Raw genomic sequence first — 72,089 nt, forward strand, 5'->3', positions numbered from 1 at the left:
ATCTCACAAAAACAGTTGGCAAACTGTAAATGCTGCAACAAGACAAAGTGGGATTATTGTTGATACTGTATATAGTTAAATGGTTAATCGCTACATGCTGTCTCTTAACTGTGTGTTATTATGCATGGCTCATCAGCCACACTAACAGGTGCAAGACTTGTTTACATTTCTCTATAAAAGTATATACATGTCCATAAGTCTGTCACTATGTTTTTGGAGTGCCACAATGCTGTATGGCTATATAGTTCTTAGCCCAAGAGAGATTAATACCTTATAGTATTGACTGCTGTTTGTCTTCTAGCACTGTATCATGTTTTCTTCAATAAAAACTATTATGGTTTCAAATCAATATGTGGACTAACCTACTTGCTCACATCCAAAATGCATCTACCAACTTGTAGGCATTTGCCAATAATTACACTACTGGAAACCATGGGATAAATCGCAAAGTCTTAGGGGGATGCGGTCAGGATCTGTGGGTATCATGGACACCCACGAGTGGGAATAGCCCTGGTGTGCCGGGATTCCGGAGGGTAGCATTGTCGTCTGGCAGGATTTCAGCGTCGGTATTCTGAACGCCGGGATCCCAACCAACGGATGCCTGTCTTAGGAGCTGACTGACTACTGGATATTTGTTTTCATTTTATCATAGGCATACAGCTATACAGTATTACTCCAGCACTCACCAGACAAAGGGACTTTTCTTCACAGTTGCTGTCTGCAGGGACGGATTTAGGGGGGGGGGGGGGAAGGGGGCAACCACCCCCCTAACACAGTCATAGCCGCGCCCACTTTTGAGCAGAAGAGAGCTCTCCATGGAGAGCCTGAGACATAACGCTGTGCTGCAGCCTATACCACAGCAGCACAGAGGAGCCTGGAGAGCAAGGGTTACAGAGCATTTTCCCCTCTCTTGCAGGTGTGTGGGTACTAGGGCTAATAAATACAATTACCCCACAGCACAGTAGCATGTACATAGAACAATCACAAAGCACTATCTCAGTCTCACACAAAAAGTTCAGTTTTTCAGGAATTGAGAGAGGAGGAGTTAGGATTGCAGATGGGAGGAGTTGGGATGGGAGAGGGGAGGAGTCAAGATTAAACAGTAAACCGCCCCCCCTAAAAGAAAAGTCTAGATCCGTCCCTGGCTGTCTGTGGGTATATAAGTATGTCCAGTTCATAAAACAGATTGATTCTACCTTGACAAGAGTTTAAAGAATTTTGGAAAATCCATGTGTGATTTTCAGCATAAAATGCATGCAGAACATTATCTTATACAGGAAGAGCTATCAGCCAGTGTTATAAAACATTTACTCTGGCCTTCTACCTGGACAGATGCCTAGTGGACCAGTGTTTATGAATGGGGCAGAATTTGCAATTTAAGGGTCAGTTTGGAAAACTGTATGATTTAGTCAAATCTAATGGGTAACAGGCATATGTAACGACAGACTAATGCAGGAGATATAAAAACTGGTATAATTCTCAATGGGGATTGCAAAGTGAAACTATTTATAAAGCTCAGAAAGTGGAACTTTTCATAGCTTGTCTGAGGATGACATTAACATGTGGGGAAGTACAGATGGTTTAATGGTTAGCATTACTGCCTCACAGCACTGAGGTCATGGGTTCAGGGCCGGCTCTACCATTAGGCAGCTTTAGGCGGCTGCCTAGGGGCGCCGGACACTGAAGGGCACCACTGAATTCATCTATCAAAAAAATGAAGGATTTTTCTGTATGCGGGTCAGTAATAAACTTTCAGATGAAGGCATGGAACACAATAACAAATATATGATGCCAGAATCCCAACAGCCGAGATCCAGAATATATGCCGGGGAGAGTTAGGGTTAGTCTGTGGGGAGGGTTAGGATAAGGATAAGGGGTAAGGTTAATTAACTTCATTCAGAATGTCCGTATTATGATGGTCGGGATGCCGCTGTTGGTATTCTGACCGGCGGCATCCCATATCCAACCCCAATTAAATATCCCCACCAGATCCCATATACAGTATTATCCAGCATATAAAGAATAGATGACACTCAAGGGCTTTTACAGTGAAAGTATATTGTGAACAAAGTCACAAAATTTTGTGAGCGTTTACAATATATTTATCACTTTAAAAGTCCTTGAGTGCTGTCCCTTTTCTCTGTCTATGCATAATGATGCAATTCACCCCAGTCCACTTACTTAGTGGCTACCTGCATCTCTCCTCCGAGAGGTGGTGGTGGGGTTTGTAGGTTAGGGGGTGCTAGGCTGAAGCGTTGCCTAGGGTGCAGAGAGACCTTGCACCGGCCCTGCATGGGTTCAATTCCCACCATGGCCCTAAATGTGTGGAGTTTGTATATTCTCTCCATACTTGCGTGTGTTACCTCCAGGTGCTCTGGATTCCTCCCACAATCCAATAATATATTGGTAGGTTAATTGTGCTGGTTGTCCCCCCGCATGTCTGAGTTCATGATCGTAGCTGTGCTATGTGATAAAAACGATTAAAACAATCCTCACTGTGGGGCAGATTTATGAAAGCTGGTGGAGTGATAAAGTGGAAGGTGATAACGCACCAGCCAGTCAGCTCCTAACTGTCATTTTTCAAACCCAGCCTGTGACATGACAGTTAGGATCCGATTGGCTGGTGCATTATCACCTTCCACTTTATCACTTTACCAGGCTTAATAAATCTGCCCCTGTGTTTTTTAATAATTAACCAAATAGACCATGAAAAGAGCCTTTTGCTTTTTTTGTTCTATCTAGGGCTTGTTGAAATTAGGGCTAATAATAGTATGGAACTTCCTTTATTGCATTTTAGAATCCAATTAGCCCCCATGTATATGGCTAGTAACGCATATCTTAACACTGTGGTGCAAATTGGATTTATATACTCATTAGGCTAAAACAATACTTTAAAAAAGCCATTTAAAGTCATATGATTTAAATTACGACGCCACATACTGTACCATTCTCTAGTCAGCTCTAGTCTCCTACTTGGGAGTTTCTTTTTAAATCAGTTACCAGCTCAATCTTTTTCTTACTTGTTATAATGTGTTTTCCAGTCTTCAGTACAGTGTGCTTACAGGATGCAGTTCTAGATTTACACAAATAAAAGAGTGTGTGTTATATAATAAGGTGATATCAATAGGGAGACAATAGCAACTTCAAAGTCAAGTGTTCGGGCACCTTGTCTGTTGGGTAACAGCCATGAGGCTCTGCTAACACACAGCAGTCATAAAAACAATTCCATTCCATATGACTGCCCAGCTGTTGTCTGCTCTCTGTAGAGACTTCTCCATGGCCAGATAGCATTATTGTTTTATATAGGAGAATTCACACTTTACATTCAAAGGGCAACTCTTTTTATAAACACTCAAAGGTGAATCCTTTTTAAAAGATAAAGCAAACCTGCATAATGTGCATAATTTTATTTAAACAGCTTAGATGTAACTGAAGTATTTGTTTAAGCTGATGGCCCAGCCATTGTTAACATATAGCACTATGCCCTGGAGAGAAACGACTTGAGTTTAGTTAATAGTTCTAAAGAAAAATAGTTAACTCTTAGGTTCCTGTAAGGCCAATGACAGGCAACATGATAATGCACCGGGCGGCTCTCAAAGCTTCAAAAGTTCTGTATATTGCCCTTATTCTCAGTAACGTGTTAAAATGTTAATACATATCATTGGCACAACTGTGGGCTATGCAGAGTTGGGAGTAAGCATATTTACAGCTGTCTAATTGCATTTCTTTTGCACCAAGTATGCGGAAGGTGCAAGTGGACAGTGAGGACGATGACTAGCAGCAAACCAAACATACATACAGGAGCATGTACATCGCAGGATGGCTGCAACTCTGCATACTATAGGGGGTCATTCCGAGTTGTTCGCTCGTTATTTTTTTTCGCTACGGAGCGATTAGTCGCAAACTGCGCATGCGCATTGTACGCAGCGCGCCTGCGCCAAGTAAATTAGCACAAAAGTTTGGTATTTTACTCACCATGTAACTAAGTTTTTTTCATCGCTCTGCTGATCGTAGTGTGATTGACAGGAAGTGGGTGTTTCTGGGCGGAAACTGGCCGTTTTATGGGAGTGTGCGGAAAAACGCAGGCGTTCGAGTTCCAAAACGCGGGAGTGGCTGGGCGAACGCTGGGTGTGTTTGTGACGTCAAACCAGGAACGAAAAGGACTGAGCTCGTCGCAATGGCTGAGTAAGTCTGGAGCTACTCAGAAACTGCGGGGTAATCGTTACGAGAAAATTAGCGAACCCTTCGTTAGCAAATCTGCTATGCTAAGATACACTCCCAGTAGGCGGCGGCTTAGCGTGTGCAATGCTGCTAAAAGCAGCTAACGAGCGAACAACTCGGAATCGCCCCCACAGTCCCTTGTTTGCATCACTCTGGGGGAGTGGCCTCATGGGAAGTCCGCCCATCCTGGTTGCATCTTTCTGAGGGTGTGCCCGGCATCCCTGGAGTTTCTGGGCTGCCCCCAGAGATTCTGGCTGCACTGCCAACTCCTTCCAGTGATAGTGACACTGCTGAAAAATGTCACACTGCAGCACCCACCTCCTGTCACTGTGGAGGAACCTGCATTTTGGTGTCACACCTAGACGGGTGCGGACCACATCTCCTTTGTAATACCTCTGCCCCCTCTCAGTACCCCTGCATACAGAATGCAGATCCACACAGGGCAAACATAATTACAGTCATATACATATTGGCCTAGTTCAGTGATGGCTAACCTTGACACTCCAGCTGTTGTTGAACTACACATCCCAGCATGCCCTGCATCAGTTTTAGCATGGCTAAATAACAAAACTGTAGCAGGGCATGCTGGGATGTGTAGTTCAACAACAGCTGGAGTGTCAAGGTTAACCATAACTGGCCTAGTTAAATGAGTTACAAGGCGGACAATGCTGCTTATTTTCCAATTTGTCTGTTACATGTGAGCTATGGACTGACTTGTACCGCTTTCACACCGCAAATGCCGGATCCCACCCAGTAAGAGAAACGTGTCCTTACCGGGTGGGATCCGGCATTTGGTCTCCTTTGATGGCTTTCCGACCCGGCAATATACCGGGTCGGTTGCCATAGCAGCGGGGGGGGGGGGGGGGCGCAGAAGCAGCAGGGGCGGGGGTGGAGGCGGCGCTGGGAGATGAGCTCATCTCCTGCGCCGCCTCTCCCTATGCTGTGAATAGGAACCGTGTCGCATCGACGCGGCTCCCATTCACACTGCACCTGACCCGGTATTCAACCCGGGTATAATCCTTCTTTTATACCGGGTTAAATTATCGGGTCAGGCGACCCGCTAATTCGCCGAAAGTGCTTTCACAGCGCACACTGACCCGTGTCGACACGGCAATATGCCGTGTCGATACTGGGTTATTTGTGCGATGTGAAAGGGGTGTTAGCTAGTGCTGAAAAAGCCATGGAGCTAAGTTGAGGGTTGGAAAGGGGTTACACTCCCATTTGCTTTATTGGGTGGTAATGTTTTTTTCTGTTGACGGCCTGTTAAAAAATTGCTAAATTAAATCTCGCTGCTAAACCACCGACTGATAAGTAAACCTCTCTGTGACTTGAAATATTTCATATATATATATATCTATATATATATATATATATATATATATATATATATATATGTATATATATATATATATACATATATACAGGTTGAGTATCCCTTATCCAAAATGCTTGGTACCAGAAGTATTTTGGATATTGGATTTTTCCGTATTTTGGAATAATTGCAAACCATAATGAGATATCATGGTGATGGGACCTAAATCTAAGCACAGAATACATTTATGTTTTATATACACCTTATACACACAGCCTGAAGGTAGTTTTAGCCAATATTTTTTATAAGTTTGTGCATTAAACAAAGTGTGTGTACATTCACACAATTCATTTATGTTTCATATACACCTTATACACACAGCCTGAAGGTCATTTAATACAATATTTTAATAACTTTGTGTAATAAACAAATTTTGTGTACATTGAGCCACCAAAAAAACAAAGGTTTCATTATTTCACACTCACTCAAAAAAGTCCGTATTTCGGAATATTCCGTATTTCGGAATATTTGGATATGGGATACTCAACCTGTATATATATATATATATATATATATATTAGTTTTACATTTATTTCTCTGAAACTCAAATGGTTAATCTTCTAGTAGCCAAAGTCATAAGAAACTTTATTCAGTGGTTTTCTCTGATCCTGATAGTGATCTGTTACTTCTAGTTGGATAGCTAACTAGATCACTTGAGGTCAAAGGTGAATGTCGCTGTTCTCATTCATGTAAAAACAGAAATATTTACTTATTGATCGATTAGTGCTGACAAAGGACAGGCAATGTCATATTGATTTGCTTATTACAAAATGATTGTAGCCCAGAGTATATAGTTTAGCAGTTCTCCAGATTTTGGACAGACAAATAATTACTGCTTCCTCTGTGAGATGTGGCTGGAACACCCAACCTAACAGCCTCCTCCACACTCCCAGTCATCCAGTGACTATGGTATGTCTGACTGTGCAGGCATTCTCTCCAGCTCACACATAATAGCAGCTGGAAAATACCCACAGTGACAGTAACCCATCAAAAAGGTATTCTTGGGGAATTTGTCTGAAATCTCAGTACAATTCCTTTAACTAATAACAATAATAATAAACATACTTATAAGAAATCCCCAAAAGATTTTCCTTCCTGTTAATCTGTTTAGTACAGTACATGTATTGGGCAATAATAATACAGCAACATAACATTTAAAAACCTAATGTTTGTTAGAATGGACTATCCATTCTGAATGGGATGCGGTCAATTTACCTACAATCAAAATCCCAATGGTCAAAATACCAACAACCACTGAACGACGGTCAAAATCCAGACAAAAGGTCAAAATCCCGACATGATCAAAATGCCGACATTTAAAATTCCTGACACGGTCAAAATACAGACATTTAAAATGTTGACAGGTCAAAAAGTCGACATGAGGTTTTTATGATTTTTTCATTGAAACTGACTTGTTCATACTTTACCATCCCAGTGGACCTGTGTCCCAGTGTGCCGAGTGCATCGCGGCACCATGCCTGAAGCACGAGCCATGCGAGGGTATGCAGTACACTTATACGGTGTCCATGCCGATCTCTGTCAACATACACACCCAAAAAACAATGAAACACTCATGTCGACCTTTTGACCTGTTGACATTTTAAATGACGGTAATTTGACCTTGTTGGTATTTTAAATGTCGGTATTATTACCATGTCGGTATTTTTTTACCCTGTCGATATTTTGACCTTGTCGGCATTTTGACCAGTCAGTCATTTGTTGTTGGTATTTTGACTGTAGGGATTTTGATTGTAGGTATTTCGTACTAAAACCATTCTGAACCATTGTATCAAGTTACCAGGGTCCATTATAGAGTGAAAAGATAATTTATTATGTACATTTTTAACACTTAATCACATTTTGTAAACAGTCTCATTGTTTAGCCTATTATTTTAGATAAAACCTAAGCAATTTATGGCTCACCAGCTGTTGTAGAACTACAAGTCCCAGAATGATCTGTCAATTAGAGGCTAAAATCAACAACAAAACAGTTGGAAAGCCAGAAGTCATCTCACCCTCTCCCTTATGCCTAACCCTAATTCCCTCCCCACTCCAGCAGTCCAACCTTAACCCCTCCCGGCGGCGCCTAACTCTAATCATCAGCATCCTCAAACTCTTGACATTTCACATAGCAACAGTTCAGCATACTTGGCACCTTTTTGTGTCTCATCTCCATGAGAAGTCCAGAGAGGAGACACTGCTGATCACAGCATAGGGCAGGGCCAGACTCTCCTGTCTTTAGACGATTCACATCATTTAGCCCTGGCCACTCCATACGGCGCTGCGATTCCCATTATTATCTCCCCATCCTTCCCGCTTCACTAGCAATTGGACAAGATGCAGAAGATCCACCTACTCTTCTGGGGGTGCTACCAGAAAAAGCATGAGTCTCCCGTAACTTTCGGGAGAATAGTCAAGTATGCAGTTTAGCTGTCGACATTTTCAGGATGTCCATCGTTGGCTATCGACATTTTGATCAATGTCAACATTCTGATGTCAACATTGTGATGACGAATGTCGACAGGTTACAGTTCACCTTCAGACCGGGTAGCCCTTAGCAAGTCTTAAAACACATGAAAGCTGATTTTGTAATAATCCCATGTTATAGCTCCCTGTACGAGGATCCCCTCACCCACTTACTGACTCTTTGTAGATAATCCTCTCCACAGTGGAGTGTCATACATCTATCTGAAGTGTGTAATGCAGTAAACTTCAGCACATGTTATATTGCCACATTATAAACTGCAACTGTGTCTTCAGATTTGTCATGCATTGCTAAAGAGACACAGAGAGAGAGAGAGATCCTTCTGTTTCATGGCTGTCTGAAAATACAGAAGAGAAAAAATTGCACATGATTAATCACCACAAAATGTATGAGGAAATGATTCACGGCTCTAATGTAACTGAAATATTTCTAGCATCAGATAGAAGACAGCCAAACTGCTGTTCGAATATTACCATCCACCTGAGCTACAAACAAGCTTGAGAAAAAAACAGGAGAACAATGGATTTATTTTCATTTTTAAGCTATCAAAACAGAGTTCTGCTTTTTAATGAGAAAGAAATCAGTAGCCTATTGCAGCATTATAACATTACACATACTGTCATTCTCTTCCCAGAATGCTCTATGTTACCACTGATATTATATAATTCATGCCTTACTGTACAAGTCCTTTAGCATTTGTATGTACTTTAATAGGGGCACATTATTTCAATATATTCCTGTTATATTTGTAATGAATACCAAACAAGTTACAACTATTTGATTACAAGAGAAAACAAATACTCTAGGCGTATACAGTATAACATGGCTGTGTCCTGTAATGAGCAACATGTATGTTATAAATACCTTCATGGAGCCTTTCAAAACATAAACTGTTTAATTTAAATGATTGGGTGGAGACATTCTTGTCTATGAACAGCCATCATATAAGTGATGTGCGCAAAGATGTAACCTTATGTCTTTATGGTAAAATGAATACCAAAACTATTAATAATGAAATAAGTGGAATCCTTTTGTATTTTGCGGGATGGAAACATAGTTGCTGTGTTATTCATTGCATACTGGATCTGTCACATATATGTTTATGCAGTGCTACAAGTAAAATTTGTACACAGTCATTTTCACTTTATAAATATGTTTTTATGTTGTTTATGTTCATTTATTTTGATGAAGGCATTTTAATATCCAATATGATGTGTCATGGGCACCTAGAGACACCTATGTAGTACAGGGAGATAAGTCCTTTCTCCAACAAAAATGAGTGTTTTAGTTGGAAATACTGTAGGGCTTTTTCCTAGATTTTAAGCTCCCTCTGTTGGTGGAAGCTAATGCTGCCCACTGCTTTCCCAAGGCTTTTCTGGTAATGGCTAGTGCTACCCTAGACAAACCATGGGGACACCTATTTAATAAGGACATAGACCGTACAAGAACTGCTGACTGTCCTCCTATCAATGGCCCTCATTCCGAGTTGTTCGCTCGCTAGCTGCTTTTAGCAGCATTGCACACGCTAGGCCGCCGCCCTCTGGGAGTGTATCTTAGCTTAGCAGAATAGCGAACGAAAGATTAGCAGAATTGCTACTAAATAATTCTTTGCAGTTTCTGAGTAGCTCCGGACCTACTCACGAATTGCGATCAGCTCAGTCCGTTTAGTTCCTGGTTTGACGTCACAAACACGCCCTGCGTTTTTCCCTGACACGCCTGCGTTTTTTTGCAAACGCCGGGAAAACGCTCAGTTACCACCCAGAAATGCCCCTTTCCTGTCAATCATTCACCGAACACCAGTGCGACTGAAAAGCGCAGCAGAATCCACAGCAAAACAGCTAAGTTTTGTGTTAAATAACTAAGCACATGCACCCTGCGTGCCTTGCGCATGCGCAATTTGCAACTAATCGCAGCATAGCAAAAATCGGCAACGAGCGAACAACTCGGAATGACCCCCAATATCTGTATCCCAGGATGGACATAGCATGGGATAATTACTGGATAAAAAAGGCTTTATTATTAAAATCAAACATATTTTAAACATTATTTTTTGATATTTTTCCTATGTTTTCTCTATTTTTCTTTTCTTGTTTTCTGTCTTTTCTGTTCTGTTTCTGTTTTTGTTTTTTTAATGGAACTGTAGTCCTTGTACCCAGTAGTACTACCATTGGGGGTCATTCCGAGTTGATCGCATGCTAGCAACTTTTTGCAGCGCTGCGATCAGGTTAAATCTTGGCAAAACTGCACATGCGTATGCACTGCATTGCGCAGGTGCGCCATACAGGTACAAAGAGGGTCGTGCTGGTCGATGGATTTAACGAAGTATCCATTCACACAGCCGATCACAAGGTGATTGACAGAAAGAGGGCGTTTGTGGGTGTCAACTGACCGTTTTCTGGGAGTGTTTGGAAAAATGCAGGCGTGTCCAAGCGTTTGCAGGACGGGTGTCTGACGTCAATTTCGAGACCAAAAAGACTGAAGTGATCGCAGCGGCTGAGTAAGTCCAGACCTACTCAGAAACTGCAAAAAACTTTTTTGTGCCATCAGCTGCAAAAGCGTTCGCACACTCGCAAAGCTAAAATACACTCCCCGATAGGCGGAGACTATCTGATCGCAGCGCTGTAAAAAGTTGCTAGCGAGCGATCAACTCAGAATGATCCCCATTCTTCATAAATAGGCTCCTAAATTGTATAGCTCCATGTTTATGCACCACCCAGACATGCAGTGAACGCAGCCATTTTGTGGGCTGAACACGTTTGTGAGAATGCTATCTATTGTTTCCCTAGGAACCAGTGCAAAGTATGCCACAGTTCACAGTGAATATTTATAATGTCTTAAAAATAATTGATATACGTTATTATGTGTGGGTAACATGATTGCTCTTTATATTTACTGCATTATCACAGGAAATGTTTATCCTATATCGACAACGTTTTCCTATATTGACAATGTGCAATAACTCCTACGTGATCTCTACTGATGACAAATAGATACAGGTCTTTCAGCTCCATATAGTAACTTTTCCTTCTGTGATTATAGTTTACTGTTTCCCCTCCCATTCGAATCCTCATTGCTTAACCAATCCCAGCCTATTACTAGGCAGAACAAGAAACTACTGCCAGGTCAGTTCCTGCTTCACATGCCATACCTAGTCACATTTCCTAGAGTAAAACCCTGGCTGTGCATTGTGTACAGTACACAAGTCCCAGCACTCAGCAACGACTCCTGCTGATCTGCCATACTGTATGTGGCCTATTATAGAAAGCAAACCCCTTTTTGTTGTAAAGTGTCCCAGTAATGAGCATGCAGCATGAATAAGGCAATATATAGCTTAATTTACTTAAAAGTAACATGGACTATGGGTCCATGGTTTATGGGTTAGACCAGTGGTTCCCACATTTTTTTGAGTCACAATGCCCTAGCCTAGAGTATCAAAAAAAATTTCAGGGCAACCCTTGGACAAAAGTTTTTTATTGAGAAATTCAGAAAAAAATATAACATTAAGTAAATTGTGTGTATATGTCATCCTTAGGTTCAGTTATTTGGTGAGTGACTGGATTTGCTTCTGTCTACATATTTTATGTTTGGAAGCCACCAGCTCTGATTTTGTCTATTACATTGATCAGAAATAATTTGATTTGGTCCTGGACCACGAACCCAGTGCACCCCTGCAAGTACCCTGAGGCACCCCAGGGTGCCTAGGCACAGTCTGAGAACCACTGGATTAGACCATTCTTTAGGTGGGTGTTGCCTAAATTAACAGTGAGATACAAGCTGGGTTTTTGCATTGGGTGCTGCATCTGTTTGTTCTCCTATGCACACACATTGGGAAAACAAAGCCCTTAGCAACACGTGATTACACTATGAATGTACCTGCCCAAGAATTCCTTTACTTGCAGAAAACCAAAGTCACTTCATCTAGGAGCAGCCGATCCCTTAGCAGAGTATTAAGGACAGAGGAATAAGAGTACTTATGGCTGAATTTGATGTAAGCATAGCCAGGCATGGCAGAAAATGCAGTTGGAAGATGCCTGCTATGGGGATTTACATCTGTTCATTTTTATGATAGCTCCTACAGACCACAATGAAGCCAGAAGTCTTGATTTATAAATGATCACTATGTCATACATTGTGAAATTATAAGGCCATAATTAACCATTGGGGAAATAAATTACCGTGGCTAATTGATTCCTGGGGGTAAATTCAATTGACGCTTATAGCCAGCATTATCGGGGATTTTGTTTCAAAAGAAACAAAATTTGCGATAAGTGCCATTTTTTCTCGACTGCAATCACAAACACACATAGAACCAGGAACTTATGGCGGATCTTGTGGTTTTTACACAGAAATGGGTAAATTTTTTTGCAAAAAAATAGGCAATTCATTGAATTGACAAAAAAAAATCATCACAATTTAACGCAGCTAATTGAATTATTTGCATAAACTATCCTGTTCCTGTTGCTTCAAGTATGTATGGATTTGATTCTCTCCCAAGTAACACAAAGTAATAGCTATTATAATGTGGCCCATTCAAACAAAAAATATACATCACTGTTTTGTTTTTTTCCAAAAATGTTTTTATTTAAGTAAAAATGTTTTACATAACAGCATAAAGTATATCCGTCACACATAAGTACCATCATGCCAATGTAAATATGACAAAAAGTAAACCAAGATACAGTACGTTTTTAAGATAGTCCAGTTTCATCCAGGTAGCAGGCACTTGTTTCCAGTACAAAATAAAAGAGGAGGAGAAAAAAAGAAAGAAAGAAAGAGAGAAAGAAAGAAAGAGAGAAAGAAAGAAAGAAAGAAAGAAAGAAAGAAAGAAAGAAAGAAAGAAAGAAAGAAAGAAAGAAAGAAAGAAAGAAAGAAAGAAAGAAAGAAAGAAAGAAAGAAAGAAAGAAAGAAAGAGAAAACAATGACATGATAAAATATTTTCTGCTTTTGGAATTCTAAACTGGTGTCTGCATGTCATATCCTATTTCTCAGATTAGACACCATGGGAAACTGCAATATACTGTACAGTTGAGGCCCATATAGACGGGCTGATGTGGGAGAGATGTGTGCTGAGCGAACCGCTCAGCACACATCTCTCCCACCGCTCAGCACAGCGTGATGTGTGCTGAGCGTGCGGGAGGAGACGGGGGGGCACTCATTTCACCCAGCGGGTGAAGTGAGCGACCCGCTAGATTGGCCAATCTAGCACCAGCGATAGCGATGCGCGGGGCTGCACTTCGCTATTGCTGTATGGGGTACACACGGAGCGATAATGCATAAATTCTAAGCAATCTAGTCAGATTGCTTAGAATATCGCTCCGTGAGTACCCCCCTTTAGGCTTACCATACTATCCATTTAAACCGGGATGCTCATGGATAACACAGGTACTGTGGCTTATTAAAACCAGGTGAAATGCAGACTAGAAGTCAGCCAGCCAGCCACAGAGCCTGTGTAATTCATGAGTGTCTTGGTTTAAAGGTATAGTATGGTAAGCCTATGTACAACAGAGGACCATGACATGTCATTATTAATAATAATTCTATTTTTATACAAAAGCAGGGAGTGTGTATTTGTATTTAGGAATATAATAAGCCTCATGTAATAAGAGAACAGCTAATGAAGAAAAAACAACAACAGAGAAAAACAAATGTTAGGATTTCCGAGAGACTGAAAGCCAGGAAGCAGTGTGTGTGCGGTGCAAGACATCTCACAGGAAGTCAATGGTTTAAATGATATCTTTTAAAGGCCTACAGCCCTGCATCCAGTCAGCAAATCACATATACTGTGGTGTTGGGGGGGGGAGGGATAGGGGTTATGTCTACAGAAACTTTTTTTCCTACAGTATATGCAGACCAACAAAGAATGCAGAAGCTCTTACATTCATAAATACAGGTAACCTTTATAGAGATGCTCTTATCAAGTTTGTGTAAAATGTATGTTTTAAACAGTATTAGAATAGATTTATTATTTCTATTGTAAATAAAGTATTCAGCACCAGTGTTGGAAAAAAAGCTTGTACATATTGGAATGTGTTAAGGGGAGTACGCATGGAGCGATATTCTAAGCAATTTGACTAGATTGCTTAGAATTTAAGCATTATCGCTCCGTGTGTATCCCCTACAGCGAAAGCGATGTGCAGCCCCGCGCATCGCTATCGCTGGTGCTAGATTGGCCTGCATGCAGGCCAATCTAGCGGGTCGCTCACTTCACCCGTTGGGTGAAATGAGCCCCCCCCCCCGTCTCCCCCTGCACGCTCAGCAAAGATCGCGCTGTGCTGAGCGGTGGGAGAGATGTGTGCTGAGCGGTTCGCTCAGCACACATCTCTCCCACATCGGCCCGTCTATATGGGCCTTTAGCCCTGTAGTTTTTGTCCATCTGCCACTTTTCCATATTCTGTAAAACTCATGTAATTACTGCAGAAGTGGCAAAGTCAAGCAGGGCCGCACAGTGCTGTGACAGCCCAGGTACTTCCCGGGGGTCATGGTCTAATTGTGGGTGGTGTAGCCACACCCCCTTTGAAAAAAATAGGAATAAAAGTAATTTTAGCACCATGGCGCTGCGCTCTGAACACAGGCAGAGGTGAGTGCTACTGCTACTTAGTAGTCCAGAAGCATGTGCTGGGCCAGAAAGAGAAGCTGCTGCAGATAGGGCAGGTAAGAGGGGAGTGTGGGAGTGGGGGTATGGGGGTGCAGCGGACATGGGCCCCTTCAACAAACCCGGGCCCAGGTAATTAGTAAATCTTACTGACCAGCTCCATTAGGTAATTTACAATGTGGAAAAATGCAGCAGCTTACTGCCTTTTCATTTTCACACTGTGTCTTTTAAAGATACACAGAGGCATTTTTGTAAAAAATAATAATTGCAGGATGTCCTCTAAAAATGGCTACCCACTAATATTGAGCATCACCTGGATGTATGTACGTGGGACCTTAACAAGTATGGAAAATATCTGCTGCGGTCCACATTATCGTTCACAAAAGCAGCACCCAGATTTTTCTGTGGGGTCCGACAAAAGGATAATTTACCTTCAAATGGTGTTAGCCTTTTGTCTAAAATGCCAAATTTACCTTTAGCTGGCGTTAGTCATTATAGCTTATGGGCTTCACTGGGAGAGAGATCCATGACTGCTCATGCGCAATAGTGCTGCAGGGGCCTGAACGTGAAGTAAAGTGATCACATTAGCAAGAGAAATCATTATTATCAGGACTAATTACTACATTTCAACAGATATTTTGGTGGGCAATTACCACAACCAGATGATTCAATTAGGGGTATATTCAATTCCTGTCAGATCCTTTCCTACGGAAAGGATCCAACAGGTCAGTATTCAATGGCGCAGCCAAACCCAGCAGGTTTGGCCCATTCCCGACAATGGCAATCCAATTTTCTTTAGTACAATCTGTTTTATTAGTTTAAAGAAGAACAAATGAACAGTTGAGGCTGCAAACAGATAAAATGGGAAGAACAATCAATATTCCATTGAATATAACTGTGGAATAAAAAATACGATTGTCGGCATAAGAACATGGTATAAACCATAGATCTGCAAACTCGGTCCTCATTACCCCACACAGTGCCTGTTTTGCAGGTTTCCCAGCAGGTGCACAGGTGCATTAATTACTCACAGACACATTTTAAAAAGTACACAGGTGGAGTTAATTATTTCACTTGTGATTATGTGAGGAGACCTGCAAAACATGCACTGTGTGGGGTAATGAGGGCCGAGTTTGCAGACCTATGGTATAAACAATCATCAGCAATACAACCATAAAGGGAATACTGATAAGAAAGTAGATAGGAAAACAGACACAGTGAAAATAGGAGAAAGTGAGAGAGATGAAGGGGAGTTGGGAGCACGCAGTAACACTTACGGACTTCCAGACAGTGGGGAGGCTAGATGGGTTCTAAAATCAGGTGTATTTGTGAAGGCCAACCAGTTATACCAAGTAGCGGTAAAATTAGATGAGGGTGATTTCATAAAGGACGATAAGTCATCCATTAGCATATAGTGATCAATCCTCTGAAACCAATGAGAGATAGGAGGGCATAAGGTGGTTCTCCAATAACTGGGTATTATTGCTTTTGTGGCGTTCATCAAATGTCGAAGAAGCGAGGTCTTATAAACTGAGATAGGTATCTCCATCAAGTTGAACAACCAGAAATCAGGCATGTTGGGTAGTGTTGGCCATTAATTTTTGAACAAATGTCACGTATTGCTAGCTAAAAACTCTTCAAGACCGGACAACCCCACCATATGTGGAGAGGAGTGTCCAACCCCTGATTGCACTGCCAGCATGTAGAAGGTAAGTTGGGAGGTATCTGGTGAATTTGAAATGGGCATCTATACCAATGGGCCAAAAGTCTGTATTGAATTGCCAGCATTGAAGTGTAGGACTCAGAGTGGGGTGAGTGAAGCGAGGCCACTTAGACATACATGGGAGGACGCTTGACAAAACAGGAGCTGCATGACTCACAATGAGCGGTCATTGTTTTACAATGTGACGTCTGGACATCTCAACAATCCTAGCAAGATGAGTGGCATGGTAGTATGCTAGGAAGTAGGGCAACTGAAGCCCGCCTCGAGCTCGGCTTCAGATTAGAGTGGCTCAAGATATGCGGGGTCCAAGTGATCCCCAAATAAAGCGACCTACCATGCTCTGTAAATTCCTAAACAAGGAAGAACGTATAGTAATTGGCAGAGCTTGGAGTAAGTACAAAACCTTGGAGAGGATACTTATCTTGATAACGTTTAATCTACCCAACCAGGACAGCTTCAGTAAGGACCAGTTTTGAAAGTCCGCCCTAAATTGCTTCAGATGGAGAAGGAAATTAAGTTGAAACAGGCAATCAGTATTAGAAGACAAAAGGATTCCTAAGTATTTTAGCTGAGTCGGATTCCAGAGGAACAGGAACAAGCCCTTAAGACTATTCACCATAGAGGGAGGCTCCAAAAATAAGATTTTACTCACCGGTAAATCTATTTCACGTAGTCCGTAGTGGATGCTGGGGACTCCGTAAGGACCATGGGGAATAGCGGCTCCGCAGGAGACTGGGCACAGCTAAGAAAGATTTAGGACTACCTGGTGTGCACTGGCTCCTCCCACTATGACCCTCCTCCAGACTTCAGTAAGGATACTGTGCCCGGAAGAGCTGACACAATAAGGAAGGATTTTGAATCCCGGGTAAGACTCATACCAGCCACACCAATCACACCGTATAACTCGTGATAATATACCCAGTTAACAGTATGAACACAACAGAGCCTCTCAAAAGATGGCTCAACAATAACCCTTGTAGTTAACAATAACTATATACAAGTATTGCAGACAGTCCGCACTTGGGACGGGCGCCCAGCATCCACTACGGACTACGAGAAATAGATTTACCGGTGAGTAAAATCTTATTTTCTCTGACGTCCTAGTGGATGCTGGGGACTCCGTAAGGACCATGGGGATTATACCAAAGCTCCCAAACGGGCGGGAGAGTGCAGATGACTCTGCAGCACCGAATGAGAGAACTCAAGGTCCTCCTCAGCCAGGGTATCAAATTTGTAGAATTTTGCAAACGTGTTTGCCCCTGACCAAGTAGCAGCTCGGCAAAGTTGTAAAGCCGAGACCCCTCGGGCAGCCGCCCAAGAAGAGCCCACTTTCCTCGTGGAATGGGCTTTTACAGATTTAGGCTGCGGCAGGCCAGCCACAGAATGCGCAAGCTGAATTGTGCTACAAATCCAGCGAGCAATAGTCTGCTTTGAAGCAGGAGCACCCATCTTGTTTGGTGCATACAGGATAAATAGCGAGTCAGTCTTCCTGACTCCAGCCATCCTGGAAACATAAATTTTCAAGGCCCTGACTACGTCCAGTAACTTGGAGTCCTCCAAGTCCCTAGTAGCCGCAGGCACCACGATAGGTTGGTTCAAGTGAAAAGCTGATACCACCTTAGGAAGAAACTGGGGACGAGTCCTCAATTCTGCCCTATCCATATGGAAAATCAAATAGGGGCTTTTACATGACAAAGCCGCCAATTCTGACACACGCCTTGCCGAAGCCAAGGCCAAAAGCATGACCACTTTCCACGTGAGATATTTTAAATCCACGGTTTTCAGTGGCTCAAACCAATGTGACTTTAGGAAACCCAACACCACGTTGAGGTCCCACGGTGCCACTGGAGGCACAAAAGGAGGCTGAATATGCAGCACACCCTTGACAAATGTCTGAACTTCAGGCAGTGAAGCCAGTTCTTTTTGGAAGAAAATCGACAGAGCCGAAATCTGGACCTTAATGGAACCCAGTTTTAGGCCCATAGTCACCCCTGACTGTAGGAAGTGCAGAAATCGACCTAGCTGGAATTCCTCCGTTGGGGCCTTCCTGGCCTCACACCACGCAACATATTTTCGCCATATGCGGTGATAATGTTGTACGGTTACATCTTTTCTAGCTTTAATAAGCGTAGGAATGACTTCCTCCGGAATACCCTTTTCTTTTAGGATCCGGTGTTCAACCGCCATGCCGTCAAACGCAGCCGCGGTAAGTCTTGGAACAGACAGGGCCCCTGCAGCAGCAGGTCCTGTCTAAGCGGCAGAGGCCATGGGTCCTCTGAGATCATTTCTTGAAGTTCCGGGTACCAAGCTCTTCTTGGCCAATCCGGAACAATGAGTATAGTTCTTACTCCTCTTCTCCTTATTATCCTCAGTACCTTGTGTATGAGAGGAAGAGGAGGGAACACATAAACCGACCGGTACACCCACGGTGTCACTAGAGCGTCCACAGCTATCGCCTGAGGGTCTCTTGACCTGGCGCAATATTTTTCTAGCTTTTTGTTTAAGCGGGACACCATCATGTCCACCTGTGGCTTTTCCCAACGGTTTACAATCAGTTGGAAGACTTCTGGATGAAGTCCCCACTCTCCCGGGTGGAGGTCGTGCCTGCTGAGGAAGTCTGCTTCCCAGTTGTCCACTCCCGGCATGAACACTGCTGACAGTGCTAACACGTGATTTTCCGCCCATCGGAGAATCCTTGTGGCTTCTGCCATCGCCGTCCTGCTTCTTGTGCCGCCCTGTCGATTTACATGGGTGACAGCCGTGATGTTGTCTGACTGGATCAGAACCGGCTGGTTTTGAAGCAGGGGCTTTGCTTGACTTAGGGCATTGTAAATGGCCCTCAGTTCCAGAACATTTATGTGTAGGGAAGTCTCCTGACTTGACCAAAGTCCTTGGAAGTTTCTTCCCCGTGTGACTGCACCCCAGCCCCGAAGGCTGGCATCCGTGGTCACCAGGACCCAGTCCTGTATGCCGAATCTGCGGCCCTCTCTGAGATGAGCACTCTGCAGCCACCACAGCAGAGACACCCTGGTCCTTGGAGACAGGGTTATCAACCGATGCATTTGAAGATGCGATCCGGACCATTGGTCCAACAGGTCCCACTGAAAGGTTCTGGCATGGAACCTGCCGAATGGAATCGCTTCGTAGGAAGCTACCATCTTTCCCAGGACTCGCGTGCAATGATGCACCGACACCTGTTTTGGTTTCAGGAGGCCTCTCACTAGAGACGACAGCTCCTTGGCTTTTCTGGACTGTGTCCAGAATCATCCCCAGGAACAGTAGATGTGTCGCCGGAACCAGCTGAGACTTTGGAATATTCAGAATCCAACCGTGCTGGTGTAGCATCTCCTGAGATAATGCTACGCCGACCAACAACTGCTCTCTGGACCTCGCCCTTATCAGGAGATCGTCCAAGTATGGGATAATTAAAACTCCCTTTTTCCGAAGGAGTATCATCATTTCGGCCATTACCTTGGTAAATACCCTCGGTGCCGTGGACAGGCCGAACGGCAACGTCTGGAATTGGTAATGACAATCTTGTACCACAAATCTGAGGTACTCCTGGTGAGGATGGTAAATGGGGACATGCAGGTAAGCATCCTTGATGTCCAGAGATACCATGTAATCTCCCTCTTCCAGGCTTGCAATAACCGCCCTGAGCGATTCCATCTTGAACTTGAATTTTCTTAAATATGTGTTCAAGGATTTCAAATTTAAAATGGGTCTCACCGAACCGTCCGGTTTCGGTACCACAAACATTGTGGAATAGTAACCCCGTCCTTGTTGAAGTAGGGGCACCTTGACTATCACCTGCTGGGAATACAGCTTGTGAATTGCCTCTAACACAGCCTCCCTTTCTGAAGGAGTCGTTGGTAAGGCAGATTTGAGGAAACGGGGGGGGGGGGGGATGTCTCGAATTCCAGCCTGTACCTCTGAGATACCACTTGAAGGATCCAGGGATCTACCTGTGAGCGAGCCCACTGACTGCTGAAGTTTTTGAGACGGCCCCCCACCGTACCTGGCTCCGCCTGCTGAGCACCAGCGTCATGCGGCGGACTTAGCAGAAGAAGCGGGGGAGGACTTTTGTTCCTGGGAAGTGGCTGTATGCTGCAGCTTTTTTCCCCTACCTCTGCCTCTGGGCAGAAAGGACGCGCCTCTACCCCGTTTGCTCTTTTGGGGGCGAAAGGACTGCACCTGATAATACGGTGCTCTCTTTGGTTGTGAGGGGACATGTGGCAAAAACGCTGACTTCCCAGCTGTTGCTGTGGACACTAAGTCTGAAAGCCCATCCCCGAACAACTCCTCACCCTTATAAGGCAAAACTTCCATGTGCCTTTTGGAATCTGCATCACCTGTCCACTGCCGGGTCCATAACCCTCTCCTGGCACAAATGGACAGTGCACTTATTTTTGATGCCAGCCGGCAAATATCCCTCTGCATCTCTTATGTAAAAGACAGCGTCTTTAATATGCTCTACGTTTAGCAATATAGTGTCCCTGTCTAGGGTGTCAATGTTTTCTGACAGGGAGTCTGACCATGCAGCTGCAGCACTGCACATCCATGCTGAGGCAATAGCTGGTCTCAGTATAATACCAGTGTGTGTATATATAGCTTTTTGGAGAGCCTCCTGCTTTCTGTCAACAGGTTCCTTTAGGGCGGCCGTATCCTGGGACGGCAGTGCCACCTTTTTTGATAAGCACGTAAGTGCTTTATCCACCCTAGGGGGTGTTTCCCAACGTGACCTATCCTCTGGCGGGAAAGGGTACGCCATTAGTAATTTTTTTGAAATTACGAATTTTTTATCGGGGGGAGCCCACGCTAGTTCACACACTTCATTCAATTCTTCAGAAGGGGGAAAAACTACTGGTAGTTTTTTCTCCCCAAACATAATACCCTTTTTTGTGGTACCTGGGGTCACCTCAGAAATGTGTAAAACATTTTTCATTGCCTCAATCATATAACGAGTGGCCCTATTGGACATTACATTAGTCTCTTCGTCGTCGACACTGGTATCAGTATCCGTGTTGACATCTGTGTCTGCCATCTGAGGTAGCGGGCGTTTTAGAGCCCCTGATGACTTTTGAGACGTCTGGGCAGGCACGGGCTGAGAAGCCGGCTGCCCCGCATTTGGCATGTCGTCAAATTTTTTATGTAAGCAGTCGACACTTTCGCGTAATTCCTTCCACAAGTCCATCCACTCCGGTGTCTGCCCCGCAGGGGGTGACAACACATTTATAGGCACCTGCTCCTCCTCCACATAAGTCTCCTCATCAAACATGTCGACACAGCCGTACCGACACACCGCACACACACAGGGAATGCTCTGACAGAAGACAGGACCCCACACAGCCCTTTGGGGAGACAGAGAGAGAGTATGCCAGCACACACCAGAGCGCTATATAAATCTGGGATTAACTAAATTATATCCCCTTATAGCTGCTATATGTATATTGCGCCTAAATTTAGTACCCCCCCTCTCTTTTTTACCCTTTTCTGTAGTGTAGACTGCAGGGGAGAGCCAGGGAGCTTCCTTCCAGCGGAGCTGTGAGGGAGAAATGGCGCCAGTGTGCTGAGGGAGATAGCTCCGCCCCTTTTTCGGCTGACTTTTCTCCCGCTTTTTTATGGATTCTGGCAGGGGTATTTATCACATATATAGCCTCTGGGGCTATATATTGTGATATATTTGCCAGCCAAGGTGTATTTATTGCTTCTCAGGGCGCCCCCCCCCCAGCGCCCTGGCACCCTCAGTGACCGGAGTGTGAAGTGTGTATGAGAAGCAATGGCGCACAGCTGCAGTGCTGTGCGCTACCTTGGTGAAGACTGATGTCTTCTGCCGCCGATTTTCCGGATTCTTCTTGCTTCTGGCTCTGTAAGGGGGCCGGAGGCGCGGCTCCGGGACCGAACACCAATGGCCGGTTCCATGCGGTCGATCCCTCTGGAGCTAATGGTGTCCAGTAGCCTAAGAAGCCCAAGCTACCACCAGTTAGGTAGGTTCGCTTCTTCTCCCCTTAGTCCCTCGCTGCAGTGAGTCTGTTGCCAGCAGATCTCACTGTAAAATAAAAAAAACTAAAATATACTTTCTCTCTAGGAGCTCAGGAGAGCCCCTAGTGTGCATCCAGCTCAGCCGGGCACAGGATTCTAACTGAAGTCTGGAGGAGGGTCATAGTGGGAGGAGCCAGTGCACACCAGGTAGTCCTAAATCTTTCTTAGCTGTGCCCAGTCTCCTGCGGAGCCGCTATTCCCCATGGTCCTTACAGAGTCCCCAGCATCCACTAGGACGTCAGAGAAATATAAATTGCTACAGATTTTGAATAATTTATTTTAAAATCAAAGACATGACTAAATCTGTTGAATTCATGCATAAGGGCAGGGAGAGATGTCACCGGAGCAGTAATAGTGGCAAGAAGATCGTCGACAGCTGTAGATCTTTCTTATTACCAGTGCCGTAACTAGGCATTTTAGCGCTGTGTGCAAGAAACGACAGTGGCGCCCCCCCCCCATGTAAGATAGGGGCAGTGCGCGCCGCAGGTGCGTGAAAAATTTATAGGGGCGTGGCTTCACGGGGAAGGGGCGTGGCCACAAAATAATAGCAATTCATACTACGGTGCACAGTAGTCTACATTATTCAAATTACGCTGCACAGTAGCGCCACTACACCAGGTAGAGCCCCTTTTATACATTACAGCAGACAGCGTCCCCCTTTTTACACATTACAGCAGACAGTCCCCCTTTTTACACATTGCGGCAGCCAGGCCCCCTTTTTACACATTGCGGCAGCCAGTCCCCCTTTTTACACATTGCAGCAGCCAGTCCCCCTTTTTACACATTGCGGCAGCCAGTCCCCCTTTTTACACATTGCGGCAGCCAGGCCCCCTTTTTACACATTGCGGCAGCCAGTCCCCCTTTTTACACATTGCGGCAGCCAGTCCCCCTTTTTACACATTGCGGCAGCCAGGCCCCCTTTTTACACATTGCGGCAGCCAGGCCCCCTATTTACACATTGCGGCAGCCAGTCCCCCTTTTTACAGCCAGTCCCCCTTTTTACACATTGCGGCAGCCATCCCCCTTTTTACACATTGCGGCAGACGGTGACCCCCTGAGAGAGAGAGAGAGAAAGAGAGAGAGAGAGAGAGAGAAAGAGAGATATACTTACCATCTCCCTGCTGGCAGTCAGGCTCCTCGTGCAGCTCCCTCGGTGCAGGCAGTGAGGTGAGAAGGAGGAGGAGGGAGGGGGAGCAGGGAGCCGCAGCAGCGCTATGTCATTGGTAGTAAGCGCCGCTGCAGCATCCCCCTCTCCTTCTGTATTGGCTGCCCGGCGCTGCTGTGGATGCTGGGATGGAGGAACCACATCCCAGCATCCACAGCAGCGCCGGGCAGCCAATACAGAAGGAGAGGGGGATGCTGCAGCGGCGCTTACTACCAATGACATAGCGCTGCTGCGGCTCCCTGCTCCCCCTCCCTCCTCCTCCGCTGCCCGGCGCTGGTCCTCTTCTCCCTCCACAGCGCGGCGCACGGCGCACACAGCAGAGGCGGCATGTAATGAGTCAATTTGACTCATTACATGCCGCTGGCCGTGCGCCCTCAGGGCAACTGCGCTGTGTGCCAAGCCCACTTGGCACACACGTAGTTACGGCCCTGCTTATTACCATTCGAGCAGTTCGCCCTCGCCACTGCCTCCATACATAAAACACAAATAAGGGGAGATAAAGGGCAGCCCTGGCGCGTACCATTCTGAACCACAAATGGGTCCGATAAAGCCCCATACTCGCGCGGAGGGACTATTATATAGAGCAAGTATCCTGTGCAAGCAATACGGGCCTAGTCCTAAATGACAGAGAAGACCTTCCATGAACTGCCAGTTAATCCTATTGAAGGCCTTCTCTGCATCTATAGATAGAAGAATCATAGCCTCACCATTACGCATGGCGTGATGGATAAGATTGATAATTTTTGTGTTATTATCCTTGGCCTCTCTTTGCCTCACAAATCCTACCTAGTCCACATGGATGAAAGTTGTCAGGAGCTGATTCAACCTATTAGCTAGCATTTTAGCATAAAGTTTTGCACAGCGGGCAATCAGGTCTGAACTGCGCATGCGTATGCACCGCAATGCGCATGCGCTTCGGATAACAACAAAGGGCATCGCCAGTCAGTGACGGGATGGTTCAAAAATTCCGAATACACGGGCGTTCACAAGGTGATAGACAGGAAGAGGCCATTTTTGGGTGGTAACTGACCGTTTACTGGGAGTGTCCGGAGAAACGCAGGCGTGTCCAAGTGTTTTCATGGAGGGTGTCTGACATCAGCTCCGGTCCCGATCAGCCTGTTCTCATTGCATTGGAGGAGTAAGTCCTGGGCTGCGCACAGACTGCACACAGTGGATTTTCGCAGCTTGGCATACACATGCGATCACACACTTGCACGACAAATTTACACTCTCCATGGGGGCAGCGACTATCTGAACACAGGACAGCAAAGTTTGCAGCCCAGTGATCAGATCTGAATTACCCCCTTTGTGAAGCACTGTGGAACCCTTGTGGCGCCATATAAATAAACAACAAGAACAATAATAATAATAAAAAATTATAATAATAATAATAATAATAATAATAATAATAATAATAATAATAATAAATACAAATGTTATTCGCTGTGAATAATCTATAGACAAGCACAGGGTTGGACTGGCCCAGAGGGGTACAGAAGAAAACCCTGGTGGGCCCCACTGCCTGAGGGCCCACCCCCTTCTCTAGGAATCAGGTTCCAGACTGTGCACTTGAATTATACATTATACATATGTTACATTATACTGTTCAGGGCTATGGTGTATTCTCTACAGTGCATTGCTGTTATTAATCTTGTGCAATATTGTACATCTTGTACAATAGCAGTATTTCTAATATATATATATATATATATATATATATATATATATATAAAATAAGAATTTACTCACCGGTAATTCTATTTCTCGTAGTCCGTAGTGGATGCTGGGAACTCCGTAAGGACCATGGGGAATAGACGGGCTCCGCAGGAGACTGGGCACGCTAAAAGAAAGATTAGGCACTATCTGGTGTGCACTGGCTCCTCCCTCTATGCCCCTCCTCCAGACCTCAGTTAGGGAAACTGTGCCAGGAAGAGCTGACACAACAAGGAAAGGATTTGGAATCCAGGGTAAGACTCATACCAACCACACCAATCACACTGTACAACTTGTGATAACCATACCCAGTTAACAGTATGAACAACAACTGAGCCTCATTTAACGGATGGCTCATAACAATAACCCTTTAGTTAAGCAATAACTATATACATGTATTGCAGAGAGTCCGCACTTGGGACGGGCACCCAGCATCCACTACGGACTACGAGAAATAGAATTACCGGTGAGTAAATTCTTATTTTCTCTGACATCCTAGTGGATGCTGGGAACTCCGTAAGGACCATGGGGATTATACCAAAGCTCCCAAACAGGCGGGAGAGTGCGGATGACTCTGCAGCACCGCATGAGCAAACTCAAGGTCCTCCTCAGCCAGGGTATCAAACTTGTAGAACTTAGCAAACGTGTTTGACCGCGACCAAGTAGCAGCTCGGCAAAGCTGTAAAGCCGAGACCCCTCGGGCAGCCGCCCAAGAAGAGCCCACCTTCCTTGTGGAATGGGCTTTCACCGATTTTTGATGCGGCAATCCAGCCGCAGAGTGAACCAGCTGAATCGTGCTATAGATCCAGCGAACAATAGTCTGCTTCGAAGCAGGAGCGCCAACCTTGTTGGCTGCATACAGAATAAACAGCGAGTCAGACTTTCTGACTCCCGCCGTTCTGGAAACATAAATTTTCAAAGCCCGGACTACGTCCAGCAACTTGGAATCCTCCAAGTCCCTAGTAGCCGCAGGCACCACAATAGGCTGGTTCAAATAAAACCATGATACCACCCTAGGAAGAAATTGGGGACGAGTCCTCAATTCTGCCCTGTCCATATGGAAGATCAGATAAGGGTTTTTACATGACAAAACCGCCAATTCTGACACACGCCTAGCCGAAGCTAAGGCCAATAGCATGACCACTTTCCACGTGAGATATTTTAGCTCCACGGTCTGAAGTGGCTCAAACCAGTGGGATTTCAGGAAATCCAACACTACGTTAAGATCCCAAGGTGCCACCGGTGGCACAAAAGGAGGCTGAATATGCAGCACCCCCGGAACAACGTCTGAACTTCAGGCAGTGAAGCCAGTTCTTTTTGAGAGAAAATGTATAGGGCAGAAATCTTGACCTTTATGGATCCTAATTTTAGGCCCATAGTCACTCCTGACTGTAGGAAGTGCAGGAATCGACCCCGCTGGAATTCCTCAGTAGGGCCTTCCCGGCCTCACACCAAGCAACCTATTTTCGCCATATACAGTGAAAAAGTCTTGCTGTCACGTCTTTCCTAGCCTTTACCAGCGTAGGAATAACTGCATCCGGAATGCCCTTTTCCGCTAGGATCCGGCGTTCAACCGCCATGCCGTCAAATGCAGCCGCAGCAAGTCTTGGAACAGACAGGGCCCCTGTTGCAACATGTCCTGTCTAAGATGCAGAAGCCATGGGTCCTCTGAGAGCATTTCTTGCAGCTCCGGGTACCGAGTCCTTCTTGGCCAATTCGGAGCAAAGAATATTGTTCTCACTCCTCCTTTTATTACAATTCTCAGCCCTTGGGTATGAGAGGAAGAGGAGGGAATACATAGACCGACTGGAACACCCACTGTGTTACTAGTGCGACCACAGCTATCACCTGAGGGTCCCTTGACCCGGCGTAAAACCTTTTTTAGTTTTTTATTGAGGTGGGACGCCATCTAGTCCACCTGAGGCAGTTCCCATCAATTTGCAAACTGCGTGAAGACTTCCTGATGAAGTCCCCACTTTCCCGGGTGGAGGTCGTGCCTGCTGAGGAAGTCTGCTTCCCAGTTGTCCACTCCCGGAATGAACACTGCTGACAGTGCGCTTACTTGATTCTCCGCCCAGCGAAGAATTCTGGTGGCTTCTACCCTCGCCACCCTGCTCCTTGTGCCGCCTTGGCGGTTTACATGAACCCCTGCGGTCTGACTGGATCAGACCCGGTTGGTCGCGAAGCAGGATCTCCGCTTGACTTAGGGCGTTGTATATGGCCCTTAGTTCCAGGATACTGATGTGAAGGCAAGTCTGTTGACTCGACCACAGACCTTGGAAATTTCTTCCCTGTGTAACTGCCCCCCACCCTCGGAGGCTTGCATCCGTGGTCACCAGGATCCAGTCCTGAATGCCGAATCTGCGGCCCTCGAGAAGGTGAGCACTCTGCAGCCACCACAGGAGAGACACCTTGGCCCTGGGGGATAGGGTGATTAACCGATGCATCTGAAGAGGTGATCCGGACCACTTGTCCAGTAAGTCCCATTGGAAGGTCCTCGCATGGAACCTGCCTAAGGGGATGGCCTCGTATGATGCCACCATCCTTCCCAGGACTCGAGTGCAGTGATGCACTGACACCTGTTTTGGTTTTAATAGATTCCTGACCAGTGTCATGAGCTCCTGAGCTCTCTCTATCGGGAGATAAACCCTTTTCTGGTCTGTGTCTAGGATCATGCCTAGGAGAGGCAGATGAGCTGTAGGAACCAACTGCGACTTTGGAATATATAGAATCCAGCCGTGTTGCCGTTACACTTCCAGAGAAAGTGATACGCTGTTCAGCCACTGCTCTCTTGATCTCGCTTTTATGAGGAGATCGTCCAAGTACGTGATAATAGTGACACGTTGCTTCCGCAGGAGCACAAGCATATCCGCCATTACCTTGGTGAATATTCTCGGGGCCGTGGAGAGACCAAACGGCAACATCTGAAATTGGTAATGACAATCCCGTACCGCAATTCTGAGGTACGCCTAATGAGGTGGATAAATGGGGACATGAAGGTATGCATCCCTTATGTCCTGATTCACGATAAAGTCTCCCCCTTTTTAGGCTTGCACTGACCGCTCTTAGCGATTCCATCTTGAACTTGAACCTTCTCAGGTATATGTTCAGGGATTTTTAATTCAATATGGGTCTGACCGAACCGTCTGGTTTCGGGATTACAACATGGTCGAATAATAACACCCTCTTGTTGAAGGAGGGGACCCTTGACCACCACCTGTTAAAGATACAATTTGTGAATTGCAGTTAACACTGGCTACCTCTCTTGGGGGGAAGCCCGCAGGGCCGTCGGTGAGGGGGCATCTTCTCACAGTCCAGCTTGTATCCCTGAGACACAATATCTATTGCCCAGGGATCTAACAGGGAGTGAACCCACTTGTGGCTGAACTTACGAAGGCGTGTCCCCACCAGGCCTAGCTCCGCCTGTGGAGCCCCAGCGACATTGGTGGATTTTTGTAGGGGCCGGGGAGGACTTCTGTTCCTGGGAACTAGCTGCCCGGCTCTGACAAGAAAGGACGCACCTCAGACTTTCTTGTTTCTTTATTCGAAAGGCTGCATTTAATAATGTCGTGCTTTCTTAGGCTGTGCAGGAATATAAGGCAAACTAGCAGAATTACAAGCTATAGCTGTGGAGACCAGGCCCGAGAACCCTTCTCCACACAATCCTCAGCCTTCCATATGCCTCTTAAGTCGGCATCATCTGTCCAATGCATATTCTACAGGACACGTCAAGCAGAGATCGACATAGCTTTGACTCTAGGACCCAGTATACTCATGTCTCTTTGGGCATGCTTTATAACTATATATCTATCACTTAAGACAGCATCTTTAATATATTTATATCTATATGCATACTAGGGTCTCAATCTCTGCTGATAAGGTACCTGTCCACGCTGCCACAGCGCTATAAACCCATGCCGACACAATCGCCGGTCAGGGTAGTATACTAGAATGTGCACGCTATCTGCAGGATCCCTGAGAATAGCAAGTGCTACCGTCTGTGCAAACAGGACACCCCAGGGGAAGATTCTCAACATATCCTGGCCCTATTGGGGAAAGGATACAGCCTGAGAATTCTCTTGTGGGAAGCTGCCGTCTCTTGTCTGGAGATTCCCGCTCTTTTTTCTCATGAGAGGAGGGAAATTTACCTCAGCATTCTTCCCCTTAAACATGTGTACTCTCGTGTCAGGGACAGATGAGTCATCAGTGATATGCAAATCATCTATTATTTCAATAATCATATATTGAATACCTTCTAGCCATCTCGGCTGTAACTTTGCATTATCGTAGTCGACAGTGGAGTTAAACTCCATGTCGATACCAGTGTTTGTTATTTTGGATAGTGAGCATTGAGAGACTCTGAAAGTCTCTGTGACATAGGGACAGACATGGGTAGATTTCCTGTCTGTTCCCTAACCTTTTGTGCAATAAATTCACCTTAGCACTTACACATATCCAAACAGGTGTCGGCGTTGTCGACGGAGACACCCTCTCACACACATATCCGCTCTATCACCTCCTTAGAGGAGCCTTTTACCTCAGACATGTCGACACACGCGTACCGACACACCACACACACAGGGGATGCTCTATTGAGGACAGTTTCCCCACAAGGCCCTTTGGAGAGACAGAGAGAGAGTATGCCAGCACACACCCCAGCGCTATATAACCCAGGGATTACACTACAACTCAGTGTTTACCCAGTAGCTGCTGTATATACAAATTTTGCGCCTAAATTTATGTGCCCCCCCTCTCTTTTCACCCTTTGTGTACCAGGATACTGCAGGGGAGAGCCTGGGGAGCTTCCTTCCAGCAGAGCTGTGAAGAGAAAATGGCGCTGGTGTGCTGAGGAAGAAGGCCCCGCCCCCTCAGCGGCGGGCTTCTGTCCTGTTTCTGACTAAAAATGGCGGGGGTTTTACACATATACAGTCACAGACTGTATTATGTGTATTTTTATGCCAAAGGTATTTTTATTGCTGCCCAGGGCGCCCCCCCCCCCAGCGCCCTGCACCCTACAGTGACCGGAGTGTGTGGTGTGCTGTGGGAGCAATGGTGCACAGCTGCGGTGCTGTGCGCTACCTTAATGAAGACAGGAGTCTTCTGCCGCCGATTTCATCGCTTCTCTTCTGTCTTCTGGCTCTGCAAGGGGGACGGCGGCGCGGCTCCGGGAACGGACGATCGAGGTCAGGCCCTGTGTTCGAACCCTCTGGAGCTAATGGTGTCCAGTAGCCTAAGAAGCACAAGCTAGCTGCAAGCAGGTAGGTTTGCTTCTCTCCCCTCAGTCCCACGTAGCAGTGAGTCTGTTGCCAGCAGATCTCACTGAAAATAAAAAACCTAACAAATACTTTCTTTCTAGCAAGCTCAGGAGAGCCCACTAGGAGCACCCAGCTCTGGCCGGGCACAGATTCTAACTGAGGTCTGGAGGAGGGGCATAGAGGGAGGAGCCAGTGCACACCAGATAGTGCCTAATCTTTCTTTTAGAGTGCCCAGTCTCCTGCGGAGCCCGTCTATTCCCCATGGTCCTTACGGAGTTCCCAGCATCCACTAGGACGTCAGAGAAATATATATATATATATAATGGTTACTCAAGCCTGTGTGGAGGCTGGCCACACCCCTAAATATGGGCACCTATCACCACATTTACCCGGTGGGCCCTTCATGCCCCAGTCCGACACTGGACAAGCATAAAATAGTAGTTTATTACAACTATGGTACTATCTATGTGGAGTTTGTATTTGCTTGGGTCTGCTATGGGCTGCACTTACATACTTTTTAGGACACCCAAGTTGGAAATGTGTATGCGACTATGTACATTAGGTGGGGAGCGGAAGATTTGATCACCGTCAGTGTAACACCAGAACTCGCTGCTCAATTCTCACAAACAATGCAGTGATAAGTTGGGCCACAATGATGCAATTCACATGGAATCACGACACCAAGCACCTGGAACCCCCTGGTGAAGTGTTGGGTGGTGCATTCTGAGAGAATTATTTACTCTCCCTGGAGTCCAGGGCAGCTGTCTGTAACTCGGGAAACTCCTGGACATCCTAGGAGAGTAGGCAAGTATGCCCTGCTTGTGCTTTCCTATCACAGCCCCCAAACAGCCTGGCAGGTTATGGCTGAATGATTAAATATTCTCTCTGTAAAACGCTGTGAAATGTGGTGGTACCACTCTATATAAACAAGGGTTAATAAAAATAATACTAAGAAGAAGAATATAACCAACTGATGCATACAGTAAGTTAAACAGACAGGGAACAGGATTTGTGTCTAAAGTTGTTTTGAAGGGATGTCTGATGCTTGGGAGCATCTGAAGAGACGGCTGAGAAATATATATTGTCAGAAAATGTGTAGAAAATCAGAGGGAAAGCTGTTAGTCAAATTTTTACAATTACTCCAGAGGAGCTGCCAAAAACAGATGCTAAATGTGTAGTGACGGGAACACAGCTCTCTGGCTGATAATAACCATGTTATGCTATAAATATCTTCATCTCTCGGATGTCTCTGTGTTGTTTAAAATATATACACTGTAGCTAAATGTTTCCTCTAAAGTCAAATGACAACATCCAAACTAAAGCTAAATTGTTTTCTTATTCTTCTTCCAAAATATTGTAGTTGGTAATTACTATTACTGAAAATATATATTTTAGTTACATAGCAACAGGTTTAACAAAACACTAATAACCTAAAATATAATGTTTTTTGTGTAAAAGACTCACTAGTTTCACAATTATAAATGGAGAAGTTAAGAGTTTGTCAAAATGTGTTGTAACAATACTGACACCAAATTAGTCGTATTTGGGGCTTTTGTTGGTCCAGGAAGATGTGTGTTCCCAATATCTAACTGAGGGCCTAATTCAGAGATGTACGCAGTAGTACAGCCGATGCATCTAAACTGTGCTAATGCTGCAGGAGTCTGGTGTAAATAGATGCTGCAGGAGGCTGGCTTCTGTGATCTGCTGCTGTGTCTGAGGATTCATCACTCTGCATGAACATCAATCATCTGGTGGTCGGTGTTTTCACACAGCCGGGGCCAGTGAAGTGGCGTCCCAGGACTAAGTCTCTGGCCAACGTACACCCACAAAATAGGGCCAACATGCCACCAAAGCTGGCTGCCAATGCCCCTTCCCCACCCCCAAGCAGCTGCAGAATGTTAAACATGCTGCTTCATAGGGGCCACTATGACTGTCTGAAAACATTGGAGATGGACTCAAGCCTATATTTTCCAGTCTAGGGGCTCAATTCAGACCTGATCGCTGTTGAGCGAATTCGCACAACGGGTGATTACCGAATGGCTGCACATGCATATGCACCGCAATGCACAGGCGCGAGCCCAAACAGCGACAGAATGGTGCAAAATTTTTGATCGCTAGGCATACACAAGGTCAGTGCCGTAACTAGGCATTTTAGCGCTGTGTGCAAGAAAAGCATTGGCGCCACCCCCTTATGTAAAACAGGGGCAGTGCGCACCGTAGGCTCATGCAAAAATATAGGGGCGTGGCTTCATAGGGAAGGGGTGTGGCCACAAAATAATACCAGTTCATACTATGGTGCACAGTAGTCTCCATTATTCAAATTACGCCACACAGTAGCGCCACTACACCTGGTAGAGCCCCTTTTACACATTAGGCAGAGAGCGTCCCCTTTTTACACATTACGGCAGACAGCGTCACCTTTTTACACATTACGGCAGACAGCGTCCCCCTTTTTTCATATTACGGCAGACAGCGTCCCCCCTTTTCACACAGTACGGCAGACTGCGTCCCCCTTTTTACACAGTACGGCAGACAGAATAGAAAGATAGACAGAGACAGAGATAGATAGATAGATAGATAGATAGATAGACAGATAGACCGATAGACAGATACAGTAGATACTTACCATCTATCCCCGCTGGCTCAGGCAGTCAGGCTCCTCGGTGCAGGTTTCATGCAGCAGATCCCGGGTAGGGGAGAAGGAGGAGGTGGGTGGGGGACTGGAGCCGCAGCAGCGCTATGTAATTGGTAGCGGCACCGCTGCAGCTGTTCCTGTCCTTCCGCATTGGCTGCCCACCACCGCTGTGAATGCTGGGATGAGGGAAGCACATCCCAGCATTCACAGCAGCGCCGTCCAGCCAATGCGGAAGGAGAGGGACAGCTGCAGCGGTGCCGCTACCAATTACATATCGCTGCTGCGGCTCCAGTCCCCCTCCTTCCTGCACCTCTCCTCCATAGCGGCGGACACAGCACAGGCGGCTTGTAATGAGTCAATTTGACTCATTACAAGCCGCTGACATAGAATGCTGGTCGTTGCCCCCTCAGGGTGACTGCGCTGTGTGCCAGGCACAACTGGCACACACGTAGTTACGGTTCTGCACAAGGTGATTGACAGGAAGCAGACGTTTGAAGGGTGGTTCATCGACACAAAGAAAAGAAGAGCTCAATTGTGGGTGCACTGGGACAACAATAAAAAGTTCAATCTTTATTGGTATACATTAAAAAAAATTTGCATAATGTGAAATAAGGTGAAATTTACAAAACAAAAAAATAATAAAGGGTCAAATTATAATAAAAGGTATATTAAAATAAATTAAATGGTCAAAGCTACTATAATACACTGTGGTAGAGAGAAACTTTTTTAATAAAGGCTGTCATGCCCCTCTACCAATAAAGGCTTAATAGCCCCGCTCAGGAGTGATTGTAAATGTTTATAGTTGTTTTATTTATTGGTCTGACTTTGGTCAGATGTGGTATTTATAACTTGTGCACAGCACACGTTCTAACTAACTCCCTACAGCACTCAGAGCTGCAAGGGAGGCATATTGGTGTGGTTACCAGGGTAAAATTATTAGGCACTTTGCATGCGCCATATGATATACCAAGTTACCGGTATCAACTATAAGACATTATGAGAATTAATATTAGTGAGGACACTCAAGAAATGGGCCGTGACTAATTGCAGCCTGCATCAGACATGGTCAATCCGGACTATGTTCGTGATTGTAGGTACATCCCAAGTATGAGTTTAAATAACTAGGAGGGGCATAAAGGGTAATCACCATAGCTCTTAACTGACTATCCATTACAATGTGCAGCATATACAGGCTCTCTGTCCTATGAAAGATAATACAAGAGGACCACACTAATATTAGAAAATATCCGTCACCATCATTATAGTATATATGGTAACACATGTAGAGTAACAGCGTATGCATAGGGGGTCCACTTTTTATTGATTTTGCAAGAACTCTGTGGAATATATAGGAAACACTTGTAACGAAATATTACCACTAGAGACGGTACAAATCATCTACAAGTTTAATGAGAGTTACTTGCAACCAATACATAAAACAACTATATACATTTACAATCACTCCTGAGCGGGGCTATTAAGCCTTTATTGGTAGAGGGGCGTGACAGCCTTTATTAAAAAAGTTTCTCTCTACCACAGTGTATTATAGTAGCTTTGACCATTTAATTCTATTTTAATATACCTTTTATTATAATTTCACCCTTTATTATTTTTTGGTTTTGTAAATTTCACCTTATTTCACATTATGCAAACATTTTTTAATGTATACCAATAAAGACTGAACTTTTTATTGTTGTCCCAGTGCACCCACGATTGAGCTCTTCTTTTCTTTGTGTCGATGATTCTCCTTGTGAGTAGTGGGTTAGCACCTCAGAGCAAATAAATAGCCATTGTATAGATTATATTACTAAATGCTTAATTCTGAGTGGGGATAAACCATCTGAGTACTTACCTAGAAAACTGGTTTGGCGGTTATCTTTTGGTGTCTATAGTTTGTGGGTGGTAACTGGCCATTTTCTGGGAGTGTCAGGAAAAACTAATGCATTCCCAAGCGTTTTCTGGGAGGGTGTGTGACGTCACCTCCGGCCCCGATCAGACAGTTTCTATCGCACTGTATGAGTAAGTCCTGGGCTACACACAGACTGGACAGTATGGAAAAATCCTTAAATGGTGAGTGAGTTGTGAACGAATTTGCAGATGTCCGCTGACTGGCGAAGTTTTCGCGCAGCGTACACATGCATTCTCACACTTGCGCAGGGCAGGTTTTTACTCTCCCTGGGTAGTGACTACTTGATCGCAGCCCTCTACAAATTTGCAGCACAGCAATCAGGTCTGAATTAGGCCCTATATTTGCTGCTGAGGCAAAGCATTCATGCAGGTTACATCTATATATTAATAACACAAGGACGACTTTTATAAGTTACATATTTCTATGATGCCGTTGTTTAAGCAGGGCACATCATGTACCAAATTAAAGGTCTTGGACCATAGAATTGCTGAAACATATTGGCATTGTAATTGGTTGCTTGGTTTTATAGTTATGTGGCAAAACGTCCGCCTGCTATTTACAATACATCATCATTGTGCTTTGGAAAATGTGACAGTTGGTGAACTTTCCCTGTGCACCTGCTGGGTGACCTGGAACAAATGACCTGCTGGGTGGTTTGGAAACTGTGACAGTTATTTGCATCCACCCACTAAGCAGGGATAATTAAACTCCTAAAAGGGTGAAAGGGGTAAAATGTCATGCCCAGCACCTTTGCCCAGTTGAAACTGGGCACATCAGCTAGTTATTAGCATTATCCTTTATTTATATTACATCACAAGGGAGGTTGGGAAACATATTGCATACTGAATGCGGTGGGGGTGGAATGAGCGAAAATCATGATGAATTGGTGAATATAGCACAATTGACCCAGCATTGCCAATTGCAGTAGAAATGTGTTCGCCGCCCTACCAAACCATGTTTTCCGCATTGTAGTGTTGTAACCAGGGGAGACAGGTTATATAAAACATTTTGCATGATTTATTGCCCATAGTAATAATCCTGTTTATCGCTGTTGTAGGTGATGGGGGGTTGGGAGCTCTCCACTATAATTTGAGAGGTCGCTGCATTATATATGTAACATTTCTTTTTTGAGGTACTTATGGGCTAAGTACTTTTTCCACATCACATTTCTAGACATTCCTATCCGAATGACTGTTGCAGGATTATAGTATCTATACTACAGCGGAGGACATTTTTGGTTCAGCATGACCAACTACAGACCGGTATCAAACTTTCCTTTCCTAGGAAAGGTTATTGAGAAAGTTGTTGCAAATCAACTGGAAACCCGCCTGACAACCCATGATATTTATGATCCATTTCAATCAGGATTCAGGAGAAGACATAGCATTGAAACAGCCCTGGTGTGTGTGTTAAATGATCTTCTGATGGCAAAAGACAGAGGTGACTGTTCAATATTAATCCTTCTAGATCTCTCGGCAGCATTTGATACCGTGGACCATGGGCTTCTGATTGAGCGACTGATACATTTCTGTGGTCTGGATGGCACAGTCCTAAGCTGGTTCAAATCAATTCTCACAGGCAGGTCACAGAGAGTATCATCTGGATTATACTCATCACCACCAGTGCCATTGCCATGTGGTGTCCCACAAGGTTCTATACTATCCCCCATGCTTTTTGCAGTATACATGCTCCCATTGGGTGAAATAATCAGGCGCCATGGCCTGGTCTACCACTGCTATGCAGATGATACACAACTGTACTTGTCCTTTGCTCCGGGCACTGATAACCCAATAGCAACCCTAAATGGCTGTCTAGCTGAACTACTGGAGTGGATGAGCGCCAGTTGGCTGCGACTGAACCCGGATAAAACAGAGGTCCTTATGATACGACCGCAACATCAAAGGACAAGACTGCAGCATAGCCAACCAACTGGACTTACACTCGGGGATTCAGAATTACAGACCAGTGATCGTGTGCGGAATCTTGGCGTTGTCCTGGATGGTGGCTTGACACTTAAACATCAGATATCAGCCACAATCAAATCCTCATTCTTTCACCTGAGGAACATAGCCAGAATCAAGCACTTAATTCCCTCAGATGATATGCCAAAAGTCATACATGCATTTGTATCATCTCGTTTAGACTACTGTAATGCCCTCTACCTTGGTCTACCAGCAAAAGAATTGCAGCGCTTACAGCTGGTGCAAAACACAGATGCCAGGCTATTAACCAACCAGCCCCGTTCTAGCCACATAACACCCATCCTCTACTCCCTTCACTGGCTGCCTGTACGATGGCGAATCATCTTCAAGATTGGCTTACTGAGTTTTAAAGCATTACATGACCAAGGCCCAAGGTACCTAAAACAGCTTCTGACCCCATACTGCCCCACTCGATTACTGCGATCTGTAGATGAAGGACTTTTAGCAGTACCTAGAATCTACCGTAATTCATCTGGGGGTCGAGCTTTTAGTCATGTGGCTCCGACTCTATGGAACTCACTTCCCCGCACAGTGCGAGAGGCCCCAACTATAGAATTCTTCAAAAGTAGACTCAAGACTTTTCTGTTTACTCAAGCATTTCCATAATGTCCCTTTTAGTATCTTCATGCTTCTGTATTTTATGAAAATGTACTTCATTATTTTCTGTACTATATTATGATATGTATCTGTTAAGCGCCTTGGGTCCTATTGGAGAAAGAGCGCTATATAAATAAAATTATTATTATTATTATCAGTCCATCTCATTCTAACATTAAAGATAATTTTCTAGTCCAAGCAGATTTGTTTACTTCAGTTGGTAATGTTAACAAAATAATCCAGGACTGTGCATTATATTTACACTGTACATGATATTTACACTGCATATCTGTGATCATATTTATGAACAATGCAAGTAAAAATGGACTATATCAGTGGTTATTAAACTGGGTGGCTCAGGGTACATGCAGGGGTGCCCTGGATAGGTGGTCTGGGACCAATTAAAATTATTTATGGTCAATGTAATAGACAAAACCAGGAATTGTGGCTTCCAATCAGAAAATACGTGGACAAACAGAAGTGGATCCTGTCCTTCACCACATAACTGAACCTAAGGATGGCAAATAAACATAATTTGCTTAAATTAAATAGATTTTTTAAATAACTCAATGAGAAACATAAGGCCTTGGGGTCATGTTAAAAATATTCTGATACTCTAGGGTGCCTTGACTCCAAAAAATTTGGGAACTACTGGACTATATGAAACATATTCAATTTGATCTTAGCCTATTTACTTGTGAGACGAGTTTCAGCTGCCATGTACCAATCAGGATTAAAAGGACTAATTCTTTCCCCTCTCTTTTTTTATTTACTATGACAGAATGTGGCATGCACAGGGGGTGGATTTAGGGGTGAGGGCGCCACTAGGCACAATAGCAACGGATCCACCCATCTGCCTAATTTTATTATTTTATTGATTGGTTATAAGCCATTATTTTAGGATAGTCAATTGAACAGAATGGTAAAAAAGCCACTATGACTTTTTATTTTTATTTTTAATTATTTATACATATTTACTAAGTAGGACAACTTACAGGGACAGTATGTGCATGTCCAATCCATTTACATTCCATTCAAGATGGCATACAGTAAAGTGTAAATATTTTGCAGATACTGGCACTTTTTGGGCTGACAGTACCAACACAGGTATCCCAAACAAGTGCTGCCCCTAGGCGTGCCTCACGTGCCTACTGGGAAATTTGCCACTGGGCATGCAGCCACAACCCCTGTCACTTTCCTGCTTTGTTACCATAATTTGTTGCTCTGTACAAAATAGTGAATGCGAAACAGTGAATATTAATATGTCTTCATATCCCTCCTACCGCAAACCTAAGGAGACACCAGACCAAAATAATGTGGTCAATTTTTAAAGGTTTTTACATTGAATTTATCAAGCAATTTGATACAATTCTTCACTCTGTCATATTGTGCATAAGAACTGTTATTTAATGAAACACTGGTGGAAATGACATAGCAGTCCACAAATTCCACACCCGTTAAAGATTGCTAACAAATAATCTGACCCTGTATCCAGGGTTGAACTGGCCCAGAGTGGTCCAGGGGAAATCCCCAGTAGGCCCCACTCTTCTAGGGATGGAGCAGGATCATAGATGAACTTGTATGCTTTTTTTTTTTTCCCTATGGAGACTACACCAATATCAGCCCTCCTGACAATAATAGTGGGTGTGGGTGGTCCTGATACACCCCTGTAGCTTTCTTTATAAAGGGGAGCCTGTTATGTGCTTGTCCTCTCTAAGGGTTGGTCAAGTCCCTCTGTTTTAGCTGGCCACACCCCATCTGGGGGATGACCACATCCCTTAAGCTTGGGCCCCTGTAAGTGCATTACCTGGTGGGCCCTTGATGCAGTTTTAGTTTCAGCCTCCAAACTACAGAAGAGTAAATCATGCGGTTTGGATATGAAAATCGAATTAACCACTTGCCTGGCATGGTAGCATCAGATGCGACCATGCCTGCAAGTACTCTATCTGACCTAGTCGCACAGGATGCGATCAGATAAACTGTGTTACCATCGGCAGGGAAGAAAATTGTCCTTCTGCTGCTGCTGTCAGAGGGACCAAAAGGTCCCTCTACCTCCCTGCACCTTCCCCCTGTGTCTGCCATGCTGCCGATCATTGCTGATCGATTAGAACGGTAGGCCCCCCCACCCCCAGCAGCTGTAGACAATAGCAGCCACTGGTAAGTGTAAAACAATGCCCCCAAGCCACCCCCAGACCCCTGTGTACCTGGCAGCTGTCCGGGATCTAAAAACTAAAGTAATGATGATCACGATGTTACAGATGTTCCGATGGTTGCAATGTTACCGATCGATGTTTGGGGGTAAAATAATTTAAAATATATATATATATATATATATATATATATTTTGTTTTCTTTAACTAAAAATCATTTTGGATAGGGTTAAGTTCATGCTCATAAAAAAAAAATAAAAAAAATTTCGGAGCAGTTTTTGGGGAAGAAAATCATCAGTGAAGTGGTTAAAAAAAACTTCTAGTAAATTTTTCCTGTGGTATAGGTCATCTGAAATGTCCAGTTCACAGGTTGATAGTTTACAAGGAATTTTAATTTATCCTTATTTAATAACAGTAATTTGCAAATCATATTCTTATCAACTGTATTATGTATGTATGTAAATATATAAACTAACCTCTAAGACTCTAAGACTAAAACTGTAACATTTAAGATAGTATATATTCCTTAAGAATGCATGACCTGTTCCTCAACAGCTGCAGTAATCAGGCTAACCTTGCCATTAGTCCACTCACAAAACTATTACTCTCTTAATTCCCTGTGAGCTGCTGCTGAGATGACCCTTAGCACTCCTTGTCTGTGCCATCATTCACGCACTTTGAACAGTGAGATTAGTGTTCAGTGGAATTGGATTGTACTGTACTGTACAAGTGAGACACTCTCTCTGGAAGGGGCTGGCAAGCATTGTTCTAGATTAACAAAAAAACCTCTGCAGATTCATAGGCACAGGATCTCATTCTTTTCAAGGTCTGTTCTTATAAAGGACAACAACAAAAGTAAATATTGCAGTAAGTTTTTCTCCATGACACTATCATGGCAGCATGTAATGAAGCAACATTTGCTTACGTCAGAAGAGCTTAATCAGAACAGTTTGGCTGAGAAGAATTACTGAGATATCTCTGCTAATACAGCCCGTTCTGTCCAGTAATTAAGCATATTTGTCAACTTTTAGGGGCAGTCCTAAGTTTTGCCTTTGGAATTTGTAGTTCCTGGAAATTACCTTCATTTTCAGTCCTGGCCATCTCTATACAGCAAACTTGCCTACTTGACCCTCTCCATGAGGGAGAAAATGCTCTGTTCCTGGACTTTCCTGGTAATGTATGATTGCCATCACTTGTTGTGAAACACCTATCTTATCAATTACCTAGCTCACCACAGGTGATGGCAATCATACATTACCAGGAAAGTCCAGGAACAGAGCATTTTCTCCCTCATGGAGAGGGTCAGGTAGGCAAGTATGGTATACCGTTACATTATTTTGCGATTCTCTAGGCTTTATAATTTAATATTATCTGTGTAAAACTTCTTAAAATACAAAAAGTGTATTATATTAAAGTGCAGCAAATATGAAATAGTGGAAAGGTCCACTGTGACAGCAGTATCTTGTGTAGCGTGCTTAGATGCATTGAATCAGCAGCTCACACTGACACTCTGCGGATCACCACAATAAAGGCCCATATAGACGGGCTGATGCAGGGAGAGATGTGTGCTGAGCGAACCGCTCAGCACACATCTCTCTTGCCGCTCAGCACAGCGCGATCTGTGCTGAGTGTGCGGGGGAAGACGGGGGGCCGCTAGATTGGCCTGCACGACAGGCCAATCTAGCAGCAGCGATAGCGATGCGCGGAGCTGCGCATCTCTATCGCTGTAAGGGCTACACACGGAGCGATCATGCTTATATTCTAAGCAATCTAGTCAGATTGCTTAGAATATCGCTCCGTGAGTACCCCCCTTAAGAAATGAAAGATTGATAACATTTTCCAATATTCACATACAGTGACAGGGGCTCAGAGAGTAGCCCATCCCTGCGATGTGTAAAAGTAAAGGGATCAGCAATCTGATCACTGTGCTTCTGGGTTTGGGAACTGGCTGCATTACTGAGCATATCATTAGGCCACGCATGTGCAAGCAATTATCTCCCGGGAGGGATCCCATGGATCTTCTCCTGGAATGCTTTATGGAATGTAGCCCATAGGCTACAATGGCTAATGCCATCTGAAGATGGGCCTTAGCTATTGGGGGCAAGCATTCAGCATTTTAGCAGCCCCATAAAAACCAATGGGGTCTGCTTTTGCAAACGTAAAAGGGGATATCAGCTGCATACCCCTGCACATACATTCAGCGGATCCTTAGTATATTTGTGGGTAGACGACCAAGGGGGTAATTCAGACCTGATCGCTGCTGTGCGTTTTCACACAGCGGGTGATTAGGTCCAAACTGCGCATGTGTATGCACTGCAATGCGCAGGCACGTCGCAGGGGTACAAAGCGGACGCCGCTCAGCGATGGGTTTGTGCGATGGATCAGTTCGCACGGGCGATCGCAAGGAGATTAACAGGAAGAAGGCATATGTGGGTGTCAACTGACCGTTTTCAGGGAGTGTCTGGAAAAACTCAGGCGTGTCCATGTGTTTGCAGGGAGGGTTCCTGACGTCAATTCCGGTCCTGGACAGGCTGCTGTGATAACAGCGGCTGAGTAAGTCCTGGGCTGCGCAGAGACTGAACAAAATCAGTTTGTACAGCTGTTCTACACATGCGTTTGCACACTTACACAGCTAAAATACACTCCCCCTGTAGGCGGTGACTATCTGATTGCAGCAGTGCAAAACTCCCTTGCTAGCGATCAGGTCTGAATTAGGCCCCGAGAACGGGAGTTTTCAGAGGATATCCTGCAAATAAATTTGGATAAATATGCCCCGTAGTGCGTAAGGGGCATATTTATTAAATTTTTTTTAAAATAATGTAAAAAAGGGTGTTTTCACACCCGTTTCACATTATTTTAGTATTACTCAAATGTATTAAAGGGGTTTTGGAGCAGTTTTCATGAAAAACTGCTCCAAACCCTTTAATTCCCTTTTTAGAAAGTACGATCGCATTTCCCATACTTATAATGGGAAATGCGATCTGACCAGATTTACAAAAAGAAAAAGAAAAAAGGGAAAAAAAATGCAGCAGTGAGCCCTGTGACAATGCCAGCTTCAGCTGGCATAATCACAGGGCTCACTGCGGATTGTGTACTTGCCTGTAGCTGTGCAGGGAGCCAGCAGTGTGATCTGATCTGTGTGTCCGATGGATACACACAAGCTGATCACTGTGTAGAAAAGTAAAAACATGTGTTTGTGTAATACTCCACTATGTGAGTTATTATGCTGACACTGCTAATCACGCTTATACAGGGTCGGACTGGCCCACAGGAGAACAGGGGAAACCACCAGTGGGCTCACCTCCTCCTCTAGGGATTAGGTTCCATGTTGTATCCTAGTGCACTTTAATTATACATTATACATATGTTACCTTATACTGCACAAGACTATGGGACCAGCCCATGCACTCTCTTACTGTTAGGTGGGCCTCTGTGGTGGTTGGCCACACCTCCACTATTGCCTGGCCACATCCTTAAGCATGGGCCCCTACCACTACATTTCCCCGGTGGGCCCTTCTTGCCCCAGTCCGACACTGCGCTTATATACAGTATATAATTACACAGACAACATTTCCCAGCAGCCTCTGCAGCTGCTCAGGAGGACAGGTGCACATCACATGAGTGGTGTCAGGTGGCACAGTGTGACAGTTGAATGTGAGCTGCAGTTTGAGTAGCCATCTTAGGAGTTATGGAGAAAGGAGGCTCTGTGCATACTAACTGGACAGATCCTCTGTTACCGTGAACAGCAGCCAGAGCACAGTGTACATTCTCCTCCATGTATGAGGAGCAGGGCCGGATCTAGGCCTTGTGGTGCCCAGGGTGAAAAAGTAGGGGCGTGGCTTCAGAGAAGGGGCGTGGTCAGTTATGCCCCCTGTACTGTGCCCCCAGTAGCGCCAATCAGCAAAAAACAAACAAAAAACTTACAATCCCTGCTCCTGCTTCCCGACCGCTGCTGTCTCTGTCTCCGGCGCCGCTCCTTGGATCTATGGGAGAGACGTCTCCCCCATAGCACAGCATAGACACTAGAGGTCAATTATGAACCCTAGCGTCTATGTGCCGCAGTGGCGTGTGGTGGAGTGAGGCAGGTGAGGCAGAGCCTTTCCTGTCATATTAACGTTTGTGTTCTGACTGCATAAAGTATATGAAAAATACAAAGAATGTGTTTGAAATATCTTTTTTGCATCATTCTAATCATTTTTATAGCCAAAACTCTGGAGTAAAAAGTTTATGGCGCTGACCTTTTCTGCACTTCTCAGATCAAAACTCACCAAATTTCCAGGAATATATACTGCTGCACCTGTGTATAATGGTCAGAAAAAGGTCAGTTTGGTGCCGCACAAGACTATAAAGAAAATTACTTTGTAATGGACTCTTATAAAATTTGTCCCTTGTGAACCAACAGTGCATATGCATAGGAAATGCCTGTATCGGTATTCAAGGAGTTGCTGTTGTTGGTGGTGCACCCAGAGTCAATAGTACAGGTTAAAGTTACAAAAGAAAAAAGAGAGACTCTGTGTTGGGGCACGCTTGAAAAAACTAAAACGTAACTTTTAATTGGAGTAGGATAAAATTATGGTACACAAATAAACACACATGTAATATATAGTATATAATGCATAATATTTAAGGAGAAAGTCAAATGGTTCTCACTAAAAAAATAATAATTAGGAGTGACAGTACTCCAATTACTAATTACGGTGACAGTGACACCAGAGATGAAATATTCAGAATTTAATTTCCGCATAGAATGATAAATTCTTTAACATCTGATACATAGGCAATGGATATCAAAAATTCTTAACTAATTTTACGTTCATCCACCAGTGCCTGTGTTGGGGCACGCTTGAATGCACACTGCATTTGCTGATCAAAAAATGTAGTAATAAGCAGATTAACCGATACCAGGACACACCATTACAATAGGCACTGGTGGATGAACGTAAAATTAGTTAAGAATTTTTGATATCCATTGCCTATGTACCAGATGTTAAAGAATTTATCATTCTATGCGGAAATTAAATTCTGAATATTTCATCTCTGGTGTCACTGTCACCGTAATTAGTAATTGGAGTACTGTCACTCCTAATTATTATTTTTTTAGTGAGAACCATTTGACTTTCTCCTTAAATATTATGCATTATATACTATATATTACATGTGTGTTTATTTGTGTACCATAATTTTATCCTACTCCAATTAAAAGTTAAGTTTTAGTTTTTTCAAGCGTGCCCCAACACAGAGTCTCTCTTTTTTCTTTTGTAACTTTAACCTGTGTATAATGCTCAGATGCACGCTTTGGCTCATATATTGCATGTAAATCTGGCTCTGGTGCTAGACAGTGCCTCCTGAGCTATTTAGCTCACCGCACGTCCCTGATGTGCTGGTCCCACAATGCTATGCGGTGCGCGATGCTGTCATTGCGCACCGCAGAGCACCGAGGGAACCACCAGTAGCGGTGGAAGCGATCTCGTCCATATTGGCCTGCATGCATAAGCGACGGCGCACTAACGATTAACGAGCACGGGGCCGCGCATCGTTAATTGTTGGTGCCTACACACTACACGATATGAACGAGTTCTCGTTCATTCATGAACGAGAGCGTTCATATTGTGCATTTTATCTGCCAGTGTGTAGGGCCCTTAACTTACACCGAGGAATTACACCAGGCAAATTATTTCTTAAGGGAGTTTATCTCAAGCTAATTTCTGCTTGCTGTCTCTGTGCCCAAATTCTGCAACATTGTATTCAGTGATTGACTTGATACATTGAAAAGAAACAGTTGTCAAACAGCTACATATAAAAATAGCTTTCCCACTGGCCTAAGTGGAAGGATTATAACTTAAGAAAGGAGAGATAACTCATTAGTCAGGAGCATAGTCTACAACACACATTATATAGTAAATTAATTGTTACTGTATTCAAAAACTGTTGTCAAAGTTGTTGTATATTTGTTTTGATCCTTGCTTGGCAGGAAGAAACCAGCAGGGACAACTACTACTAATACCCCTTTCACATCGCAAACCCGGGTCAGATCCGGGATTTGAACACGGCTCCGACCCGGGAAAGAGACGTTCATATCGCAATATTGACCTGGGTTATTCCCGGGTTATTGCCGAGTTGGTGTCTTTTTGCATCAACCCGGGTCACCCATGTTAAAACCAGTGTGATGTAATTTTAAAAGGACTTGATTGGTTCCCAGTTTTGAACAAGAAAGGAAGGGGGCTGGGGAACGCTCACAGTGCAGCAATCATGGCCGACAGAGCACATGTCCCAGCACAGAGCCTGGAATTCATGATTGTCTCAGCTGTACTGCTGCTGGATTCAGGATTCGCATCCCTGACTGTACCCGTTATCTGCCGACGTATTTCCTCTTCACCCCTGATCTGCAGCAACTCCCTTACTTCCTCATCACTCCAGTTTGCCATGGCTAATGAGGTCCAAAGGAGTGACTACTACAAACAGCCAATCAGCGCTATTTCTTCAGAGCCAGGTCGAATATCCCGGGACTGTAGCTTTTTAGAGCACAATAATCCGGGTCCGTCACGTGTTCAACACTTATACATATCATATAGACACTTTAATATATAGATATGAGTATCAAACAGTGGGCAAAACAGAGATCAAATATGCATCGGCCATATTGGAAGAGGGCACAGTGTATAGAATTATAGACAATCTAAGACATTATTATTACTGAAAAGAGAAGAACCTGCGAGACATACCCTACATATATAACACTAAAACATAGAAATGAGTTATAAAAACAGATATAGTAGCACATAATAACAAAAGCACACAAAAAGGCTACCAAATGGTCCATAAATGACTAGAAACACAAAATGAGTTCACAACAAATAGATAAAAAAAATGGGTTCAAAAGTAGAATTTGCATTTGACACCAGAGACGCTTAAGAGGAAGAACGGGTAAGAGTTCAAAAAAGTATGTTTACTTAAAAATTTTTATTTTGCAGAAAAGTATTATACAAATTATGTTCATTTAGTATTATAGTGTCCACCTGGTAGATCCATTGGATCTTGCATTGACACAGCAGTTTTTCACGGTCACCACCACATGGGAGAACTGGAATACGATCAATAAGCATGCATTTCAGAGTGGAAACAGAATGTACTTCTGATAGAAAGTGTTTACCCACCGGTAAAGGAGAGCATTACGTATTCAGTTCTGCTGGTCTGTAGATCAGTTTAAGTTTGGTAGAATACTCAGACTTTGTTAGTTTTATATATGTTACCTGAGCCAAGCATTCAGTAGTTTCCTGAGTGCACCTGTCGTCTATAGGTGTACTCAGTGAAGTACTGATTGCTTGGCTCAGCTAATATATATATATATATATATATATATATATATATATATGTAACCATTTTTTTCTTTATGAGTACACCCACAGATCTATTTTGCTAGACACACCCAGTAGGTGGTGCTAGGCACTCCAGTCGTGCATCCCCTAATAAAATGTGCTATTTATTTACTTGAAAAGATGTGCATGGACTCTGACTTAGCACCTAAACACTGCACCAAAACACCCCTCTACCGAGATAATTATATTGTTACAGTATATACTAGATAGTTTTATGGTAAATAATTACCAATCATTGGGGGGTTATACAAGTTTGTTAGCAAACCAAAAAAACACACTAATGGGCAAAACCATGTGTACTGCAGGTGGGGCAGATATAACGTGCAGAGAGAGATAGATTTGGGTGGGTTATTTTGTTTCTGTACAGTGTAAATACTGGCTGCTTTATTTTTACACTGCAATTTAGATTTCAGTTTGAACACACCCCACCCAAATCTAACTCTCTCTCTATGTTACATCTGCCCCACCTGCATTGCAATGTGGACTTGCCCATTAGTGTGTTTTTTTTTGGTTTGCTAACATACCTGAATAAGACCCATAAATAATATAAATACTCAACAGTCAGAATGCCGGACACCGTGAGTAAAGAAGCTGGCGGTCATGTTAATGACTGTGGCATCCCAATGGTTAGAATCCCAACACGTTTCTAAGGTAAGTAGGCTAACCCTCAACTTTACAGTTACCCTCTCCCTAGCCCTCCCAACCTGCAGCCAAACCCTCCCCTCCCACAGTCTAACCCTCCCCCTACTGCCTAACTTTAACCACCCCTTTGGGATTGTGACTCTCAGTATTGCAGCATTGAGATTTTGGGGGTCAGTCCGAGTTGATCGCTAGCTGCTTTCATTTGCTGTGCCGCGATCAGGCAAAAAAAACGGCACTTCTGCACATGCGTATGCGGCACAATGCGCACGCGCGTCGTACTATTACAACGAACGTTGTAGTTTCACACTAGGTCTAGCGAAGCTTTCCAGTCGCACTGGTGGCCGCAGAGTGATTGACAGGAAGAGGACGTTTCTGGGTGTCAACTGACTGTTTTCAGGGAGTGTTCGAAAAAAACGCAGGCGTGCCAGGAAAAATGCAGGCGTGGCTGGGCGAACGCAGGGCATGTTTGTGACGTCAAATCAAGAACTGAACAGTCTGAAGTGAACGCAAGCGCTGAGTAGGTCTGAAGCTACTCTGAAACTGCACAAAATAATTTTGTAGCCGCTCTGTGATCCTTTCGTTCGCACTTCTGCTAAGCTATAATACACTCCCAGTGGGAGGCGGCATAGCGTTTGTACGGCTGCTAAAAACTGCTAGCGAGCGAACAACTCAGAATGACCCCCTTTAAGCGGTGTCAGGATTCAGATGCCATTCTTCTGACCGCCGGCTTCCTGATTATCTGGAAGCCAACTACATCCTAACAGGTGCAGTGAAAGGAGGGTGTGAGGAAGAGAATGGAAGGAAGCAGCAATTAATAGAATTAGATATTGGTAGGAGCAGAGTCCACCAACAATACATAATAGTGATATGTGATTCCCATAAAAATGATTGTATAGTTGCAATGGGTTACTGAAGAATGAAAAGAGATTGGAGCTGTGCAGCATGCATGTTTATGACAGGGCCAGATTAAGCCATGGGGAGGGCCCGGGGCATTTAAGACAGGGGGATCTGGGACAGGGCCGAAACTAGGATTTTCATCACCCGGGGGAAGGCAGTAAAAAAATAAAGACAACTCAGTCAGACTAAAATAATCAGATTATCAAAAATTTCAAAGAAAAGGGGGTACTACTGGACAATATTCCCCTATGTGCCCCAAATGCCCTAAGCGTCACATACCCCCTCAGCAGTGTGATCCACCACATGCCCCCATACATTGCACTATATCACTGCACTATATCATAACACTTCATTACTGCACTACGTTCCCCTATCCACTGCACTATATCACTATACTACATCCCCTACACACTAAACTACATCACTACACTACATGCCTCTATACACTGCACTACATCCCCTTATATGCTACACCACATTAGTGCACTACATGCACCTATATACTGCAATACATTTCTACACTTCATACCCTATATGGTACACTACATCACTACACTACATCCCCCTCTAAGCTACACCAAATCTCCCCATCTGGGAGGCAAAGCGGAGGTTGATACTGCTAACTGGGAACATAGTGCTGATAATAAAGTCTGTCTTTAAACTCACCACAAAGCTGCTGTAGTGATACTCGGTGAGAGTTGGAGGTTGTCCAGGCTCTTCGTTTCCACTGTCAAGTGGATGGCTAGCAAAGTGAGCCTTTGATTTCTGTAACATCAGTGACTGCACCTGTTAACAAGCAAAAGCCTGGGGCAGCGTGTCCTCTCAATGGTGTGTAGCCGGCAGCTTGTTATCGGTTGGGTAGGCAGCTGGGATCAGTGCCGTAACTAGGCATTTTAGCGCTGTGTGCAAGAAACGACAGTGGCGCCCAGTGCCAGATTAAGGGCAACATGGGCCTGGAGCTGAAATTTACAAAGGGCCTATTTGTGTGCGGCAACAAGGGATATGGCTAGTGATATAGGGGGCATGGGGTGCAGTGATCGCGCTGAGCAAAAAAAGTTGTGGGTCTCAGGGACTCCTCACTTTAAGAAATTGGGGTCCTATTTCACGGTTTCTGGGTCCCATCACAATTTATGCATTATAGGCAGTGCTGGGGGAAGGTAGCAGTTGGGGTAGAGCTGGGGGTTGAGGCAGGGAACACTTAGGGCGGGAGGGGGTTAAGGGCAGGCAGTGCTGGGGGTAGTGAGGAGGTAAGAGCAGGCAACACTTTGAGAAGTGCTGTGAGTGGGTAGAATTTGGGGTAGAGGGAGATAAGGGCATGCAGTAGAGGGTAAGGAAAGACAGCAGCTGGGGAGGTACTGGGGCAATGCTGGGGATAGGTAGGGTGTAAGTGTAGGTAGGTACTGGGGGCAGTACTTGGGATAGTGGTAGATTTCAGCTGGGGCAGTATTGGGGGCAAGGAGTGGGTTAGGGGCAGACAGTGTCAGAGGTAATGCTGGGGTAGCGAGGGGGTAAATTTGGGGGGTTGAAAGTACACTGCTTTGTAATTATACCACTAAATCACGGTGAAAGGTAGTTTTTTTTATTGCAGCAGTAACTGGCAATAGAAAACCAGAGGTAGAGTGTGATGCCTTGTGGAGACAGAGAGTGACAGGAGAGTGGGTGATGGGGAGATAGTGATGCAGGGGAGAAGCAGAGGGTGAGGCAGTGGGTGACAGGGAGAGGCAGAGGGTGACAGGAGATTATGATAGTGAGAGGCATTGGGTGATGCCAGGGTGTGGGTGACATAGAGGATAATGGGAGAGGCCGTTGGTGACAGGGAAGTGAGGTGACAAGTAGATATAGGAGGAGACGGAGAGGCAGTGGGTGACAGGAAAGGGTGATGGGGATAGAGAGGGTGACAGGGAGAGATAGTGGGAGACAGAGAGGCAGTGGGTGACAGTGTCACATCTCCTTCATGCGTGCACAGGGGAAGCTTGGGCGTACGCTCCAGCTGCTCCAATTGTGATAGATATGAAACAGACCTAAAAGGGGAGGTAATGGGGTAAGGTAGAATGGGGTAAGGGACCAGAGATAGGGGGATGAGACTGAACGGTGGGGATGAAACCATAATAGAGCAGGGGTAGGGGGGAAGGCGGGACAGAGCGAGTTGGGGCAGACGCTGGGTGATGGGCCTAATGTGCAAAATGTTTCGAAATATTAATTAGAACACTGCAGGATAATTATGGAACCACTGACTGCTACAATGTCTTACCTGGTGAGTGCACCCCCAGGGCCCCAGCACCCTCAGCTATTCCACTGACACCAGATGGTGCGAATGCAGCAGTAGAGACTTCTTCCAATTCTCCCTGAACCTGGCATTCATGCTGCCTGCCCCGAGTCCTCTCACTTCGTGTCCTGCAGAATCAGATAGAGCAGCAGCACTCCCATCCACACAAACAGTGACCCGAAGCGCGCTACTGCACAGTGCACACAGCTCCTCAGCCACACACACAGTGCCCCGAAGCGCGCTACTGCACAGTGCACACAGCTCCTCAGCCACAGCCAGAAGGGGGCAAAGCCCCGGCTGCAGTGTCGTAAGTTTGTTCCCATTGCCCGGAGGCAAGTTAGAGTTTGGTGCCCCCCACGACCCCCTCCCACACAGCTATCGACCCTTTTATAGCTATCCCTTCCTCACACAGACCCCTCCTCCACACACACAGCTATCCCCCTTAGCTCCCCAGAAACACACATACAGCGCACCACCCTCACACAATCCCCCATCACAAAGCTTCTCCCCCTTCCTGCTGCTACAAATCTACCGTCTGCCCGCTCCCTCCTGACTGGTCAGCGGACCTCCTTAGGTGACAAAATGGGATGGGGCTCACTCACCGATCCCCCTAATTTTTGTGCCACCTAGCTCCTCTTCCCCTTAGATGGCTCCAGCACCATCTTGGCATCCTTTGCCCCTAATACAGACACACAGCGCCCCTCGCCCTTCCCCAGACACACACACAGCTATCTACACTATTATAGCTACACCTTCCTCACTCCCCCCAAACACACACACACACACACACACACACACACACAGTGCTGTCACCCATTACAGTCAGCTCCCCTGAAACACACATACAGTGCTCCACCCTCACACAATACCCCATCAGAATGCTGTCCTGTCCTCACACAGACCCAACCCCCCCCCCCCCCTTACTCAGCTCCCCTCAAACAGCGCACCACCCTCACATAGATCCCGCCCCCTCCCCTCACCTATACCGTAGGTCACCTTTCCTCATACAGATTCCCAACCACAGGCACAGCTCTCCCCAGTCCCCAATCAGCTGCTCTCCCCAGTCTCCAATCAGCTCTTTACTCCCACCACACACACACACACCATACTTGCCTACCTGCCCCTCTCCATGAGGGAGAAAATGCTCTGTTCCTGGACTCTCCTGGTAATGTATGATTGCCATCACCTGTTGTGAGCTAGTCAATTGATAAGAAAGGTGTTTCACCACAGGTGATGGCAATCATACATTACCAGGAAAGTCCAGGAACAGAGCATTTTCTCCCTCATGGAGAGGGTCAGGTAGGCAAGTATGACACACACACACAGCATACACACGCACGCACACACACACACACACACACACACACACACAGAGCATACACACAGCATACGCGCACACACAGCATACACACAGCAAGCTATCCTCCTCACAGACACACAAACTCTTTAGTCCACCCACACAGATCGGTTCCCCTACACTGAGATCTCCTCCAGGCGCAGAGTCTTAACGGCCGGCTTTCACTTCCGCCGCGGGAGGATCACTTGCTGAGCGTCTGTTTCCAGTGCAGACTGTGCTGCACTGCGTGTCCTGATCACTGCTGCCCACAGTGATCGGGACACAGTGTTAGAGAAGACACCACTTCTGAGAGAGACACTCAGTCGCCAGGAAGGGGGGGGGGGGGGGGTTGTGGGCTGTCCGTTCACTGACTAGCAGTGATCGGGGCACGCTGGAGGTGGAGCCGCGGCTGCAGGGGGACTGACCGGGTCTCAGTCGGCGATTAAGTGTGGAGATGGGAGGCGCTGCTGACAGTGACTGGATGTGGAGACGGGGGACACTGCCAGCGGTGATTGGCTGGGATAGGGAATGCAGCTGATTGGTTGGGGAGTCAGAGCGCATCCTACAGGACCCACTCATATTTCAAAATTGTGTCCCTCACTGCCTATAGCACGTAAAAAACACACACACACACACACACATACAGTACACACACGTACACCACCTCAACATGCACACACACAGTACACACTACACACACATACCGTATGTACACACCACATGCACATACAGTACACACACACACACAGTACTCACTACACACACACTACTGCATATACACACACAGTACACCAACACACACCACCACATATACACACATACAGTACACACACACTACTGCTGCTGCTTATATACACACACACACACACACCACCACATATATACACACACAGTAGAGTACACACTACACACATACAGTACATACACCACTGCAGAATATACACTCAGTACAACACACACACACACACACACACTACACACTACTTATACCTTAAGTACCAGGCTTCCTGCAGCAGCTGCAGCTCCTCGTGTGGTCTGGGGGCGGAGCTTGTGACAGGCTCCGTCAGGACCCCGGAGAAGGAGAGACTGGAGGGGAGAGGTGGCCCCCACACTGCCTGCACTGCTCTCTGTGGCTGATCTCAGAGAGTGCTGGAGCTGAAGGAGGCAAGGAAGGGGAGAGAGGGCAGCCGCTGGCAGTGTGTGACAGGAAAAAGGTTTTTTTCCAGTCAACGCTGTCAGTGAGTCTCCTGTGGGCCTATTTTCAATGGGGGGCCTGGAGCTGCAGCTCCATCCGCCCCATTGTTAATCCGGCCCTGGTGGCGCCCCCCCCCCCATGTAAGATAGGGGCAGTGCGTGGCGTAGGCGCGCAAAAAAATTATAGGAGCGTGGCTTCACGGGGAAGGGGCGTGGCCACAAAATAATAGCAATTCATACTACGGTGCACAGTAGTCTACATTATTCAAATTACGCTGCACAGTAGCGCCACTACACCAGGTAGAGCCCCTTTTATACATTACAGCAGACAGCGTCCCCCTTTTTACACATTACAGCAGACAGTCCCCCTTTTTACACATTGCGGCAGCCAATCCCCCTTTTTACACATTGTGGCAGCCAGGCCCCCTTTTTACACATTGCGGCAGCCAGTCCCCCTTTTTACACATTGCGGCAGCCAGTCCCCCTTTTTACACATTGCGGCAGCCAGGCCCCCTCTTTACACATTGTGGCAGCCAGTCCCCCTTTTTACACATTGCGGCAGCCAGTCCCCTTTTTTACACATTGCGGCAGCCAGTCCCCCTTTTTACACATTGCGGCAGCCAGGCCCCCTCTTTACACATTGCGGCAGCCAGGACCCCTTTTTACACATTGCGGCAGCCAGTCCCTTTATACACATTGCGGCAGCCATTCCCCCTTTTTACACATTGCGGCAGCCAGTCCCCCTTTTTACACATTGCGGCAGCCAGGACCCCTTTTTACACATTGCGGCAGCCGGTCCTCCTTTTTACACATTGCGGCAGCCAGGACCCCTTTTTACACATTGCGGCAGCCAGGCCCCCTTTTTACACATTGCGGCAGCCAGGCCCCCTCTTTACACATTGCGGCAGCCGGTCCTCCTTTTTACACATTGCGGCAGCCAGGCCCCCTTTTTACACATTGCGGCAGCCAGGCCCCCTCTTTACACATTGCGGCAGCCAGGCCCCCTTTTTACACATTGCGGCAGCCAGTCCCCTATTGCGGCAGCCAGGACCCCTTTTTACACATTGCGGCAGCCAGTCCCCCATTGCGGTAGCCAGGACCCCTTTTTACACATTGCGGCAGCCAGTCCCCCATTGCGGTAGCCAGGACCCCTTTTTACACATTGCGGCAGCCAGTCCCCCATTGCGGTAGCCAGGACCCCTTTTTACACATTGCGGCAGCCAGGGCCCCTTTTTACACATTGCGGCAGCCAAGACCCCTTTTTACACACTGCGGCAGCCAGGACCCCTTTTTACACATTGCAGCAGCCAGGACCCCTTTTTACACATTGCGGCAGACGGTGTCCCCCTGAGAGAGAGAGAAAGAGAGAGAGAGGGATATACTTACCTTATCCCCGCTGACAGGCTCCTCGTGCTGGCATCTCCCTCTCGGTGCAGGCAGTGAGGTGAGGAGGAGGAGGAGGGAGGGGGAGCAGGGAGCCGCAGCAGCGCTATTTCATTGGTAGTAAGCGCCGCTGCAGCATCCCCCTCTTCTTCCGTATTGGCTGCCTGGCGCTGCTGTGGATGCTGGGATGAAGGAACCGCATCCCAGCATCCATAGCAGCGCCGGGCAGCCAATACAGAAGGAGAGGGCATGCTGCAGCGGCGCTTACTACCAATGACATAGCGCTGCTGCGGCTCCCTGCTCCCCCTCCCTCCTCCTCCTTGTCCGCTGCCCGGCGCTGGTCTCTTCTCCCTCCAGCGCGGCGCACGGCGCACACAGCAGAGGCGGCATGTAATGAGTCAATTTGACTCATTACATGCCGCTGGCCGTGCGCCCTCAGGGCAACTGCGCTGTGTGCCAAGCCCACTTGGCACACACGTAGTTACGGCCCTGGCTGGGATTATAGCCTGTTGAAAAACACCTCACCAACAGCTTGATTCTTTAGCTTGCACGGTGCACCACATGCTAGTCACAGTACTGCATGACAAAGAAGAGAGTTTAAGACAGTAGCCGGCAAAGGAGAGATCCCAGGTACTGGAGCTCACCCGTACAGCATCAGAGCTAGTTGCGGGCAGAAAGGTTGGTCAGAGACATTGTCCAGGGAGCTGTCTGCTGTCTCACTGGAGCAGCAAAGCGCTGCCTAAAAAAAATGCACTTCTCTGTAACTCCTTGGTGCCCCCTCAAATCCTGCACCCGGGATGCATGCCCCCTTAGCCCCCCCCCTAGTTGCGGCCCTGCCCGGGGGATGTGTGTGTGTATTTGTGTGTGTGTGTCTATACATATAGAGAAAAAAAATCTATGCTCTATCTTTTCACATGCAAGAATAGCTGCTGCCTCTGTACTACTGACACATTGGGTCATGACTCAGGAGGACTCTGTGTGTGTTTCTCTCTCTCTCTCAGAAACCGGATACTTAGGTGTCTCTACCTGCACTACATACTATCCTGTTCTACTGGCTTCCTGTTCTGCTGCTGCACAAGAAGAGGAGCCAGTGTTGTCAGTATGCCTTGGCTGGGGGGGCCCCCTGACAGAGTGGGGCCCGGGGTACAGTATCCCCTGTGCCCGCACTTTATCTGGCTGTGGTTTACGAACAAAGCGCACAAAACAAAACAATGTACAGCAGAGTACAGCGCAGCATACAGCAGCATGCCCCTATATACAGTCACTTTACAGAGCACAGACACTTGTAAGTCTGGACACAGCACAGCAAATACAGCAAAGTACAACGCAGCATACAGCAGCATGCCCTTATACACAGTCACTATACAGAGCACAGACACTTATGAGTCTGGACACAGCACAGCCAAAACAGCAGCATACAGCAGCGTATAGCGCAGCATACAGCAGCATGCCCCCACACAGTCACTTTAGAGAGCATAGCCACTTTTGAGTATGAAGTCCCAGCACAGCCAATACCGCAGAGACCCGGCTGTGGCTCCTTATATAGAATCCGAACCTTGACACTGGGAGGATGACGTTCGGCCTCAAAATGGGATTCGAGTCTGGCAGAAACACCCGAGCTGCAGCTCATTTGAACTCGTATCCTGGAAGTTCAGAGTGGTTCAGATTCCTTGGAATTCCGGACCACTCATCTCTAATTTAAACAATTAAAACTTAACCTAAAAGTAAATGATTAGACCTGACCTGAAAGTAAGTTGTAAAATATACTAGCATATCAAAGTACATTAGGTAGCATGGAGGGAAAACTTTTGGAGCAACCTACCAGGGATGAACATCTGAAGGAAGGAGTGTGGCAACTACTAGAGAAGTAGACAACGGAGTCATGTTTTTGTTTCATATACCTCTATACTTTAACTACAAATTATATTTGATGGTATTGCACTAGATTCTCTGCTTTTGATTTTTTTTTTTTTTAATCCTACTGCATATTTATATTGGGAAATACATTGGAGATCTATGATGAAAGATCTATATTAAAGGGTCATATTTACTAAGCCAAAATAAAAGTATCCAACCATGTAAGTGTCTGGTGTGGGGCTATTTGGACTTATATGGTGAAGGACCTCTGGGATAGATTGGAGGAGTGTTTCACGTTCTATATTATTCATGGGTGGTTGTTAATGATTTAGGGTCAAGGCCGTAACTAGGTGTGTGTAGATTACTGTTGGTGGCACTTGTCAATTATCAATTACTTTCACTTGCAGCTTCCCCCCTTTTTGAAGTCCAGCATCTCCTGACCGCCCCTGTCTTCTACCCCCATTCCATCCATCGTTAATACCCATACAACATTCACTTGAACTTGATAGCTCTTTGTTATACAGTCACACTGTCCTTTACAACAGATGAAGCCATGCTCATCTTACTGAGATGCAGCATGTTGTATCACGGCATGCTGCATGGCGTGCCCAGCTGCAACTATTCACCGGGAGAGATCGCCGGCTGCGAATAGTTGCAGCCTTGCATGCCATGCAGCAAGCCGTGTTACATGGATACATCTGTACATTTCAGGAAGCTGACATACCCGGGATTCAAACCCATCGTCTGTGGCATTGCAGTCAGCCACTCTATTCATTGAGCTATCTGTCCTTGCATAGAAAGCTAGAGAATTCTAACTATTTGAATTACCTTGTACTTTGTGAAAAAAATTATCAGCATTGAAACTGAGCAAATCTATGTAGTGTGTGGCTGCAAGAGATTAGATGTTTGGCTGCACACTACATAGATCTGCTCAACTGCAATGCTGATTATTTTATTTTTACAAATTACAAGTACTGTAGCTTCATATTGTTAGAAATCTGTTTTTATGCAGGATCAAATAGACCAATGGGTAGGGTGTTTGAGTGGAATGCCACAGGTTATAGGTTTGAACCCTGGGTATGACAGTATATTGAAATGTGTTATTTAATAAAGGGTATTGTAACTGAATAACAGTGAGGTCTCAAGTTAAATGCATGAATGTGGTATAAAGAGGATTTGTGTCACCAGTTTTCACGGAAACTGAGACTTAAAGAACATTTCCATGGGAAGCAGTTTGATAGTGGCAATCCAGTGTTTTCTTCTTTTTTGCAGAAAACCTCCAGATCAACATATGATCCGGTTTCACATAACCCGTCTATTAAGACCTTCAGTAGGTTACTAGATGAATCAGTAAATAAATTCACGCAAGTACCACATCAGATTAAACCTAATTTATCCAAGGCTGACTTTGGGGTGCTAAAACAGCTTATATCATATGAGGATATTACCAGTGGCGGATCCAGGGGGGGGCACTCGGGCCCGTGCCCCCCCTGTCATTTGTGGCCTCGGTACCCCGTTCTCCCCCGGCGCCAGCGCCGCACAGGGAGATGACGGGCGCCCGCTGAGATTGTGTTACCAGCGGGCGCCCGTCTCCCTGCACAGCGGCAGCCGGAGGCAGGAGCTCAGTACTGAGCTTCGGCTTCCGGCGCTGTCACTGTGCGGCGTGCGCTATGGGAGAGACGTCAGTCATGACGTCTCTCTCATAGTGCTGAGGAGAGGATGCCAGGAGGAAGTCTGGAAGCGGGAACGGGGTACGGTAAGTATGAAGTTTTTTTATCTTCCTTAATGCAGCGGGGGCATCTACTGGGGGCAAACTACGGGGGGACATTACTACTGGGGGGCATCAACAAGGGGCATTACTACTGGGGGGGGCATTATTACTGGGGGGCATCTACAGGGAGCATTACTACTGGGGGGTCATCTATTGGGGGCATTACTACTGGGGGCAGCTACTGGGGACATTTTTACTGGGGGCCATCTACTGGGGGAATTATTACTGGGGGGCATCTACTGGGGGCATTACTACTGGGGGGTCATCTATTGGGGGCAAACTCCTAGGGGGCATTACTACTGGGGGGAAACTACTGGGAGGACATTATTACTGGGGGCAAACTACTGGGGGACATTATTACTGGGGGTCAACTACAAAGGGGCTGACTACTGGGGGCATACTACAGGAGGGCATTACTACTGGCGGCGTAACTACAGGGGCATTACTACTTGGGGGCTAAACTACAGGGGGGGCAAACTACTGGGGGCATAACTACAGGGGCCAAACTACTGGGGGATAACTACAGGGGCCAAACTACTGGGGGCATTACTACTGGGGGATAAACTACAAGGGGGGCATAACTACAGGGGCTAAACTACAATGGGGCAAACTACAGGGGGCATTACCACTGCGAGGCTAAATTAAAGGGGTGGGTGTAAACTACTGGGGTCATAACTGCAGGGGCATTACCACTGGGGGCATAACTACTAGGGCGCTAAATGACTGGGGGCATTACTACAGGCAACATTACTACTGGAGGCAATACGAGCATTGCATAAGGGGCACCACTACTATGGGGTCTATATAACGGGCACTACCAGTACAGTGGACATTGCATAATGAGCGCTACAACTGTGGGCATTGTATAAGAAGCGCCACCTCACATGCACCGAAGCCGCACGCAAATGTACTTGCCCCTTCTATGGTGCCCCCCCTTTCATTTTCTTCTGGATCCGCCCCTGGATATTACTATCAGGCCCACTGACAAGGGTGGCGCCATAGTCATTCAAAACCTTGGAGATTATAAAGCTGAGGTTATGTCACAGTTGTCAGATCAAGCTGTGTATAAAAAATTACATTCAGATCCCACTGCGAAATTTCAAAGAGAACGGTTTTCCATTCTTAAAGTGGCATCTCAAGATCACAAAATCACCAACAAGATCTTTGAAGTACTATGTGTCCAACATCCCAGAGTCCCAGTACTCTATACTATTCCCAAACTACACAAGAATAGTCAGAAACCCCCAGGTAGGCCGATCATCTCTGCCAGAGATTCTTTATATACGTCAGTCTCTCAGTTGTTGGACTGTGTGTTACAACCTCACCTCACAGTGCAGGACTCTTACTTGAAGGACACTACCACGTTTTTAAAGCTATTAGATGGTTTCCAGGACATCCTTTCTGGAACTTTATTGTGCTGTCTGTACATCTGTAGCTTATATACTAGCATTCCCCACGAAGGGGGTCTTGATGCGATGAGGGGATTTATTAAGTCTTCTGTGCCGCAAGAAGAGTTTGACCATACTTTGTTTATGCAATTGCTTGAGTTGACATTATGTCGGAATTACTTTATTTTTGACGGTTGCTTTTATTTGCAGCAAAGGGGGTGTGCTATGGGTTCGCCCGTAGCCCACTCTTATGCGAATGTATTTATGTTTGTGCTTGAGAGTCAGATATTCTTCCAAAACAGTGAGTATAGGAGGAACATTTTACTCTATAAGCATTACATAGACGATGTGTTCCTCTTATGGACGGGTAGTAAACATGATTTTGATGGAATGATGGTGGCAATTCATAATTTGGATACTCCAATTAAGTTCACATATATGTCAAGTAGTAATGATGTGAACTTTTTGGATGTACATGTGATACTATGTAACAACCAGTTTACTTTAGAAGTATATATCAAATCTACTGATAGAAATACATTATTGGTAGCATCTAGTCACCACCCAAAGGCCTTAAAGAAAGGGTTGCCTCTCTCGCAAATGATGCGGGTTGCCCGCATTTCTAGTGATTTGTCTTCTGTTCCATTGGAACTAGACAATGAAACATTTTTGGTTCGAGGGTATGACAAAAATACACTTTTGGCACAGAGGTCGAGGGTTTTAAGAATGTCTAGATCTGAATTATTAGACCCATGTAAAAAGAATCAAGATCCTTCCGTGGGCAAGTGACTACACAGTGGCGAGTCCGGTGATTAAACAAGCCACTAAGGCTCTGTAGCCTATTGTGAGCTCTGATAGCGAGCTACCGATGTTCAGGGGTAAACGCCCGGTGGCGGCCTTTAGGCGAGGTAGCAATCTGAAGGATTTACTTGTTCATACAGATATAACAGGTCGAAATCTTCCGCAGATCCCCAATGTGTATAGAAAGCCATTTGGCTGTTACTCATGTAATGATTGTACCACCTGTCGCTTCATCATCCCATGTACTAAATTCAAACACCCTCATGTTGATAGGATTTATGACATGAGGTTTGTATTGCCTTGCAACATGTCATTTGTTGTGTACGTGGTGGTCTGTCCATGTGGGTTATTCTACGTGGGGCAGACCACCCGTAAATTCAAGGAACGCATGAACGCACATAGATCAGCGATCCGGTTGTCATTAGCCAGAAAAGATATTGACAAACCGGTTCCCCGTCATTTTGAGGAACTGAAGCATAATTTAGATGAGATCAGATATTTCATGATAGACCATGTACCGGTGTCGCTTAGAGTGGGTGACAGGGCTAAGCCTCTATTAATTAAAGAATCACGTTGGATCTTGAGACTGGGTACCATCAAGCCAGGGGGTCTCAACGATAAAATACATTGGAATAGTATGGTTTAGATACTGGTATCTCCCTCCATTGTGTAAGGTGTTCCCTGTACTTGGGTGGTAGTTGTTTGGTCAGTGTTATTTGTGGTCTAGGCTGGGCGTTATAGTTGCCCAATAATTGTGCGGGTGACGTTATGATCATCTATAATGTAATGGCATGATCTACCACTGTTCTGCTGCTTCTTACATATGAGATTGTGTTTTTGATTGTCAGGAACATTCTCTGTATGTGAGTGGGCAGTACTTACTACTGTGCTATTATTGTTTTAGTTTGTTTATTTTAATGTGGGTTCATTTGTATATTGTGTTTATACATTGGTATTAAGGGGTGGGTGTCAATGTGTATAGCCCTTTCCCCATCTAGTTCATGCCCCCGTTGTCCGCAATGGGAAGCCTCCAGTGATGGAAGCCGACTGCGCTGTGACAGGCGGAAGTAGGACCAGGGTTAGTGGAGCACAGGCTGAGCGTCCTGTGTGGAACGCAAGCCTGGCGGTCTCCATGACAACGGGGCAGCTTCTGCCGGACATACGTCACGCCTGTCGGACTCCAGCTGCAGGCGCCAGTCACGGCGCGGGAGATTGTGAACGGAGCGGATTGGAGCCAGGGGGTTTAAAAGTGGGTAAGTTTGTCTATGTGTATCTGTCTTTTCTGCTGTAAGGTCCTGAGGACGGGGTGCTGTCCCCGAAAGTACTTGACCACAATACAGTTTGACTTTTGCGAAAACTGCCGACTCTGAGTGACGTTTCTTATATGGAGCTGTGAATTTGTGTTACGCTGCACCAGGGCATGCTGCATCATACAAGTGAGTGCCGGCAGAATATATATGTATATATATATATATATATATATATATATATATATACAGCTCAGATAAGCGGGTGGCACTCTCTTGACTTAATCTGCAGCAAAATAAATCCAGCACATGGCGGTGCTTACTCCAGCACCACCGTGTGCTGGATTTATTTTGCTGCAGATTAAGTCCTGAGAGTGCCACCCGCTTATCTGAACTGTATTCTAGCCTACTCTCGATTGAGGAGGGCACCTGGGCATTTATTCATGTATGTATGGAGTGCCAATTATCCGGGACTGTGTGTGTATTGTATATAAATTTATATTTATACATTGTGAGGAGTGAGGGTAGGGGTGCCCTCTCCTGAGGTAGATGGACACCTCCAAACAGACAGCAGCCAGGAAACAGCGCACCAGTACAGGGTTTTCGTGTAATCTATTCGTGGCTAGTATTATTGTGCAGTACATTAAACAAAACATAAAAGTCCTGGCCATCTGGGCATTATCTAAACATAATAGATTCCCTTCTCAGGGTGGTAGGACCTAATTCCCTTACCACAAACATAGGCGTATGCGCAGTACTTACAATCAGTAAATCACAGTGCCTCATAACAGACCTGCTGCCTGTTTCCCCAGCTAGTAAACTAGGGAAGGGGGGAGACTAGGCCTTCAACCTGAAAGCAGGCTAATTGGTAAAGTACTGAAATTGGCCTCATGGATGGAGCCCTCCTTTCTCTCTCACATCTACACCCCAGGATCCCTTTTCCTGCTATTACAAAGAGCACAAAAGCTCTCAGCAGAGCAACCACAAACATCTGGAACAAACATATCTCCCATTTATCACTTTACCAGTGCTTCTATTACTACATTTACAGTGTATGTGTATATACATATATATATATATATATATATATATATACACACACATACACACACACACACACACACACACACACACACACACACACACACACTTGACTAAGAATAAATACTGTAAAAGACAAAACACATGTAATACCGCATTCACATCGCAAATGCCGGATCCCACCCGGTAAAAGAAACGTGTCCTTACCGGGTGGGATCCGGCATTTGCGCTCCTTTGCTGGCTTTCCGACCCGGCAATATACCGGGTCGGTTGCCATAGCAGCGGGGGGGGGGGGGGGGGGGCGCAGCAGCAGCAGGGGCGGGGGTGGAGGCGGCGCTGGGAGATGAGCTCATCTCCTACGCCGCCTCTCCCTATGCTGTGAATGGGAACCGTGTCGCATCGACGCGGCTCCCATTCACACTGCACCTGACCCGGTATTCAACCCGGGTATAATCCTTCTTTTATACCGGGTTGAATTACCGGGTCAGACGACCCGCTAATTCTTGGAAAGTGCTTTCACATCGCACACTGACCCGTGTCGACACGGCAATATGCCATGTCGATACCGGGTTATTTGTGCGATGTGAAAGGGGTATTAGTTAGTGGCTTTGAGCTATTCCCAGCAAAGCCCTTCAGTAGGGTTGCTGGTGGTGATGTGCATAGAAAAAACCTGTTCCCCAGGATATAACCCTGATCTCATAGAGCTTCATTTCTGACACGCTGCTGAGACCTTTCCATGTGTGTTTCTGTATGTTAATAGTAGTCTGTATTTCATCCCTGTGTTCTTTCTACCTGATTTCTGCGGGTTCCTAACTTTTCATCTCACTCTCAACAGTGAGGAATGTGATCTTGCAGCATTCTGCACAAAGCGTGACCCTTGTAAAATGAGCAATAGGATTGTGTCCTGCCCTTCGATCCTAATTAGTGGAAATCATTACTTATTGTCTAACATGGCTTTGTGCAAGGGTCGGCTGCTTGTGTATCTTAGCTATAATAATTATAACTGTGATACCGATATGCTCTGCCAGAACATTGAAATATAAGTATTAAGAAACAATTTAATTCTTTTAAGAAATATTTCCCTTTATATATGGCCGTCAGTCCAAAGAAGTACAGTTTGGGCTATAGTTCCATCCTCCTAGCTCGTTCAGGAAATATGAAAGCAATAACTATTATCATATTACTGCTTTAAATTTCCATCTCTACAATTAGGATATAAAGTAAGAATACTATATAAATGGTATCAGGTTAGCATACTGGTGGTCGGGGTACCAGCAGTCGGAATCCTGACACTGGTCGGAAGACCTATGCCGGGATCCCAACACCGCTCATAATGCCGGCATCAGAATCCTGACTGTCGGCATTCCGATCATAAGTATGCAGGGGAGGGATAGGGTTAGGCTGTGGGGGGGGGGGGGGGGGGGGGAGGTTAGGTTTAGGCACTAGAGGGAGGATTTGGGTTAGGCTTAGAGGGGGAAAGGTAAGGGTTAGCATTAGAGATGAGCGGGTTCGGTTCCTCGGAATCCGAACCCGCCCGAACGTCATCATCCCGCTGTCGGATTCTCGCGAGACTCGGATTCTATATAAGGAGCCGCGCGTCGCCGCCATTTTCACACGTGCATTGAGATTGATAGGGAGAGGACGTGGCTGGCGTCCTCTCCGTTTAGAGAGACGAGTGACATGTGATTTACTACTAATTTTGGGGAGCAGTTGTTAGGAGTACTCAGTACAGTGCAGAGTTTTGCTGATAGTGACACTGACCACCAGTTTTATTATAATCCGTTCTCTGCCTGAAAAAACGATACATACCATATCTGTGCTCCGCCTCAGTGTGCTGCATGATATATCATCTATGTATATCTGACTGTGCTGAGTGCTCACTGCTCACACAGCTTAATTGTGGGGGAGACTGGGGAGCAGTTATAGCAGGTGTACAGTGCACACTTTTGCTGCCAGTGACCACCAGTATATTGTCTGCCTGAAAAAGTTAAACACTCCTGTGGTGTTTTTTTAATTTTATTCTATAAACGCATTCTGCTGACAGTGTCCAGCAGGTCCGTCATTCATTATATTATATAAATATTTACCTACAGTAGTGTTATATTTTTTTTTTCATCTCTATCATCTTTATCATCTCTATATTAGCAGACGCAGTACGGTAGTCCACGGCTGTGGCTATCTCTGTGTCGTCAGTGCTCGTCCATAATTGTATACCTACCTACCTGTGGTGGTTTTTTTTTTTTATCTTCTTCATACTAGTAGTTTAGGAGTCTGCTGACAGTGTCCACCAGGTCCGTCATTATATTATATACCTACAGTAGTAATATATTTATTATATTATCTATACTAGCAGACGCAGTACGGTAGGCCACGGCTGTAGCTACCTCTGTGTCGTCAGTCACTCGTCATCCATAAGTATACTAGTATCCATCCATCTCCATTGTTTACCTGAGGTGCCTTTTAGTTGTGCCTATTAAAATATGGAGAACAAAAATGTTGAGGTTCCAAAAATAGGGAAAGATCAAGATCCACTTCCACCTCGTGCTGAAGCTGCTGCCACTAGTCATGGCCGAGACGATGAAATTCCATCAACGTCGTCTGCCAAGGCCGATGCCCAATGTCATAGTACAGAGCATGTAAAATCCAAAACACAAAAGATCAGTAAAAAAAAGGACTCAAAAATCTAAATTAAAATCGTCGGAGGAGAAGCGTAAACTTGCCAATATGCCATTTACCACACGGAGTGGCAAGGAACGGCTGAGGCCCTGGCCTATGTTCATGGCTAGTGGTTCAGCTTCACATGAGGATGGAAGCACTCAGCCTCTCGCTAGAAAAATGAAAAGACTTAAGCTGGCAAAAGCACAGCAAAGAACTGTGCGTTCTTCGAAATCACAAATCCACAAGGAGAGCCCAATTGTGTCGGTTGCGATGCCTGACCTTCCCAACACTGGACGTGAAGAGCATGCGCCTTCCACCATTTGCACGTCCCCTGCAAGTGCTGGAAGGAGCACCCGCAGTCCAGTTCCTGATAGTCAGATTGAAGATGTCAGTGTTGAAGTACACCAGGATGAGGAGGATATGGGTGTTGCTGGCGCTGGGGAGGAAATTGACAAGGAGGATTCTGATGGTGAGGTGGTTTGTTTAAGTCAGGCACCCGGGGAGACACCTGTTGTCCGTGGGAGGAATATGGCCATTGACATGCCTGGTGAAAATACCAAAAAAATCAGCTCTTCGGTGTGGAAGTATTTCAACAGAAATGCGGACAACATTTGTCAAGCCGTGTGTTGCCTTTGTCAAGCTGTAATAAGTAGGGGTAAGGACGTTAACCACCTCGGAACATCCTCCCTTATACGTCACCTGCAGCGCATTCATCATAAGTCAGTGACAAGTTCAAAAACTTTGGGCGACAGCGGAAGCAGTCCACTGACCAGTAAATCCCTTCCTCTTGTAACCAAGCTCACGCAAACCACCCCACCAACTCCCTCAGTGTCAATTTCCTCCTTCCCCAGGAATGCCAATAGTCCTGCAGGCCATGTCACTGGCAATTCTGACGAGTCCTCTCCTGCCTGGGATTCCTCCGATGCATCCTTGAGTGTAACGCCTACTGCTGCTGGCGCTGCTGTTGTTGCTGCTGGGAGTCGATGGTCATCCCAGAGGGGAAGTCGTAAGACCACTTTTACTACTTCCACCAAGCAATTGACTGTCCAACAGTCCTTTGCGAGGAAGTTGAAATATCACAGCAGTCATCCTGCTGCAAAGCGGATAACTGAGGCCTTGGCATCCTGGGCGGTGAGAAACGTGGTTCCGGTATCCATCGTTACTTCAGAGCCAACTATAGACTTTATTGAGGTACTGTGTCCCCGGTACCAAATACTATCTAGGTTCCATTTCTCTAGGCAGGCGATACCGAAAATGTACACAGACCTCAGAAAAAGACTCACCAGTGTCCTAAAAAATGCAGTTGTACCCAATGTCCACTTAACCACGGACATGTGGACAAGTGGAGCAGGGCAGACTCCGGACTATATGACTGTGACAGCCCACTGGGTAGATGTATTGACTCCCGCCGCAAGAACAGCAGCAGCGGCACCAGTAGCAGCATCTCGCAAACGCCAACTCTTTCCTAGGCAGGCTACGCTTTGTATCACTGCTTTCCAGAATACGCACACAGCTGAAAACCTCTTACGGCAACTGAGGAAGATCATCGCAGAATGGCTTACCCCAATTGGACTCTCCTGTGGATTTGTGGCATCGGACAACGCCAGCAATATTGTGCGTGCATTATATCTGGGCAAATTCCAGCACGTCCCATGTTTTGCACATACCTTGAATTTGGTGGTGCAGAATTATTTAAAAAACGACAGGGGCGTGCAAGAGATGCTGTCGGTGGCCAGAAGAATTGCGGGACACTTTCGGCGTACAGGCACCACGTACAGAAGACTGGAGCAACACCAAAAACGCCTGAACCTGCCCTGCCATCATCTGAAGCAAGAAGTGGTAACGAGGTGGAATTCAACCCTCTATATGCTTCAGAGGATGGAGGAGCAGCAAAAGGCCATTCAAGCCTATACATCTGACCACGATATAGGAGGTGGAATGCACCTGTCTCAAGCGCAGTGGAGAATGATTTCAACGTTGTGCAAGGTTCTGCAGCCTTTTGAACTTGCCACACGTGAAGTCAGTTCAGACACTGCCAGCCTGAGTCAGGTCATTCCCCTCATCAGGATTTTGCAGAAGAAGCTGGAGGCATTGAAGGAGGAGCTAAAACAGAGCGATTCCGCTAGGCATGTGGGACTTGTGGATGGAGCCCTTCATTCGCTTAACCAGGATTCACGGGTGGTCAATCTGTTGAAATCAGAGCACTACATTTTGGCCACCGTGCTCGATCCTAGATTTAAAACCTACGTTGGATCTCTCTTTCCGGCAGACACAAGTCTGCAGGGGTTCAAAGAACTGCTGGTGAGAAAATTGTCAAGTCAAGCGGAACGCGACCTGTCAACATCTCCTCCTTCACATTCTCCCGCAACTGGGGGTGCGAGGAAAAGGCTACGAATTCCGAGCCCACCCGCTGGCGGTGATGCAGGGCAGTCTGGAGCGACTGCTGATGCTGACATCTGTTCCGGACTGAAGGACCTGCCAACGATTACTGACATGTCGTCTACTGTCACTGCATATGATTCTCTCACCATTGAAAGAATGGTGGAGGATTATATGAGTGACCGCATCCAAGTAGGCACGTCAGACAGTCCGTACGTATACTGGCAGGAAAAAGAGGCAATTTGGAGGCCCTTGCACAAACTGGCTTTATTCTACCTAAGTTGCCCTCCCACAAGTGTGTACTCCGAAAGAGTGTTTAGTGCCGCCGCTCACCTTGTCAGCAATCGGCGTACGAGGTTACTTCCAGAAAATGTGGAGAAGATGATGTTCATTAAAATGAATTATAATCAATTCCTCCGTGGAGACATTCACCAGCAGCAATTGCCTCCAGAAAGTACACAGGGAGCTGTGATGGTGGATTCCAGTGGGGACGAATTGATAATCTGTGAGGAGGGGGATGTACACGGTGATGAATCGGAGGATGATGATGAGGTGGACATCTTGCCTCTGTAGAGCCAGTTTGTGCAAGGAGAGATTAATTGCTTCTTTTTTGGTGGGGGTCCAAACCAACCCGTCATTTCAGTCACAGTCGTGTGGCAGACCCTGTCACTGAAATGATGGGTTGGTTAAAGTGTGCATGTCCTGTTTATACAACATAAGGGTGGGTGGGAGGGCCCAAGGACAATTCCATCTTGCACCTCTTTTTTCTTTCATTTTTCTTTGCATCATGTGCTGTTTGGGGACTATTTTTTGAAGTGCCATCCTGTCTGACACTGCAGTGCCACTCCTAGATGGGCCAGGTGTTTGTGTCGGCCACTTGGGTCACTGAGCTTAGTCACACAGCTACCTCATTGCGCCTCTTTTTTTCTTTGCGTCATGTGCTGTTTGGGGAGTGTTTTTTGGAAGGGCCATCCTGCGTGACACTGCAGTGCCACTCCTAGATGGGCCAGGTGTTTGTGTCGGCCACTTGGGTCGCTGAGCTTAGTCATCCAGCGACCTCGGTGCAAATTTTAGGACTAAATATAATATTGTGAGGTGTGAGGTGTTCAGAATAGACTGAAAATGAGTGTAAATTATGGTTATTGAGGTTAATAATACTATGGGATCAAAATGACCCCCAAATTCAATGATTTAAGCTGTTTTTTAGGGTTTTTTGAAAAAAACACCCGAATCCAAAACACACCCGAATCCGACAAAAAAAATTCGGTGAGGTTTTTCCAAAACGCGTTCGAACCCAAAACACGGCCGCGGAACCGAACCCAAAACCCGAAAAATTTCCGGTGCACATCTCTAGTTAGCATATGTACCAATAGGTGTAGGGATCCTGATAATCTGTTAATGTTTTTGAAGCAAATGATTGGTCTTAGACTTAACCAAAACAAAAGTGATTGCAAAAGCATTGCAAGTATAGAGCAGCTTCCTAGTGGCCTGCTGATAACAAGTACTTGCCTACAGTACTCTCCTGGAATGTTTGGAAGACTCTTGAATTTAGTGTGGCTGTACTTGACTATGAGGGAAATAGGCCAATCCCCCCGGATGCTGCCTGCTTCCTGGCATCCAGGGGGCTTGATGATGTGATTCGTATTGAATGGCGTTATCGTGGCCCCCACCCTCCTTTTACAGTGTTGTGAATTGCAGCTGTGTATAATGGGGGCAGCCATAATATCGGCAAGTATGTACCAACATTCAGAATTTTATGCCAACAAAGGCGTAACCAGGTCCATCTTAACATACGGGCTTATTGGACAGCTGCCAGGGCCCCACGATTCTAGAGTCCTTCAAACAGTGTCCGGCTGCCCCAGGCTGGTGCCTTCTGAGATTCTTGGGAGGCAGGTAGAGAATGCTGCTTGGCTGCTCTGATTGTGAATTACACAAAATCAGAGTGGCCAGGAAGACTTCTCTATCTGCCTCGCAGCCAGCAGCAAGACAGTGCATGGCTGTCAGCATGCTGATTGGTGGGTGGATGGAGCTATTCACCAATCAGAGTTCACTGTATGGAAGAATGTAGAGAGATGGAGCAAGAGAGACAGAGGGGTAATATGTTTATCTTTTTTAAATGTATTCCCATGAATGGGTGGGTAGGGGCCCCAATGCATTGCTTTGCCCAGGGTCTACAAAGCTGTTAAGATGGCAATGGGCGTAACTATGATAGTATTAGCATTTGCAGCTTCTATGGCGCTCACTGCTGGGGGTCCATGCATATAAGGTTTTTTTTTTTTCACCATTAGGTAGTACAAAATGCCATATTGGGCTCACATATGTCAGTTCAGTTTCCGGTCTCTAGGTCGACAAGACTTAGGTCAACAGTGTCTAGGTTGACCACTATTGGTTGACAGTAACTAGGTTGACAGGGTTTCTAGGTCGACAGGGTCTCTAGGTTAACATGTTCTAGGTCGACAGGTCAAAAGGTCGACGTGAGTTTTTCACATTATCTTCTTTTTTTAACTTTTTCATACTTTACGATCCACGTGGATTACGATTGGGAACGGTGACCTGTGCCGAGCGCAGTGAGGCACCTTTCCCCGAAGCATGGCGAGCAAAGCGAGCCATGCGAGGGGACGTGGTGCACTAATTGGGGTCACTGTACGGCGAAAACGACACAAAAAAAAGATTAAAAAAAATCATGTAGACCTTTTGACTTGTCGACCTAGACCATGGTTGACCTAGAGACCCTGTTGACCTAGAATCCCGGTTATCCTAGTTTCTGTCGACCAACAGTGGTTGACCTAGACACTGTCGATCTATGTGGGGTCGACCTTCAATACCACACCCGTCAGTTCTGAGGAGGTTTTTATACAATAATAGTCTGCAAATCATTGCTACAGAAAGTAAAGGTGTGCAATGATCAGAAAGACAGGAATAGACGTTGTTATACTTGTTCTGTCAAGTGATTCTAAGTAAACAGTAATAAATCAAAGGGGATTCTTCTGAATTGCAACACTTTAAATTAGATTTATTTTTAATACCTTAAAATAATTTTTTCATACACACTGCATTTATTAGACCTGTTTATTAGGATGTGTGCACAAAAATGACTGAAGGGACTTTCATTAATTTCAAATATCTGCCACAAAAGGTAATTTACAAGCGTATGTGGGTGGAGCCACAACCATGTCATTAGGATCCCGCCCCCTGCTGGTCAATGATTCGCAGCATCGTACAGCTGGGACAGGGCCACAAATAAACAATTCAATGCAAATCACATTATCAAACCATGGGTCACCCTCTCCTATATACAGCACGCATGATGTTGGCCTGCACTCTCGAGAGAGTTGCCACTGAAAATTACACAGGAATTTCATGAATTTCATGGATTACACAGGAATTTCATGGATTAGGCAATCAGATAAAGGCAACTATAAGTGAGATATGCCGATGCAAGAGTTTGTGATATAGGATAATATCCTATAATGCCCATGCTCGCCACGCTGCGGGCACACTATCTATTCTCCCTCCAGGGGGGTCGTTGACCCCCAAGAGTGAGAAAAGGTGTCAGTATGCCGGGTGTCGGGATTCCGGCGCCGGTATACTGTGCGCCAGGATCCCGACAGCCGGTAAACTGAAGACCACCCAACAGGGCCGGTGCTAGGGTGTTCGGCGCCCCCCTGCAAACTATAAATTTGCGCCCTCCAATATTCCTTTAGCGCGCGCCGGGAAAAGGGTTGTGGTCTCACAAGTAAGGGGCATGGCCACACAGTAGTACCCCCATTTAAAATTACGCCACAATGTAGTACAATCTTATTAATCTTATACGTAATGCCCCACCCGTAGTAGTAGCGTCCTTATATGTAATGCAACCCAGTAATAGTAGCATCCTTATACAAAATGCCACCCAGTAGTAGTAGCGTCCTTATACGTAGTGCACCCCCAGTAGTAGTAGCGTCCTTATACGTAATGCCCCCCACAGTAGTAGTAGCGTCCTTATACGTAATGCCCCCCAGTAGTAGTAGCG

General features: G+C 45.6%; 1 long non-coding RNA gene across 1 annotated transcript; it reads right to left on the reverse strand.

Moving 5' to 3' along the window:
• Nucleotides 1-7,214: 7,214 nt before the first annotated feature.
• LOC135057664 (uncharacterized) lies at nucleotides 7,215-43,446 on the reverse strand. The gene is made up of 3 exons (XR_010244280.1): nucleotides 43,258-43,446; nucleotides 42,287-42,417; nucleotides 7,215-8,415 (listed from the first exon to the last, which is right to left on the reverse strand). It is a non-coding gene; the product is annotated as an uncharacterized LOC135057664 (long non-coding RNA).
• Nucleotides 43,447-72,089: the final 28,643 nt, after the last annotated feature.

Source organism: Pseudophryne corroboree, chromosome 3, assembly GCF_028390025.1.
Source record: "Pseudophryne corroboree isolate aPseCor3 chromosome 3, aPseCor3.hap2, whole genome shotgun sequence".
NCBI classification, from domain to species: domain Eukaryota; kingdom Metazoa; phylum Chordata; class Amphibia; order Anura; family Myobatrachidae; genus Pseudophryne; species Pseudophryne corroboree.